Source organism: Melanostigma gelatinosum (genome assembly GCF_949748355.1).
Source record: "Melanostigma gelatinosum genome assembly, chromosome: 24".
NCBI classification, from domain to species: Eukaryota; Metazoa; Chordata; class Actinopteri; order Perciformes; family Zoarcidae; genus Melanostigma; species Melanostigma gelatinosum.
This window is the reverse complement of record NC_136657.1, coordinates 4,490,305-4,560,493: the sequence shown is the minus strand read 5'-3', so window position 1 is coordinate 4,560,493 and position 70,189 is coordinate 4,490,305. Positions and strand designations below refer to the sequence as shown.

Genomic DNA, 70,189 nt, shown 5'->3' with positions numbered 1-70,189 from the left:
AAAACGTGAACATGTTGTAATAAAAAAGACTTTGTTACGAAAGAATTGTGCCGCAGAGTGCTTCTTCTGGCGCCCTCACGCATTTATCCACGCGCATTCACAATCCTGGCACTTTTAGAAGTGCAGTTTTTACATTTCACACCAACTTCAGGTGCCAAACCATCCTTCAGCATTACTTAAGCTATGAGGCTGTGCACTATTAAAAGGCTTAAATGTCTCAAGCCCTGCAGGGATTTACCAGCACAGGAGATGAATTGTGTATCTGTGTATGTGTGTGTGTGTGGAGAGAGTCAGGGTGACGACAGACACTTGTTCGACCACCTGTCACGAAGGTCTTTTCTCACTGTCAGCACAAAGCTCACTTTAAAGCCAGAGAAAGAAGAGACTAAGAAACTAGTCGTGCAATCCAGGAAGTAAACTCTTCCTACCGAGGACCCTCTAATAGCAGTAAACACTGTTCCTGAGCCACACCTTCTTTGTTTTAAAGGGCTTGTACATTAGGAAAAGGGGGGACAAAAGTGAATCAATCATTGCTCATGCATCTATTACCTGGTGTGATGCGCTGGTGAGAAGAGAGGTGGCTTATGGGACAGCGTGCCTTGAAAGAAAGTGACGAAGGATTTGAGCAGATGGGGTGGAGTCACTGTCCACTGCCTGGTAACCCATGGCAACAGCTGCTGCTGAGTCACTTCCTTGATTTGGGCGGTCGGGTCATTAACGCTGGCCGGTTGGCGTGTGTGTCGGACACGCCGTCCATTATGAACGCAGCACATTCTGCTCTGTCGGCCTCCTGCAGCCTCTTGTCTTCGGCCTTATGACACTGCATCAGTTGCTCTGACCATCTAATAATGACGGAGAGGGGTTCACATTGGCACTGACTTTTCATCACGCTCAGTTAAATGTCTCAACAACTGTTGAAGGGGGTCACCATTCAGTTTGGTTCTGACATTCATGTCGCCCTCTCGGGTCAGAATTCAAATGTATCCACTTTGGTTTATGACTAAATACCGAATGCACCAATTAGACTCAGCTGTACTTTGTGTTTACTGCTGATTATCAAATGGACACGTGGCGAACAGAACAAACATACCTGAGTACATCGTCACAGTGCCACTAGAATGGCTGCAGACTCTCTAGCTCCATTGTTGGAGGGGAAATAAATTCAGTGAAGCTCATTCCCCACGCGTCCCTCTGTTGACTGCGCTATATATTATCTGCAGGTTGCTTCTCCGCAGAGCCGACCGAGTCAATTGCCTTTCTATCGCTCGCTGGCAGAGACAAACACTGGGTCTGCTCTCCATTTCTATGGCAACTACACCCAGGAGCTACACTCGGCATTGCTGTGGAGCAGGGATGTGCTGCACGTTAACGCCCGACCTTAATGCGCTCGGAGATATCCACCGTGCCGTGGGCTGCAGAGACACAAACAGACAGTGGGGACTAAACAGGAAAAACATGCCTAATTGTGTCATCATCATGGTTTCCTGTCCAAACCACCGCTCTGTAGATTGCCTTGTGTCATTGTGGAGCGCTGGCTATATCTCAGCTCTCAGCTGACGTTGATGAACACATATCAAGTTGGATGCAAGTATGCAGCATTTGTGCCACCGCTGCTGCTTTGTGTCGACACATGGCAATGACAAGCATGTGCGGTATGAGCGGCCATGTTTTAAGAGTTGAGGGCCATGTGTCAGCTTCGGGCTGTAATTTAACACAGCTGTGAAAGCACTCGGGTTACTCATCGCCATGTGGATAAAACTTAACAATAAGTACGTTATGTTTGTAAATCAGTGATGTTGATGGATAATTAGAAGTGCTGGATGAAATAAGTTGCTGTTGATCCTGGAGTTGCTCCCATACTGAGTACACACATTAGACAGTTTCGCCAGTCACGTCCTCTTTGCGCATTGTGTTTACAGATAAGTGCTGCTCTGCATCCGGAGGAAGCAGGAACTAACTTTTTACAACAAAGACACAGAGTGCTCTTGAAATAGAGGAGAGCAAAGTGCACACAGGAGCCCACCAGTAGCTGTGGACGAAAGAGCAGACATGCACCGGTGGCTCAGAAATGCAGCTGTAATGTCACGAGCTCGCTTTGTTGCATCAGTGACAATTACACCAGATCCTGTGGATCGGTACAAAATCCGTTGAACAGTTGTGTTACCGCTAATTGCAACATCAAACTGGTGCGTAAACGTACAGCGGGCTTGTTAGGAAACAGTGGGGCAGAGAGCGGGCGTGGTCCCACATTACAGCAGCAGACTGCCGGTCTATATGGGTTGATTATCCCAGATGTGCTCTATTCGCACGGCCCCAGATGGGCCCTGATCGATGCTGTCTAAATGGTGTTCCGGATTGCTTGTAAATGCATTAGTCGGAGCATTGCGCGGAATCAATGCGCAGGCGGAAGAGCAAAGGATGAGGCGGTCCAGCAAACATCCACTCTGATGTGACGGCCGAGCGAGCGTGGCGATCTGGTGCTTTCTATGTTGTAGTTTTATTTTTTCACGAACTGGAATCTATGGAAACTCTATGAGAAACATCTATGCACCCCATCCATTTCATGAACCTAAAACCATTATATGTGTATCTCCTCTCTCCTTCATCTCGTTATGCGGCTTAGGACGGACTAAAACTGTGAGTTGCTGGCTGAAAGAATGTTGATCATGAGTGTTAATTACCCTGGTAGTCCCAGTATAGAGCGGCTAACTTACCGCCCCCTTGCTAAGAGCAAAGGTCGGGATACGCAGAGCCAAGGACACATTCTAAGCCCAGTTATTGTCCCACAAAACTGTGATTATTGTCATATAATTATCGTTGCATTCATCTCTTTAACGTTGCACCTGGTGAAGTCGCACTTTAACCGTGCTGTCAGAGAAGCTGCCCGGCTGATGCCTCATGCTGCTGCTTACAAATGAAAGCATGGAATGAATGGCGTCTCTCAGTGGAGGTTTGGAGTTGTCCTCTCTGCCCTAAAGGAAGGGTTGTCATTAAAAGCACCAAGCATGGGCGCTCTCTCTGCCATCTATCAGCTCATTGTGTGTTGAGGGCCTTGGGGGGTTAATGGCATGGCTTCAATACAGCTTCCTCATGTTGCATCATATGTATGTGACATAGGACTCTCGGAGAGTTGCTCAAACGACGTTGCTCAACACCTTCGCTGTGTTCTGACACACGGGATGCAATCAGGCGTGAGTTACACATGCATGGCCTTAATTCAGTATTTGATATCGTTTGAACGGAGGGGTCTCGCAGACAGACTCACGCAGCTCCGTTGACCTCATGTCTCACGGTCGTTTGACGTGGAGTTTATTTTCTATTGCGCGTCGGTCGAGGCCGATCCAGTGGCGATAGCGCCTGCTGGCACGGCAGTGAGTTACAGTGCGTCAGGGTCAGCCCGAAGCTGTACCAACAACAGCGACGCGGCACACTGAGAGTGCACGGTAAGACAACAAGGAAGCTGCACTCCTTATTGCGTCTTTGCTGTCAACAATCCAGCTCAGTCAAGGACATTAACACAGACGTGCACAACCCAGAGCTTACATTTAGTCTCTCCAGGCATCCCAGGAATGTTTGGACCACGTGTTGTTTTGTCTAAAGGAAGAGAATACTCTCACTGAGCGTGTTATCGCAACGAGAAGGGGTTGTTGGACATAACCCGTTGTCGCCCTGGCTTTTTGAAGCATCAAAAGGTTTGCGTGCCTTGAGCCCTGCGTGAGGAAGCTGCAGGTTTTGATCAGTGTGGAAACAACAACGATAGTTTTGTGAAGACGTCGTGGGGCCGTAAGGAGATCGGGCCCCATGGACGTCTTTCGTTCGGAGCCCTGTTTTCCTTGAGGATCTCTTTAAATCTCCCGCATCACTGAGCCTGACCGTTGACCCCGCTGTGGTTCGCAGCGAGTGAATCCAATTTCCCGACTATGAGGTTTGTTATCATCGCAGCAGTTTGCATAATTGGTTTTGGGGTCCATATCTCATGTCTCAGCAACCAAAGCCGCACTTAATCTGGAGAGTGATTTGTGAGTTGAACCCAAACCCGCAACATTTTCAATATATTCTTCTTATCTTGTCTTAGTCCACTTCAGAATCCTCCGGGGTTTTTACCCCACGCGGAGGAATGAACCCCCGATCGCCGCCAAAATCTGCTCGGCTTCCTCGGCCTCCTGAATGTCCCAGCATGCCCTTGCAGCCCTGTTTTTTTTTATTTGAATGAATAAGCTCTTTTGTGTGCTCGCTCTGCCCCAAAAAAGGGAAGTCTGGCTGCACTCTACTTCCTCTCACACTGTATCAGTTATTACTGTGCTTGTTGCTTTTGGTAGCAAAGCGTCAGAAATAGTTTGTGTGATTACGGAGGAGTTCCTCCCGCATTTTAAATGTCACAGGATGTATAATCTTCAAGGAGAAGCGCTCAAGAATGATTTCTCAGAGCTGAAAAGCAGGAAGTTGCATGTGCCAAATATATCATATACTCGTTTGGTGCAACTCGTGCTGTCCGTTCATGCAATAACATGCTGAAAAATAATGTAAAATATGCAGAAAATCAACAACAAAACACATTTAGAAGATGCCATGTTCATGCGTTCTGACCAACGTTAAGTCGGAGTGGTCTATAAACTGTTTCCAAGGCAACAGACATGCATCCTCACCATGGATACTGAGAACGATGAATGCATCTCACGTCCCTTCCGGAAAAGATGCTGAGCATGCAGCCTGCACCGGCGTCTAAATTAGCACCATTGCACAAGAGATGGCTAACTGTTACCGGCAACAATCACGAATGATTGAAAGGAACACAAACTTCCCAGACTGTGACTCACTGATAGTGTGTCAGGTATTTAGGTCAGCACCCAATCAATAAAGGTAACAAGAGCTGATTAACAGCACCGCACAGTAATCTCAATGATAAAGGTAGTCAGAGACCATTATCACGGTTGTTAATCTGCGGAGATTAAAAGGTCTTTTGTGCGTATGTGAGCCAGCAGATTATTGCGGATATGCTTTAATATTTGCAACACTGGAATAAATCATAACAGCCTTCTTGGTTTTGTGTTAAGAAACCAGCTCTCAAGGCCTCAGCAGGTTCTGTCCTCCAAAATAAGACTCGCTGATGGACTCATTTTTCTGTTGCGGCTGCACGAGGGAGTCAAGGAGCTGATTGCGCTTCCTGTTTTTGGGTGCAAGTCTTTGGCTGCGCTCCATTCTGCCAAATTTCCTCCATCTGAGTATCAAAGGTCAAGCCGCGTTGTTCTGAGGTCTGGGATGATTGAATCATGGAGGTTTTTGCGGGGAGGCCGTTTGTTTATCGCGCGAGATAATTCCCATGGAAACAAGCCAAAGGGACAAAATGTGACGAGGTTACACGCGACTGAAGGAGCCAATGAGAGAGGAGTAATGAGAACACTGAGAACAACAGCACATGCTAATGCTGCTTGTACTGTAGATCAGCTAAACGGACTTCCAGCAAGCTGCTGTAATTCCCCCAAAATTTTAAAGATTTGAGCCGTTGCTGGGTGAATAGAATCCCAGATGCCTGAGTGCCTCTCCGTCTTTGTGTCTTTTTGTACGTTGAGGCCCCCTCCTGAAATAAAGGCTTTAGTCAGACGTGTGCCTACATTCCCTCGCCCCCCCCCCACCCACCACCTCCACCGTCCCAATCCAAGTCCAACTGGACTCCTGCCCAGATGAGCACCGACTCACCCTCTTTGTCTGCAGATCTGGCACATGACTCGCTCTGGCAACTGCGGCGCCTTGGGCCGAGTTCCAAAGACGCCACCCACGCCCCTATTGTTCCCCCGTGCCCCATTCTGGGCCCCTGAAAAACTACCAGAGCCCCAGCGTAGGCACGCCGCCAAGACGGGCACGTCAACAATAATGGCGTCAGTGCTCATGTGTTGATTTGAACAGTCACCATGTCTTTATTAGCTTTGATTTTTTTATGTCATATGTGCAAAGGCGTGTTTTTAAGAGGAGAGATCTACAATTATACATTATTTTATATTGTATTATATCTAACCAGGTGTGCAGGATTTTGAAATCTCGGTGAATGGTCTGAAATGGTGCAATGCCATCGTGACAGCAGCTTTTCTGAGAATGTACATGTTTAGATTGGCACGGGGAGAACTGAGGTTTCATCCCATCTGGTACACAATAGATTAGCATTCCCGTGTAGTTCTGACCTCGCTGGATAGGCGGGAATAACCGATGTGGGAGAGGAGGGAGTGTCAGCAGTGGTTGGATGATATTTCCCCCAAATGGCTGTTTAATACCTTCAAAAACAGTTTTAAAACCTTCCTTTAATAATGATTTTGCTCTCACAGAAGCAGCTGAATGAAGCCTGAAAAAGCTGTGAGCATGTGCAATACGAAACTCCTGCAGCCAAAATATTCAGCAGCGAGAGCCAACTGAGTGTGTCCCTCCTCAATCTGCCCCGTTGTTTTCATTTGATTAAAAGGGAGCATTTCTCCAGGCCGAGGCCCTCAGCTGTGCTGGGAAATTTGAGACGAAACAGCAGAGGATTAACAGGAGAAACAGAGAGGCAAAGGTCAGGAGGAGGCGCAGAGAGAAAAGGGCCGCCACAATCCCAAAGAATCCTCTCCTCCTCCTTCACCCCCCCCACCCCACCCCGCCCATCCCCCAGCTTCTCCTCCTCAGAAGGTCAGAGTGGGGTGACTTCCCAGAAACAGGCCCACCCTCGATCTCTCTCTTTCCATAACAAATCTTCCCAAACACAAGAGTAGCCTGAGGAGCAGGGGGGGGGGAACTCATGCAGCTCCAGTGTTTTGCCGCCGTATTTGCAGGCCGAACTGGTTCGTCGCTGCTTTAAGTCCTTCCAAGTTCAGGTCAAATGAAACCTGGAGTTTGCCCTCGATGACTCAGCTCTTCATTAACTGATATGGAAACGTTAAGCTCACGTTAGCGACCGGCAGCCTCTCACATTCCTGCCTCCGCCAGACAGATCGGCCCCGCGGACGACCTGAAGCCACTCAATTGGCACAGTGGCGAGAAGCGCGCCGCAAGACGGATCCCGTCTTTTGCACATCGATGTCATATCAGGGCTCGGCAGCGGGAGCGCCCGGTTGCCAGAGGGGCTGAAATGCTTCCGTCCGGATTGCAAGGCCGGGCTCGGTGCTGACAAATAGGACAAATGGGGCTTCTAGCCACAGAAAGGCCGCATGTCGGGACACTCGGCTTACTTTGGATGGATGTTGAAGAACTCACGGCAGACTGAGAGATAGACGGGCTTCAGGTACCTCGGGGCTACACAACGAAGCTGAGGTTGACATATTTGACCTACATTTGAAGCATTTGTCTGACATTGTCTCCCACTGAGATGTATGCTGACTCAGCAGGCAGGGGTCCATACAAGGACACACAAAATAAAAAAGTCCAACTCAGGAGGAGATACTGTGACTTTGCAGCAATTTCATGCAGCAAGTAGAAGTACAAACACCAGAGTATACCTCTCGAACCTAAGATAACTGTTTTACACCATTTAAAAGCCTGCCACGAAGCTCATTTTCCATCTGAACACGAAGTAAATGGCACAGTACGCACTGCATTGTGATGGGTATCCAACGCCTTCGAATACCTTCGCCGTGAGCCTTTTATAACATCTCATTGAGCAGGTTGCGGCCTCGTCCAGTTTGACTGGAAACAAAGCAGCTCTGCGCGAGTGGGAGTGGACGGGAGGGGCCGGAGGAATTGAAAACTCGTGGTTAAAAAGCGAGAATTAAAAAGGTCACAAGAAAGAGGATCTCCCTTCGCAGACAAAAGGCGAGCAACGTGTTCTCACGGCAACCGGAGCAGCTGTTTGCTGCAAAACCACTGTATGAACGTCTAAACAGAACCACAGTAAGTTGTTGTTTTAGAAATCATATTTTGGTGAGTTTCATGCCTCCTTTAAAACCCGAATAAAAAAAACCCAGCGAGGTCCCCTCTGTTATGAAAATGTTGATCCAGGATTACAGCTCATATCGTTTTAATAGACACACAAAAGGAGGCAGCGGAGAATTTACCTCACAACACGGAACAGATTGCAGACTTAAATAGAACTCTCCTCCATTTATCAACACTGCGTTCTCATGGAAACGCTGGCCGGGCCCAAAAGGGAGCAGATTGCTCGAGAAATCGATGGTGGCGACTCAAACTGTCGCCGATCCGCTGATTTTGCTTCGTATACCCAGAGGAGAGAGTGTTTGGACTCGCTCTCAGCTTGTGTGTGTTTGTAAGATGGGGGACAAACATGCACAGATCTGCCACGATCAGCGGTTTCAGGTGAAGGTCCTGTTATCCAGCAGCCTCATGCAATCGTGTGTAATCTGCTCTCAGCTCCATCACTCGCTCGTGTTTTCCCTGAAACTCTGCGGGATTTTGGATTTGAAATCTGCTGCACAAATAGAGATTAATCTCATTGTTTTTCTCTTTGTTCATTGTCTTAACATCAAAAGTGCTGACAGACAGACAGTCTGCCCTACCCGATTTTACCCATAATCCACCGGGATGCATCTGTGCAGACCAGTCCCGCTGTCATTCTTAGAAGCAGCCAATCAGACGCTGCTTATGTAATCCCTGCATCCATCCTGCTGCTCATTGAAGGCAGACAAATTGTGGAGGAATGGTTTGCATGCACAGACACACACAGTCCATGTAGACCGGCCACAATTGCCAACATTCCTCCTCCCCGGGCCAACGTGTTCTGTTGTGCATTCCTCAGACATTAGGCTGCAGCAGATGGGAATTACTGTACCCGCTTCTGTTCCAGTTATGTTATCAAATGAAGAGAGACGTCTGAATCTCTGGGTGTTTGGGATGCTGTGAATGACGATTGTGTTTTGTGGACCCTGTGTTCACGCAGATGCCCAAAATGTATAAATATGTGGAAAGTAACACCTTTGTCTATTATACAGCTGGGGCATTACGGCAGTAAATGTGGCTTATTTTCCAACCTTCGAATGCCATTTGCCGACAATAAAACACAGTTGTGTGCGTCTCCATTCGGCGTAACTCTTGGAAACGGTATTTTTCGGTTGGTCCTCGAGAGAAAGTTTCATCTAGTGGCAGCTGAATGGACTCACCCCTCCGAAACCCGCTGTTCTTTTTCCTCTCACTGTACGCTATTAACACACACCCGTGGCCAGGCCTGCCATTGTCTGATTACGGGGGCGCCTTTAGTTTGCGAACAACAGCCGACCAATAAGAGGGAGAGGGAAAATATGCGTGAAGGCATCTTTGTGACTTCATTTTACCTCATTTTCAGCTTCTTGCCAAGTGCCAGCATGCAACCATATTTGGAAAACGAATGAGTGCACGCTCCCATTTTCTGTGCAGGCATTTTCCCCAATCTGGCCCCTTATCTCTGCTAATCGAAGCTGTGCTCACAGTAACGGCGTCTTTCAGGGGACGAGAAAGAGGACGAAAGTGAGAAATGAACAGTTTCTTCTTCACTTGGCCCCCAGAAACTCCAAGCAATGTTAAATATGTGTTTATCTTCCTCCCAGTTTGCAGAACTTGCATTGAGTGGGTGAGGGAAAAAAAATAAGTGGAGCATTAATGAGAGAAAGTATGTGTTGCAACACATAACCCATCTGAGTCTCAGCGGGTTTTTGGATTCACAGCCCCTCTTTCTGTTTTTTGGGTGCAGGTATAATGGTTTCCAAGCATGAGGTCAGCTCTAAAGAATGTGGGCCGGCCCTTCCTCTGTTTCACTGAAACCAGCCACATATTGTCCCATTACACGGACACCATGTGACCGCATCAAGTGGGTTGGGGTCCCTGAGTGAGGAGCCACTGTTTCTGGTACAGAGAGCAGCCATTGTTTCAGGAATGTGGGAGGAATGGTGTGTTTATGAAGGCGACGACAGCAGTCAGCCAGCAGTATAACCTCTTTTCTCCATTTATATTTTATCAGCATTTAACTACTTTGTGTCTGTTTTATTGTTTTATTCTCTGGAGTTCAGTGCATCATGGGAGTTACATGTGTTGTAGTTGTTCCGCGCATGGAGTTTCTTCAACCTGGCTCGTCTTCTCTTCTCTTCTGTTGACTTCCTGTTTCACGGCACTTCGTTGCTCGGCAGTCGACAGCAGTCCTTGCATCTTATCGGCACTGCATTCTGAGTCATCGTACTGTTGCTCTGCAGATCTTTTTTATTCATGTTCTGAACATGTTTTTGTTGTGAAACATTGCAGCAGCATTGCAAAGGTCACAGTTCATGCTTTGACAACTCTGTGTGCGACGCACGTCACGAAATGTGTGTGTTTTTTTTTTTAACTCTTCACAAAAGAAGAACAAACTGGATTGTTTCATCTGAAGAGGTTCACGGTGTTTGTGAACACTGATAACAGGGACGAAGAGGACCACGCAGAGGTTCAGATGGAGAACTGAGAGCGACCTGCCTCTGACCCAAACCGTCTCCACTTCTGCATTTGCTCTCGCCAAGGAGGAAGTGGGAGCGCTGACTTCCTGCTGCCAGCAGAGGTGGGCGGAGAAAGCAGAGAGGGGGGGGGGGGGGTGAGGCCTCATGTACCTCCAGTCCTTTCCCAGAATCCCTTGCGCGAATTCGAGCACCAGAAAGACAGGAAGTGTGACCCAGGCTCGATAACGGCGGGGGCGACTAGTTCTGCAAACAGCGAGCGGAGAGCAGACAAGGAAGTGTCTGTTCTGTTTCCTGTTGGTTGTTTTGTCAGATGTCAGCGGCTGAATGTGTCTTCATGTGTCAAAAATGAACTGTTTGTGCTCTGAGGTCAGTGGCAGATAAAGAAACCTCGACTCGAGATCCAGGGAGACTTTGGACGTATGTTTTTTTTTGCTCCAAATCGTTCCTCGCATCAGAGGTTCAGCAGCATGTCTTTGTTAACCTAAAGTAGAGACTCCAGGCCTCAAAATGGCTGACCTGAGAGCCTCCAGATAGTGGCAGCTGACTCCACATCAGTCTTGCTTTGATAAAAACCTCATGTGGAATTTTGGCCCTCACCTCCTTCCTTCCTTTTTGTTCTTTCCTCGGATGCCAAATAAGGCCAGCCTGCTGAACATCTGCTGAAATTGAAGGCGTGCGCCGTTCATTGTTTCGGCATCTGACCGAAAAGAATGAGAGAAAGAGAAAAAGAAAAAGTGTGACGTAAGTGTGTTTTCGCTGCTGACTTGATCTATGAAATGCATGACATCATCTATGTCCCTCCTCCCCCCCCCCTCTCTCTCTCTCCTCTATCTTTCCCCTCTTTTTTTCTGCTTCCTGTTAAGTGTTCCAGCACATTGTCTGTGTGTGTTTTTCTTACTTTAAAGTTCCTCTTTTGGACTGAGACAACATGCTGGCTGAAAGCGAGGAAGTGAGATGCAGCGTTGGGGTTTCCCTCAGATCAAGCGAGTAACAAAGGACTGCAGTTCAAAGCCAAGGGGAATGAAAAGAGCATGACCCGAGTCTTCAGATGTGTTTCCTCATTCCAAACCTAATTGTGAGAGCAGCTTTCATCCTCTCAATGGAGTTCTCGCTGCAGAAAGGGATGAAGTCCAGCGACCACCACCCCCAACGTCTGTCACAGATTCCACACGTTGAGCAGTTCAGAGGTTAACTGCTTGCAGAAGCACCAGGAGCAGCAGCTCTCAGACAGCCTGTCATCACATGTGTGTGATGTCCAGTCGTGTGTGTGTGTTCATACCGAGCTGCAGCTTTTTCTCCTTTAATTAAAAGGAAGATGCACTTTTTCCGCTTCAGGGAGATTGAGTTATTTCTTCTCTCAACTCCGGGTCTCGCTTTAAACCCTGCTTTGCTTACATGTTGACGGAATTATTCAGTGTTTTTATTTTAGATCTACGAAGAGCTGTAGGTGGCATCGCACCTTTTTTTGACACCCAATCTGTTCGCAGCTTTCTCATCTGGTTGTGTTTGTGTGCAGCATCTCTATTGATTACTTTAGTGAAGAAGAGAGAGCGGGGGGGTGACTCCTGCTCTCAGTTGGCTGCTAACATCTCCGCCACATGACCAAGCAGGGAATCTGTGGGAGCGAGTGCACAAACACATGCATACAGTAAATGCGTGTGTGTGTGTGTGTGTGTGTGTGTGTGTGCATTTCCACTGCTCGGTGTCTGAAAACACACTTCATCCCACTCTCTTTCACACTATTCCGGTCCTCCGAAGGCATCCATCAGACGGCTGCAAAGCAGAGGACAGGCGCCCGAGAGGAGAAATGGAGGATGTCGGAGGAATGTAGATCAGCAGGGCGGTGAGAGGAGCAGAGGAGAGAGAGAGGAGAGAGGAGAGGAAAGTGAAGAGCAGGAAGGAGAGAGAGAAGATGATAGAAAAGAAAAAGGGTCGAAGAGAAGAATGAAAGGTGAGGTAAAGAAGTGTCCCGTCCACACACTGCAGGCCCATGCATCTTAACGGTGGGATATCTGGAATTCAGACTGAAATTACCAGAGAAGTGAGGGAGAGAAGAGATGCTCTTAATCCTTGTTCAGCAGCAACACAATCATCTCAGAGAAATGCAGACAACGATGTGATGTCTGTCTTCTGCTTCATATCTGAGAGAAGATATGAAGCAGTCGACAAAAGCCTTCTGTCGCAGTGGTCGTTCACACACAAGGCACCGCCCTGTGAGACAAAAGCACGCTGAGCTCCTATCTGTGAGGTACTTGAACACACCTGTTTGAGCTTTGTCATACGGATAGATATTTAATCTAGACATTTAGTGCATTATGGGTACCAATGCAGTGATTGGCCCGCAGCACCTGAAGGCCGGGTTCAGGCTTCAGGTGGCGGATTGTTCAGAGTGTTCAAATCAATACTCGTATTTTCTTTTCAGAATCCAGGTCACTGGAAAAACTGCTGAACTGCTTCCGGTGTCATGGGTTCACGGAGCTTGTTCGTTGAAAACAAAGAGTTGCGTCACGTCACAAGAAGCACGAAACGTTTGTGATTCTGCATTTGAGTCCGCTGCAGCGAAAACCACAAACACGCTGATATCACTTCCTTATTGTTTCTTGGCTTTGACAAGAGTTTCACCAGAGAAAAAGGACAATATTATGATGAGCTTCGAGCAGACGTGACAGTGTTTGCGGTTGCATGTTTGGGGAGTCTCATTTCCTGCCTGAGGCGGCGCGAGGCCGTTAATAAGCACAAGATAGAGACTGTGACACTTTGTCTGGTTTATAACCAGAACCACAACCTTGAATGAACTGTCTGTCTCTCTAGAATATGAATACACCAGCCGCCATAACGAGTTACCAAGTTGTGTTTGGTTGTCTTCACCTGTGTGAATACAATACAACATCATTTTATGAGTCAAACTCATTCCACTATTAATAACTTTAAAAAAAAACTTGAACTTGACTGTTTGTTCTGATGAAGTGAAAGAGGAAATGAAGACATAACGTTCAGTGTGATGGGAAAGTTTTCTTCTCTCCCAAAAAAGACTACCCTCCCCTCAGCAAAAGACACAACCCTCCCCCTTTTCTAACCTCCCCCCCCCCCCTCGATAGTCTGTGTCCAGCTCTTCTATATTAATATGAAATATTACACATGGGGGCAATCGTGATTTCACCATCTTTGTGACCATCTTTTCTTCTCCTGTTTTGCTTGCTGCGCACACACACATTCATGCAGCATGACACACACACACACACACACACACACACTTGTGCTGTATGATTGTGTGCGTTGGGGGAGGTTGTAGGGGGGGGGGGGGTCTTTCGGGGACTTAATATGTTGTCATGAATGTCTGCCCATGAAGAAACTGATCACTTTAACAAGAGAGGCCGCCCTCCTCCTCAGGGTTTCTCAAGGGGTAGTGTGTGTGTGTGTGTATGTGTGTGTGTGTGTGTGTGTGTGCGCTCATGCGAACACGCCATCAAGTGTGGCGTGGTCTGCACAAGAGGCGGAGACAACAAAAGCAGGATGTGATACAGCAGGACTCCACTTCCCCAGTGAAATCAGCACAGCGCAGAGAGCGCCACCCGTTGACGAATGGACGCCACAGCCGGGGCCTGCTGGTAAAATTCCACTCCCACAGACCAGGAAGGAGCGTGCAAAAGTACCCAACAAATGACTTGATAAGATCCGAGGAGCCTGGTGTGTGTCGGGTATTCCAGTCGTGTGTGCTTGGAGAAACAAAAGGCGAGGGGGCCTGCAGTGTGTCGACTGCCGAAAGAGGTTTCTGTTTTTGTCTCTTCACCGAAGGCCCAGCTGGACCCCACCCATCTCTACACACACACATATAGAAGCTACACACACTTTGAGCTCGGGGACCCCCTCAGTCCACCAAAAAAGACCACAACACAAACAAAAACTGTCACATCCAACGTTGCACATCACCGGATACACCGGCAGGAAACGCCTAAAGCCAGCACACTTGCATACGGAACCAAAGGTTAAACATTAATGCAGCTAAAAGCCTCGTGGACGCACTTCCCATTTGTTTGTTTTTTAAAAAGCTGCAGTTTGAAGACATGAGAGCCTGAAACTGTCATGGGGAGCGACACCGCATCAACCTTCCCTCAGGGGCCTCCACCGCTATTGGCCCCTGCTGCATCAATCCTGAGAGCACATTTTAAATATGAGATTAAGAGGGTGATGTCATACCTCAGGTTACATAATGGCACCCTGCTATTTATATGTCATGGAGCTATTTTTGTCTGAACAATAAAATATAACGTGACGGGGGTGAACTTTGATTCATGGCGCTGCTATTAAATGTGAATTAATGATATAAAAACGCAGATTCATGGACACAAAGGCAGCCAGTGGAGCCGTGCCATAGGGCTCCAGCTCTTCACTCTCCAGTGTGTGATGATATCAAACTGGCTCTGAGGACATTTTAACAGCTGCCCACTAACTAGTCGTGGTTTTGATTCCTTGCCTGAGCTCCACAACCATGAACTATCCGACACACTCATTCATCTTCTCCCTTCGTGACACATAATTGCGCAACAGCTGAGGAGGCTTGCCTCATCTCATCGTCCACTCTTCTTCAGAATTCTTGCCTGCTGACTGTTTGGCTGTCGGTATGTGAGGACTGCAGGTTTCTGCACGCAGCACAACATGCAATTCTGTAGCTCCTGCAAATCCTCTAACGGCATCACAACCATCCAGAAATAGTCACAATCATACAGATTAATACAGGAATACTTACCCTCGCTTCTCCCTATTGACACAGATGTTAATCCAGCTTTGTTGTTATTGTCAGCGTATTGAAAAGGGTTGTGAAAAGGCAATGACCTGAAAAGCCAAATGCACACAAATAAATCCTCACATCTGATCCTACGACACGTTTTAGACAAACCACAGCACAACTGATAGGCCCTGTTATTGTGACACAATAACAGATTTAACACACCGCAATGTACGACAAGGACGATTAGGATTCACTCCCTTCACTCAGGCTCACAATTGAAAAACTCTGCATCCTTTAGAAACAGGATGTCCCGGTCAAAATGATTTAAAGACAACAAAAATGTCATGAAAATAGGTGTCGTTTATTTTCTTCATGAGACACTTATGGCAAACTAGCCCAAACCCCTCATGAGCGTGTAACTCTGAGGTTACAGCACCATCTAGAGGTGAGTTCAGGCAACTTCCTGTTTTCGAGACAGATCCAACATGGCTGCTCCCTTGTAGAGACGTTTTCAGGCTTCCTGGTTGTGTGGAGTAGCTGCAAAGCTGGAGGGATTGCCGGTAAACAAACACAGAAAGCAATATTTCTCAATGTTGAATGGTGCAAACTCAGAGATCTTTATTGTCTAAATTAAAGTTTTACTGTTTGTGTCATGTCTCTCTTCTTGCAGCCACCATGGATGCAGAAGAAATAGCCCTCTGTGCTGTGCAGATAGAGAGATCCATCGCAGACAGAAGCTATGGGGACGTCTTGACCCTCCTCGGTGACCTCGACAAGTCTCACATCACGCCAGAGCAGCTAGAAGCGACAGCCGTCGTTCAACGTATCCACGGGCTCCTGAAAAGCTGCTCTGATGACAGCGTGAAGAGGACAGCCAACAGCTTGTTGTGCAAGTGGAAGAGACAGTACAACAAAGACGCCCGAGGTGCGAGAAGCACTGAGGATCCTGAGCTCTCTCCGAGGGTGTCTCTGCCAGACGAGGCCGAGGACGGAGGAGTCTCCGAGCAGGGGGACTCCCGCGCTGACTCAGCACAGACATGTGACAGCAAAGTGAAGTGTGCGCAACAAGAAGCGTCATCCCTCGTGGAACGAGATGGGCTTTCTTTCCCTGCAGAGAGCCCCTCTGCATCCTGTAGTTCATCATCTGTAAGATCCAAATGTGTTGAGCTCCTTCTTGCCGCCCTCTGCCCCGAACTTCCCGATGGGGACAAGGCCGCAGAGCTGGCCGCAGACATCGAGCGGCACGTCCACGAGCTCCACAAATCCCTGAAATACAAAGCCTGCGTGAGGAGCAAGGTGGCCAACCTGAGGAATCCCAAAAACCGGCATCTACGTCGGGGCCTCCTGAGCGGCTCACTGTCGCCCGAGGCCTTCGCCCGGATGTCCGCGGAGGAGATGGCCAGCGCGGAGCTCCGGCAGCTCAGGGAGGAGTACTCATCCCGGGGCGTGAGCGAGAGGCAGCTTCCTCAGGGGGCGGAAGGGACGCGGACGCAGAAGATCCGCTGCAAGAGATGCGGGGGGTCCGACTGTCGGGTGACGCAGGTGTCCAGGGGTGCCCTTTTCTTGCCCGCGTGGGTGAGGCAGAGCGGCCCTGACGAGGACGCTATGACCTTTGTGACCTGCAGCGGGTGTGGGCGGCAGTGGTACCACAGCGGCTGGGTCTGCCTCTAGATAGCATCAGATCATCATTCAGGGGAAACGGTCAGAGGAATGAGGTGGCGAAACTGTACAGCGAAGGCCCGGCGATGTGACGTCACGATGCCGTGTAAGCCAGTCATCGTGCCACGTCGACTGAGTGAAGGACCATGGGATATCCACCCCAGAGGCCGCTCAGGAGGGCCGATTACTGACTCACATGCCCACCGCATTCTCAGGTCACATGCTCTCCACATGAATGGGATATTGTCGGAAGCCGGGCGCATGTTTTCTTCTCCTCCTTTCAACAAGGAGTTTAAACACTCACAGCAATCGTGGCTCACAATCAGTGCAAAAAGAAAAAGTTTGGCCTGTCAAATCAGTGCTCTGTCGCCATTTGTATCTTCTCTCCCTCGCACAACAAGCACTCTGCAGACAGAGGTGCAACGTTTCGGGCTCCTTCACCAACATTAAGAGGCTTTACGCCTGCAGAAAGGCATATCTTTTGATCATCTTTGCTCATTTATGCAGTGCAATAACATTGGCAATACACAATTTCAGTCGGTTCATTTTCCTTTAGTTTTTAGGAACCACTTCTGAGGTTAAAATATGTTCCATGTATGAATTAATATGTTTCAGAAGTCTGCTCTCACTCATGTAACATGTAAGAACAGGCAAGGCCAATGAAGTGGATGTGATGACATCCAGCAGAGCGCATGATGGGGAGGAGGCGTGACACTCCCCGGGTCATGTGAGCCTCATCAGCGGCTCTAAGGCCAGAGAGCAGCGCCATGTCACCGGCTCACAGCAGCACGCTGCCGGGATGGGGGTGGAGGATTTAAACGCAGAACACACCGACAGGTACAGTTTCTGAAATTGGAAAAAAGAAAACTTCAATTCCAGTGGCTAGAATGGTCACTTTCTGATGCTTTAGTCGGTCAGTAAAGTCGCGCAGCGGTTAGCGCTTCCATTATCGGACAGCTAAGCTAACGGTAACAGTTTATGGTGGTGCCTCCATTATCGGACATTCCTTATTTTGCATCGCGCGTCTCTATCATTTTCTCGAAATATTGACGGTTCAACACTCAGCCATGTTAATACAAGTGTATGCTAGTTTCTGAGTGACAACCATCTCTTTTGTAAGTCAGTTTTATGCTCGCAAACTGCTGTTATAACAGCGGTTGTTCCCATGTTGTAAGTGTCGTAAATCTTGTTTATTGATGGTAGCAGTCTGCTGAGAGAAGCACATGACTGTGTGCGTGTGAGCCAGGTCATGTGACCGTGCACCGTCTTCATTCATGTAAACTCTGCAAAGAAGTCCTAACTTCTCCTAACTCTCTCCCTCTTTTTACAGATTCCTGACAAAATGACATGTGTGCTGATATAACAGTGAGTTACTCATTGTGCTTTATGTTGTTGATTCACTTGTGGACGGCTCACTGGTCATGTGATCAGTGTCCATGTGCTGTATCATTTCATCTACTGTGTAAGGGAATATGTGAGCAGTTAGTGGTACGAGTGTGTTATTAGGTGAGCACATTGTTCTTATCTCAAGCTCAACTTTATCTGTGTGGCCAAAGGTAGACATCAATCAAATCTTCCCTGAAGTTCTACCTACACACTGAATGTTTTGCCCTTTGCTTCCTGAGTGAAGAGGATGTTTCTGTGCCCCTCAGGTGGAACTACTTTCTCTATTTCTGGCGTCTATTGTCCTCCTGACCCGACCCACTGGCGCCATGACGTCAAAGTCCACCCTCCTGAAGGTGATCCTCCTCGGTGACGGCGGCGTCGGCAAATCCTCGCTCATGAACCGCTACGTCACCAACAAGTTCGACTCGCACCTCTTCCACACCATCGGCGTGGAGTTCCTCAACAAGGAGCTGGAGGTGGACGGCCACCACGTCACCCTGCAGATCTGGGACACGGCGGGCCAGGAGCGCTTCCGCAGCCTCCGCACGCCTTTCTACCGCGGCTCCGACTGCTGCCTGCTCACCTTCAGCGTGGACGACGGACAGAGCTTCAGCAACCTGTCCAACTGGAAGAAGGAGTTCACCTATTACGCCGACGTCAAGGACCCGGACAGCTTCCCCTTCGTGGTGCTGGGCAACAAACTGGATGTGCCGGAGCGCCAGGTGTCCGGGGAGGACGCTCGGCAGTGGTGCCGCGAGAACGGCGGCCACCCGTACTTTGAGACGAGCGCCAAGGATGCTACGAACGTGGCGTCGGCCTTCGAGGAGGCGGTGCGGCGCATTCTGGCGCTGGACGACAGAGCCGACCATCTCATTCACACCAACACAGTGGACCTGCAGAGGAAGAGTCACCCCGACTCCACCTGCTGCTGAGCGGAGAGCTCGGTGCGACGCTTCTGCAAATGTGGTCTCTGCAGAAAGTGGGGAAGATCAACGTGTGGACAGGATCGGAAGATCTTTTTTCAGACCAAAACGGACAATATTTTGTGCCAATGTTCATCATTTCCACGCAGAACTCTCCACCCATCATTTCCCAACTCTGATGGTCCTTTTTAGGAATATTTCTGTCACGGTTTTTAGATTTATTGTTGTGTCAGCAGTGGATGTAACCTGAGGGTTAAAGGCCTGTCTCCAAAAGGAGAAGTGAGAGGAGTATTTCTGCCTCTAGCAGCAGAAACAACCACGTTTACAGCTGAAACATTGTGATTTGGTGCTGATTGTAACCCTCAAAATGATTTTCAAGTCTTAAACAAACTCAGAAAACAACTTATCAACGCTTGAATTGCTGTTGAGGTTTTTTCCCCGCATCATCATGAAGGTACCTAAGATGTATGTGGTAAATCAATTGACAGATAAGAAAGTAGATTGAGATGAACTACTTTAGGTTTAGACAGATTAAACAGTCACATGATCGACTGGGTTTATAGTTTCTGAATCTTTTTATCTGTTTTGTTTTTTTACACTGGAAATTAAACGGCATCCAACAATGAAACTGGAGAAAAATCAGTCTTTTGTGTTATTCACTTCCTTTTTAAATTTATTTATTTTAAATGCAGTGCCCTCTTTGTCCACAAGGTGGCGCCCTCGTACCAGAAGTGTGGCTTCACAGTCCCATCGGTGAGCATCTCAAAGGTAAAAGACACAGTGGTACTGAACGCAAGTGACACACAGGTGTTTTCACTTATTGGTCAGCTTTTAATGAGACGTCAATCAAATGCAGCTGGTTTGCTCAAAGGCTTCTGAGCGAACCGCTAATCAGGCAACAAGTGAAGTCACCTGTGTGGGTCCACTGCGTTGACGCAGGAGGCAATTAAGTCAATCCGCTTCACCTTTTTGCACGAGTTGCTTCTTGATGACGTCACACAAACGTTGGATTTTTACTTTATTAAGTACAATTAATTTGTCAACTGCTTTATGTTGAAATAAAATGAGAAGAATAAACAAGTTATTTAATATTTATGAGAATTGATTGGTAGAGTATGTAAACGTCCCTCTTGCATGTAAATAATTCCTGCCCTTCCCTGTGTCCACTAAATATCTTTAGGTTTTTTTTGTACATTACAATTATCAGTAGTTCCAGCTCGACAGCAATGCCTTGAATATGTGTTTGTTACAATAAACATGAAGTCCAAAAAACTCAAATTAATTCCACTTCAGAGACCCAAACACAAGAACGAGACAGGAGACACCGGTGTCACGATAATAAAAAATATCGGTTTTACTAGAGAAGGTTACAAAAATCATCACTATATAGGAGTCATAGAACTATTTCCAACTTAAAAAATAAAACCATCATGAAACACCTACAGGGACTACAATGCCATCAAAGTACAATGAAGTTTTCTTTAGAAAACACCGCCTACCATAGTTGTCGGTACGATTGACTACACATCACCTGAAAAACTGCAGAGACACAGTCATGTCTCCTTCATGCAAATAACGAGGAAACAACAACACCCTGACACGCATCGTCTTATAGGAAATTGAAGTTTTGCCTTTACATCAACCTGGTGGCAAAGCACATATATTTATCAAACATAACACACATGGCAATATAGTCCTTTTTTATACAGAATAGACAGCTGCACACATGGACGGTACTGACATGCTTCATCTCATCAAAGTTCAAATATTTGTCTCCTTCAGTGTTTTAAAAAAAAAAATTTTATTGATTTATTTTTTTAGGGTAAACTAACCAGTGATGATCAATATAGAATATAGTTCATGATTATTAAACAATATCTGATTATAAAATCAATGTATGAAAATTCCTGACTTGTTTTATTCAGAGTGTAAACATCCAAAACAGTCTCTGTGGCTCATATGAGAGGCATGACGTCAAAGAAATAAAGAAAAAGAAAAGTGACTTTTTCTCTCAACTCACATGTTGATGAGTCAGTCATTTGGCCGGCCACCGAAAAAAAAGAATAAGCACAAACGAGTTCCATAAAATCATAATTACTGAATCACAAGAAGAACTCAGCTGCCTAAAACTGATAAAACATTGAAAAATCCATTTTTTTTAAATCACATTTTTAAATGTATACATCACAAGCACCTCAACCCATCGTATCATATAACTGCACTGTATCCCTCTCACGACATACCATTTAAGATGTTCCATTACAAATATTATACCAAATGCAGAACGAGTATTTGAGTGCTAAACACATATCTCAAAAGGGTACGTTTACACATATCTGTGGGAAAAAGAAAGAAAGAGAACAGAAGAGGACGTGTGAATCGAGATCTTTTCAGGGTGGTTCAGATATTTACAGGTGAACTTCATTCACAAAAGGAGAAAGTTTAGAAAACGATAGAACCGGCTTTTTAATGTATAATTCACGCGTGTTTAGACGGTTGAAGCTTTGGAAAAGAACACAACTGGCTAAAATCAGATTTGGTTTGCTACCTGAGGTGTGTGTTTAAAAGACCCGGAATAGATTTATCTTTGATTTTCTGCTGCCGCTGGTGACGAGTGTAGCAAAACCCATAAAGGTCTGAACACACTGAGTCACTTTCTTGCCAAGAGTTACATCACACTCTGTTCGCCTCCTCTGACCCTTGACGAGAAAGCAAAGAAGCATATTTCCCAAAAACATCCCTTTAATTAAAGTTTGCTCCGCCTCTGGTCTCAAATAAACGGTTGATAGCTTAGCAGGTGAATAAACTCGGATCATGTAAATGCACATAATCCTTGAGATACCACATGATGTGAGTCTTTCATATGTTTCTATGAGAGCGGGGCTTTGTGTGTTTGAGGGATTCTCCCTCATTCTTTTGTTTGGTAATAGTGCAATAACGTATCGAGTGTTTTACGATTAAAAAGTCCAAAATGGAGAAGAAGGAGGAAAAAAAACAACCAATGAGCGCCAAAACATAAAGATCGTAATAGTACCTGGTATACTTTTCAGAGAGTATTAAAAAAACAACAACATTCGTACACATTCGCACAATATATTCATATGTATATGCATATAAAACACCAACAAAAAAAACACCCGGAGGAAGGTGGTTGCTGCCTGGCTTCCTCTGTGGCTGAAGCAGACAGTGAACAATGTTTTTTTTTCTTCTTTTTCTTTAGGAGCTGTTGTGTTGAGAGGCCATCACAGCCGGGCCACGTTCACGAGCCGCCCGACCCCAAAATAAAGCACCGAACCGGTGCACCACGACCCGAGCTCTGCCGCATCTCCCGATCCTCTATTCTCCTCATGGAAGGGAAGAGGATGGAGGATCAGGAGGTTTGGGGGGGGGGGGGGGGGGCTATCAAACATGACCGAGGTGGTTTGTTTTTCAACGGAGGGAAGGGGGGAGGTGGGGCGCTGAAGTGGGAGGGTGGGGGGGTTGAGGCGTGGCGGCGGGAGAGGAGCGCTTGTCCTTATGAGTAGGAGGACGAGTTCTGGCCCTCCTTGGAGCGCGCCTCGGCCTCCAGATCCTGGTCGTCCTTGGTCTTGATGTCCTGGTACTCGTGCGTGGAGACGGCGCTCTTCAGGTAGGCCCAGTTGGCCCCCAAAATCATCAGGTAGTGGATCTGAAGAGAAACCGACATTTACGGGAAATAATGTGCAGAGGAGGACGGGTACCGTGACCCAACTCCATGAGGCAAAAAAACAGGATGGATACTGACTTTTTCTGTTTGTGCCATTAATGGAAACTGCTTGCCCACAATGCAATACTTCAGAAACAAAACTACATCGTCTTTTTGAAAATGTTTCAAAGCTCTTGCACCGCTATCCACAATTTATTTGAATGTTTTGCAGCTGCGAGCTCCAGTTCCTTTGTGCAATGCATTGTGGGACAATCGTGTATAAGAATCAAGAGGGTAAGTATCCCTGATTTAGTCCCTTTTTCCAGTGTGAACAGACTGAGGTGTTGAGAGCTAAAGAGTCTCACTGAGCGTTCAGGTGATTAATAATGTAATCATCTCAAACTAAATATTTAAAAACACATTTAAAGGTATTCTTTTAAAATACTATTCTGTATCTCCTCCCACCTCCTAGATAGGTTAGCTGGGAACCATCATAGTACAGCGAGGGCGTTCAGATCTTCCAACGCAACATCTGAATTATTGCTTCTTTTAGTATCTGGACATAAAACAGAGCAGACCGCCTCCACAGCGGAGTAAAACGCCGACCCCGTCTACTCAGCAGAGGCAGGCCGCAGGGTCGGATTCCAACCCGCAGGGCGGCACACCGGGCGAGCGTAGTGAGAGGCGGTGTTGCCACGGCAACGGAACAAGCGGCGCCATGGCAACGTGCATATTCTTTTCCGAGAGGGTGCCAGGTATCGGCGGGAGGCTTACCAGTGCGATGACGGTGGCGCCGGCGCCGGCGAACGCGACGATGTAGAGGTGGTAGGACAGGTAGAACTGTGGAGGCAAGGAGACAATCAGACAGGGAAGGGAAGGAGGGATAGAGTAGGAAACAGGAAAGGTCACGTCAGCGGCCTCTCACCTCGCTGGTGTTGCAGATGTCTCCCAGCGTGGCTCCACAAGCTTTTCCCGGAGTGGCGTTCCAGGGAATGATACCTGCAGGATCAGAGGGAGGAAGAGTCAGAGGAGTGCCGCGAGACAAAAAGGTCGTTTCCTCCCCCGAGACTGTGTGGTTGAAGGCATTGTGAATCCGCCTCGGATAAAGATGAAAGGAAACAGGGCTGCTGAGCCTCTCCTACAGGAAAAATATGGGTCATTATTTCCATTTTTCGTCTTCACTATCGGCTCGTTATAATCCTCCTTCCCCGTTTTCTTCTCTGCATTAATATTATCACTGTAAATAACATAAAACCAGGGAGTTATCAAGACCTTTCACTCCGATAACAATTTGACGAGTGCCAGTAATTGGGGTGAATATTTCATGCAGTGTGCTTCAGTCCGACTGCCAGTGAAGCATATGTGACCGTCGTCCTACTTTGTGAGCCAGCTTTCCTTCAAATGTGGGTCACATGCTGTACGTTAGGCCATCAAACTGATGTGCAATCACAGCAGAAACCCTGCAGGAAGGTGTGTTCTCATCAATCAGCCTCTCAACAATCACAGTGTCTTTGATGACCTCTTCCTGAACGGAAGAGTGTGAAGTCGTTTGCGTGAACGGGGGGGACGATTCAAATGGCACAATTTGAGAAGGGAAAATCACAGACATGTTCAATTAAACGAGTTAAAACTGTAATAATAAATCATTGTGCAGTGAGTTGAAATAGCAGCAGATGCACACATGACATTCTGCTTCTTATAATCAACACATTTTCCATAAACCTTGTTGCAGGCATGACGTTGGTATCTTGTAATTTACGAAGTTAAAGAAAGATAAGAACAAGTAGGATATCCAGCCTCTAAAAGTGATTTGTTTGTCTGTAAATCTGTGGTTCTATAAGCCCAGTTTTCAAGTTGACGAGTTCTGCACACACCTGATCCAATTCAGCTGCAGCGCAATGGTGTCGCCCTTAATGAGATCAGGTGTGCAGAATCAGAGCCGGAGCAGAAGGATAAAGGACAGGCTCGACTCAGGGACTCGAGGAAGAGCTGGAAACACGGCCAGTCTTCATAACTGTTGTCTGGTTATTTATTCGATTTGAATAATAATCATTTAAAGGGTACTGAGGGGAAGAAAATCCACCCTTTAATACGCCGTCATTGTTTCAGACACTCAATGGAAGGTGACAGCAGGAGACATTTATGCTTTTTAAATCAGAAACAACGACAACGCTTGTATTAGAAGCAGACAGATGAAATCACATCAGCCACAACTGATGTGTCAATGCTTCGTGTCATGTTTTTGTCAAAAGCTTCCCTCGGAAATCACTAACTGAGGGAGATGAGACAGGTTCAATATGGGAAAATTACAAAACTGACGAAATGGGAATTTCTATGATCGGGATTCGTTGTGATGCAATAAAAATATTTGCTTGTTAACAAGTGGGGCAGGAGAAAATGTTTGCGTTGTACGTCTCTGCAAAGGGACGGACACGTCGAATGTCAACGTTTCTGCATCAGATCAGAGCAGCTGAACGTTATCGAAACTTCCGCGGTATAATGACGAGTTTAACAAGCGGCAAAGTCCAGGAAAGGACGGGCGTGAGGGCTGGTGGACGGGTCAAACACACCTTTTACGCTGGTGACATCACGTTTCAGAGCCATTTTAAGACTTCTAAGTAGATAATATCGGGATAATATCGAGAATCCCGATTATTTCGCTCGGGACATGCTGAGTTAGCGGGAAACAACCCACCGTACTGCCTGACGTCCACACAGATGGAGTCCGGCGAGGTGATGTTGGCGTCAGGAGACTTCATGGCAGCGCAGGTATTCCACATGTTGAAGAAGAGGAAAACGGGTATCGCCGTGAAGCCGAAGATGGCGAGGAAGGAAAGAGCGAGGATGTAGGTCAGGAACATGAACTGAAGACGGGAGAAAGGGCAGATTGATATTGTGTCAGTGGAAAGGCCAACCTGGCTTGTACAGCATGAAGATTGACTGTTTTTTGTTCATTTTTTTCATACAAGAGCATGATAAAATGCACAGCAAAGTAATTCAATCTCATTTCGAGGGCTTTCATTCGGAGTGTATCTGGGTCAGTGGCTGTGGTGATCTGCCGCAGCAGCTGTTCGCGTGTGTGTGTGTGTGTGTGTGTGTTGACGTACGAAGGCGGTGATGCAGCGTCCACAGACGGTGGTCTTGAAGTCGCTCTGCAGCTCCTTCTTGATGGCGCTGGTGGTGTAAAAGCCCTCAGCCAGCAGGATGATGGCGTAGACGAAGAAGAAGGAGGCGATGCCGTAGATGATGTACTGACAGATCTGGATCCTGAGCCCACGCGGACAGAACAGAAAGCATCATGTGAAGAATCAATAACATAGAGCAAACTATTTTAAAACAATGTGTAGGGAGGGTGCTTTTATTCGACGTAGTGTGAAGCATGTTACAGCGACTTCAGTGCTTGATTTCAGCTGCCGCCAGCCAACTGAACCGCACTGAGGACTTACACCATGGCGAGGGTGGCGTGGTCCGCGGTGACCCTGGAGAAGTGGTTGTCCAGCATGGTCAGGGTGCCGGTCAGCGCCACGTGGCCGCAGCCGCAGAACAGAGCCACGCCTGAGAAGCAGAGGATGGTGGCCACCAGCGAGGCATAGGGCACCCCGCCCAGACACTTGATGCAGCACTCGAAGCATCCTACAGAGGGGGGGGGGGGGATATTGAATATGAATATTGCATGCACGCTGCGCTACATGCTCACATCACGCACTGCTCAGGAAACTGCAGACTCTCCCCTTTTGTCTTCAAAGAAACATCTCAAATGTTTTTCTTTTTCTGAGGCATGAATAAGTCATGACCTCAATGAATTATTTCAAAATAAAAGCCATTTCCCAGGGCATCTGAGGGGTGACATTAAAGTAGCACTTGTTTCTAGTCGTGACTCTGGAATACTGAAGATGTCTTTGCTGTTAGATGGTGTTACTCTTGCAGGTGAACGTGAGACTTTTGGTTTCAGTGCATTTAAAAAGGATGTGCAAACGGCAAAGAGGCTCAAATTGGCCCCGCACAGCAAAAATGATGACGCTGCGCAATCACACCTATGCGCTCGAGCTGTTTCGACAGAACAATGATGGTGAAGAATTAGTCAATTTGTTTTCCATTAACGGTGGCGGTGCGTGGAGCTCATGGCTCACTGGGGGGGGGGGGGGGAGGGGGGGGTTCAGGTACGAGAACAGCGGTTCTTTCTGCTCCCATCACAGAGAAGGATGAAGGAAAGATAACGAGCACAAGATCTTATCTAATACCCGTTAAAAATAGCTCCTCCAGCAAAGCAGGACGTTACTCTGGAGAAAAGAAAAAGACAAAATGAACTGTCTTGTGTGCGCCACTTTGCTGTTTCCCTGACAACCTCCAATTGGCAACTCTGAAGCATCATTCCTGTAACTCATGTTCAGAAATGTGTTGAATCTGAATATGTCTGTTTGCAAAGCCTAGAATTCACAATTGACCATGTTACATATCTGTCAGACCTCGTACTAAACCTGCTGTACTTCCTGCAGGCTACGTAGTGTGCCACGCTGGTGTCGATGAGTTTAAAGAGTGAATATTGATACGGACATTCATGGTCTCCAGGGGATGAATCCAACTGACTTTGGTGATCCCCTGACTTTTCATCTAACCATCATCAGGTCAAAATTTCACAAACCCCGCTGCAGTAAAATGAGAGGTTTTCTAAAAGGACGTCTTTTTAGAAAACCAGAATTCGCAAAGCTTATCGATGGTATCTTTTTATCAGTCATAAAACAAGCGAAGCCTCGTTGCATAATAGATCCAAATCCTATTAATGTTAATGAAGGAAGCGGTCTGATGGAGAGGTGGGGCAGATAAGGCTGGATGGCTCTGAAATCTGAGCCGAGAAACAGGCCTCGAGGGGGGGGGGGGGGGGGGTGCGATGGACTCACTGGTCGATACCCGATACCTTCAGGACCGGGAGGCTGTTTAAACGCCGCTCTGCACTGACACTCCATCCTGCTATAGAAGGTCAATCTCCAGGTGGTTTCGTATGTTAGTCTACCTGCCAGTGTGCAAAACAAAGAATTTCCATGTGATGTAATCTTGATATTCGTGGCCTCTGACGAAAGCTCCTTTCAAGGTGCTGAAAGGAGCCCATTTGCTCATTTTGTTTTTCAGAAAAAAAACTTTCGATATGATATTTTAACGCTCATATGCTGTAAACTCTCTCTTCTCCCCGGTCCCATGCAGCTTCATGGATGAATTCACAGGTTTCATTTGAACGCAGAGCGGGGCTCGTCATCCGGTCCGCCTGCGGCTATACGGCTGTTTGTCAGCCTCAGTTTTAAAGTGCTCTAATGGGGGACAACAGGCCGGAGTGGGCACCTCCAGCCGGCCCGAATGGAAATCAATGGACTATTCATTAGAGTAGAATTTAGGTGACACGCCGAGGCCGGCCCATCGCTCTGGTTTGATACCTCGCTGCATCTCGCTACCTCTCGTCTCTGCCTTTGCCCCGCGTGTCTTCTCTGCTCTCTCGGTGAAATATGGCCGCATGCCCGCGCTGTACCTACAGTGAAACCAGCTGGAGTGAATCGCTGAGACAATATGTTACGCTCCTGTTACGATGCTGTACCACACATCATCTCAACCGCCTCACACCGAGGACGATGCAGCGCTTCGTGGGAACACTTCACAGGACGAGCGAGAGAAATAATTTGACAGACAAGAGCTGGAATTTAGGGTTCACATGCCCTGCTGTTACAGCTCACGTTCTTCCACTGCTGTGGCCTGCAGGACAAAACACAGGGACAGTTGGGTAGATAGATGCTTGCTCTGTGATTGTATTTTACAAAGACAAAAGGGATGTGAGAAGGAGATGAAGAAGAAGTGAGAAGGAAGGAGAGGTGAATGGAGAGGAAGACTGAAGAGGAAGAGATCGATGGAGAGCGAGCAGAGCAACAAAGGGAAGAGGAAAACAGAGAGAAGGAGCTGAGGAAAGACGCAGAGCGAGCGAAGGAAGAACAGAGAAAAGAACGGAGAGAGAGCGAGAGAGAGGGAGAGAGCGAGAGAGAGAGGGAGAGAGCGAGAGAGTGTGAGAGAGAGGGAGAGAGGGAGAGAGGGAGAGAGCGAGAGAGAGAGGGAGAGAGGGAGAGAGGGAGAGAGCGAGAGAGAGAGGGAGAGAGGGAGAGAGCGAGAGAGAGAGGGAGAGAGCGAGAGAGAGAGGGAGAGAGGGAGAGAGGGAGAGAGCGAGAGAGAGGGAGAGAGCGAGAGAGAGAGGGAGAGTGTGAGAGAGCGAGAGAGTGTGAGAGAGAGGGAGAGAGGGAGAGAGCGAGAGAGAGGGAGAGAGCGAGAGAGAGAGGGAGAGTGTGAGAGAGCGAGAGAGTGTGAGAGAGAGGGAGAGAGGGAGAGAGCGAGAGAGAGAGGGAGAGAGGGAGAGAGGGAGAGAGGGAGAGAGTGAGAGAGAGAGAGGGAGAGAGGGAGAGAGAGGGAGAGAGAGGGAGAGAGAGGGAGAGAGGGAGAGAGAGGGAGCGAGGGAGAGAGCGAGAGAGAGAGAAAGTGTAACACGAAAAAGCAGCTCTTGGCCCCGGGGCCGGCAAATAGCAGTTGCCATAGCAACGTGTTACCCACGACCCAGTTCAGCGGTAGCGTCGTCCTTCACACACACACACACACACACACACATACCGACGCAGAGCGATGCAACCTCAATAAACAAGTGAAGATCGGTGCTAAGTGGTGACAACCGTGTGGAATTTGACACAAAAACAGGATGCGAAAGGTGATGACAAGAAAGAGGGAAAGTTATCCATGATCTCCTTTTCAGGTTTTAAGAAGTGGGTCAGACAGATATTATATGGTTTGAAATGAAAGAGAGATAGATGGAGGAGAGAAAAAGATGATTAGATCAGCTCCTCAGGGACTTAAAGGAATTCACATTACAATGCAGTGATTTGCTGTGGTCGACCACAGACGGTACATAAGAAGTGGGCGAATAGTCACTGGGAGCGATGGTTTGTGGTTTACCATTTTAAAGCCTCCAGTTCTGCATTTTGGCCGTCGCCATCTTGTTTTGTTGCAAACAAGAGGGTGGAGCTAAGTACAAACGGATGCTGAATGACACATTTTAGCGACCAAAATGTTTGATAAACTTCGATACAATCGGACTTATTTTTACAACCAGAGGACTCGCGGAGTTGGAGTTGTGTTTCTGTGCAACGGATGAACGTAAATCCAATATTCAGCTCTGTGTGTGCTCCTCGCCAGCCCCTGAGGGAAAGATCTGTCTCTTTAGCAGCTAAATGCAATTTCCTCACGGTGCATTATGGGTATATTCCCACAAGAGTTGAGGAGGACCTCAGAGAGAGAGAGAGAGAGAATGAAGGTGTGGGCAAGTAAAGCAGGAGGAGGATGGAAAGCTGCGTCTCCTCTGGTTGAGATGAAAAAGAAGTCCCATCTGTTTGATAGCAGCAGACTTCAGCTACAACACACACACACACACACACACACACACACACGCTCGTAACCTCATAACTTCAGTTTGGGAGATTTCCGTCTTTCCACTTGAGTTGAAGGATAAAATGTTTCTCTGAGCTTTTATGAAACACGAATAAAAACCACGAGAGAACATCACAACCGCATCGTCAAAACAAAGCTGTGTTTCAACTTGTCTTTTGTATATTTTGCCATTATTTCTATTAGTTATGTACGGTGGTCGACCCAAAAACAAACTGTACGTATTCTGTTTCACATTTGGCCGAAGTCTTTTACGATATTAAAAAGAGCTACAGGTTACATTGTAAAAGACAAAAGGCCAAATTTAAAAAAGAATAAGTCCATTTTTTCTGTTTATTGTTATTTATTATTTATTTATTCCGTTCCGTGTTCCGTATCTTTATATCTGAATACATTTTGTCAATTGTTTTGTCCATAAAATATCAGAAAAACATTGAACTTTGACAACAGCTTTGGTTGCGGGTATGTGCATGTGTAATGAAGCTTCCAGTTCAAAATAATACAAATTAAAAATGATGTACATACATCATACAGATGAGAACGTTGAACTTTTCTTAAAACTGAGAAGCTGAAACCATCATTTCAGACATTTTTACTTGGAAAAACCCGAAACTATTTATCTGTCAAAATAATCATAGATTCTTATTTTCCAATGAATGAATCAATGTTGCTTCCCTCTATTTCTCTCTTTCTGCGGCTTTCCAAGACACAGTGGATATGCACCACTGTGACCGTGAGATTTCTTTCTTCAGTGGATCAAACGTGTTTTTCTTTTGCTTGTTTTTGTACGGCAACATGACCAAGGCCAGAATCATGTGGTGACAGATGGGGAACAAACAACAAGCAGCAGAATGACCAAAACGAAAAAGTGAAAACCCTGCTCGGTTATATGACAAACCTTTTCCTCAAAAAGGACAAGAAAAACAAAAGACGATGAAAAACGCAGTCGTATTAAAACAAAAATCCTTTTTCCTTTGGACGACATGTCAGTTAAAAGTTTGAGACGATACCTAACCCTAACCCTAATACGGCAATATACTAAGTGTTTCTATTTATTTCTTTATTTTTCTTCGATTCTTTTTGTCTTCTTTCCGGTGCAAATTAGTGCCCAAGTCATATTTAAGGTTAAGGGATCCTTTGTTGTGAATATTCCTCATATATCAAGGAAACAAGAGACTCAAAGAGAGTTTGCAACTCAGCACTTACAGCAGGACGGAGGACCACGCAGCCTGAATGACCTATACGCATCATACAGGCCCAGCCACTCATTGATGTCAGCCTCGGCTAACAATGACGAGTGCTTAATCGCCATCGGCCGTGTAATGGGCTGTGGATGAGAGGAGCAGATTGGGCATCGGTGGGTGATGGAGGGAGGACAGAGGAGGTTGGCATCACTCAGGAACAAGGCGTGCTGCGCCAACCTGCCACTTGCTGCTATTCATATACCCGCTGCAGACTGTTGTTCACATGTAGATGCCGTGTTGGACGGCGGTGCACTGTGGGAGCTTGTGAGAGATAAAAAGTGGAGTGAGAGGTGGTTGTGTGTAACAAAGACAAGTAGGAGACGGATGCCAATCACGGCGAGCGTACGCATTAGAGTGTGTGTGGGTGTGTGTGGGAGAGAAGCAGCAGCACAAGGATGGTTTGTCCTCATATATCAGCTACTGTTACAGACAGCTTTCCCACTGGTGGTGAAATGGCGCTGGATTGACATTCAAATTGGCAAATAGTGACCATGGTATACAATGTGGTGTCTGATCCTTTGCTGAGATGACCATTTAAGTCGCCGAATATATGGGAAAACGTCACAAAAGAGCATCGATATGTCTACTTTCATTCCCTTTTGTGTGTGGGCCACAGTAACGCTGTTACACACCAGAGCTGAAGAATGAGTGACGCTCACTCTTTAAAAGGCTGCGGAGAAGAAGCTTCTTAGCATTTGTGTGTGTGGCAGCAGTAAAGTGGATTACGAGGCATAATAAAGCTGAACGCGGGCAACAGGTTCAGAGCAGAAGTCACCTTATCATCATGTTTACTGTACACTTTGTTAGAATATTGTATAAATACTTGTAGGCCATTTACAGCACGTCCTTTCAGTTCAACCAGGACTATTTATCACAACCGCAGCAACGATCCATGAAGGATTGAAGTGTCAACAGAAAACAAGTTGTGCTTGTAAGGTCAAGAAGGGGGGGGGACAGGGTTGCCTAGCAACTGGTCCCGATCATCTCATCTAATTCCTGGCAAGACAGCAAAAATGCGTATATTTCCCAAACTACTCCTTTAAACACTGCTCTCGTGGAAGACGTTCTGCATTACCTCTCTAGCACCGCATCTTAATATCCTCCTCTGCTCACGTCAAACATCACAGATTTTACCAGACGAAGACAAAACCTTGAAAGGCTGATGAAGAGGAACTGTCTTTGTGCTCTGCCCTTCCAACGGCAGGAGATTCAAGAAAAAACCTGCACCCCTCCAGACGATGATGTAACCTCTTACGCTTCTGATCTGAACATCATAAGCAAAGGCGGCGACGCGTTACGCAAGAGGACACACACACACACACACACAGGAAGGGAGCGAGGTGTGTGTGAACAGGCCTTTCATTTGCAACAAAGGGGAGGACGGCAGACGAAGAGGAACTTCAAATGCACTCAGAACCACTTTGAGAGCCAATTTAGGGGCCACATTAAAGTTAAGAATAAAAAGGTCACATGGGAGGTGCTTTCTCGAATCAAACAGTTGCATACTGATGAAATCAGATATAATCGTTTACCTCAGAGAGCTGATGTCTCGTTATCCGAGTCCTGAGCACAGTGTACCTCCACCACAGCGGATTATAAACCCTGCCCGAGTTCTGCGCTCACTTTCCAGTATACTCTCAGTTCCATATCACGATGAGACACACAGTGGTGCAATCAAGAACATATAGTCTGTTTAGCATAATTACAGCGAATCAACATGCTCTTTACAACTGTGAGCATCGTACCTGATGCTAATGCAAAATAAGTCGGATTAAAATCGCACTTGTGTTGCAAAAAGGGACTCCGTTTCTATTTCTTCATGATATTCAAAAGATCCTAGATGAAAGATTTTGTTCATAATTGTGGTTTCAACAAACGAGACATAACCTGAAAGCTTTTTATGCTAAGCTACGATAGCTGTCTCTTGGTTTTACCTTTTATAGAAAGCAAGATCATTTCACACAAAGCGTTTGTTTGTTACGGGGAGTTTTGTAAAGAAGTGAGGATTTATTCCCAAACGTCTGCCGTCCGAATCACAAACGTGATGAACCAAAGCAGAGGATGAACCGCTGGCGCTCATCAACTCAAGCTCGCCTTCTTGCCCCCACTGTAAGTCTTCAGCCTCTTAACGGATGCTGTAAGCTTATGGTGACATTCCAGATGTCAAAGGCACACACCAATGATTACACCGATAAATAGGCCATCCTCCAATCAAGTCTATTTTGGTTCCCTGGTGTGTGTGTGTGTGTGTGATTCGGTTCTGCACCGTATACGTCTGTGACCCAGCAATATTACCGTGGCGGGGCCAAGAGGTGCTGCAGGAACTACAAGTTAGGTTTCTTTAAGTTGGAAAAAAAATGGAACACTGAGCTAAAAATTTGAATATTTGCTCCCAAAATTGTAACTTTTTGTAAAGGTGGAGCTAAAAGTCTGAATATTTGCTGCAACAAATGGTAACATTTGGAATACTGGAGCTAAAAATGTGATTCTTTGTCCCCAAAACAGTAATATTTTTTTAATACTTGAGCCAATATATATTTGCCCCGATATAATATTCAAATGTCTTAGTTGCTTCCAAAATAGTAAAATATTGTATCCTAGTGCTAAAAATCTGAATATGTGTGCCCTTATGAACATTTATTTTATATTTGCTTCCAAAAAAAGATACATTTTGGAACGTTGAAGCTAAAAAGCTGAATGTTTTCTACCATTTTGTCAAGAAAATATGACTTTTCAAACACAAACCCTCACTTTTAACGAAACTGCCCACATGAAAGTGGAGAAAAACAAGAGGTGACTAAAGCAGGGGAACACTGGGGTTGCTGTGAGGTGGGTGCGTGTAAAGCCCCTCCAGCATGCGCTCTGATATAGACTACCCTGCTCTCTATCAGCCAACAGGGGGAAAAGGGGGGGGGGGGGGGGGGGATCGTGGAGCTGCCGTTGCTCCACACCTGACGGGATAACGACGCGGCCATGCACAGAGCGCAGCGCTCCACCGCCGCGTTATCAGCCGCTCATTAGGCGGACATATGCACATGATGGTGCAGCAATGTAAAAGCAAATTGGCTTTAACGTATGCACATGAAACCAGAGCGTATTAACCCGCCCACCCTGTTCTTCTCCCCACCAGCTTCCAAATCCCATTTGAGGGCGCCAAATAACACAGAAAACGTCAAATTGCGCTCGGGATTGTGGAATAATCTCGGGCATCCGCAGCAGAGAGACCGTTTAATGCTTTCCAAATCGCCTGGAATAGGTGAGAGGCCAGGGGGGGGGGTAGGTGGGGGGGTGGGGGTAGCATCGCTATTGTCTCGCGCACAACCGAGAAGCATTGCAAGTAGGTTAACCCGCTCAGGCTGGCGCAGACGCAAATGTCTCCAAAGAAAACACAGGAAAACGCGCAAATGTCAGCGGATGATTGAGCGTACCTTTGCTCTCTTGTCCCTCGTCCTGAGTCTCCTCCGCGTTGGACTCCATGGCCGGCTTTGTCCCATCCATTATTTTAGAGGAATATGGTCTCCTTCTGGCACTTGTACCTCACAGTCTGTGGATGCTGGAGCCTATCCTGGTGACTCTCTCTCTCTCTCTCTCTCTCTCTCTCTCTCTCTCTCTCTCTCTCTCCTCTCTCTCTCCTCTCTCACTCTCTCTCTCTCTCTCTCTCTCTCTCCGCGCCTCGTACACACCCTCCCTCTCTCTCCTCCTCCTCCCTGTTGAAGCTTAGCTCTGTCTCTATGTATATTAACAAACCAGTCTCATGATGCAAAGGCGCTGTCAGATTGGATTTATTTCGCACATGCGGATTAGCTGGCCCCAAATGATGCCAGATAGCGCGTGTTGGCCCCTAAACCCTCTCACTGTGGAGAAAATGACGCTCATTCACTTTATTCCTGTCATTTTGTGTCATCAACGGCTTCCTCCGTCTGCTGGTCTGCAGGTGAAAATGACTGATCTCGATTCATGTTATTTGCTTCGGTGAAGCAGAGGATATAAGGACAACATGTACAGGATATGTAAAACTGCAAACTCATGGGTAACCATGCATGCATGCATTAACACACAAACACACACATGCAACCACACACTCACCGCCCCCTCTCCATCTGGTGAGTTGAGAGAGTCAGGGAGGGAAGGGAAGGAGGCGAAGAGAGGGAAAGAAAAAGATGATCGAGTGTGCTTCAAGAGAAGATGAAGGGGGGGAGGAGTCATTGTTGTTTTTAGTTTTCTGTCTCACGTGGAAATGGCCTGTGCAGCAGATGCATTGTCTCAACATCCAAACAGCACAGAGGACAAATGCAGATGAGGTTGAACTCAAAACAAGCCAGTTGCAACACTCATTTCCGATGATGTCGAGATATTATTATCCCATTAGAATAAACACTCAGTGGAGGATGCTCTGTTTCCTGCTTCAGCATATGTTCCTGTTCATTGTTATTGCAGCCCTATTGCTACTTCAACCCACTTTCCTTGGTTTCCCCTTGAAGAAAAAACAGCTTCATTTAAATTGATTTGACTTTGATTGGCTCACCTTTGACCAATTGGAGCTTCTTATAAACAGCCATGTGTCTGGCTTTATTTGTGAGGGCAGCCTTTGTTTGCCCCCGGGGCTGCTGATTGGCTGAGTGCAAGATGCCACAATCCAATGAGAAATCAAGCAAGGTGAGTCCCCGGTTCAAAGTGGGTGGAGTGTGTTTATATAGAGAAGGGGGGGGGCTGTTTCCATCATTCACCCCATTTTCTAATAACATCCTGAAACAATGGGACGCCATCTGTCCTGAATCCTCTTAAAACAAGGTTTTAATTCAGGCCCACGTGGCCCTGTTTCAGACAAAGCTCAGCCCACACAACAGTCCAGGAAACCCCACCCTCACACACTGCAGACAAAGGTGACCCCACCGGCCCCCAATATTTTCATCCGAAGACACCAGAACAGTTTGCTGGACACATGTGATATGTAGTGGATCCATTTACCCCGAGGGCTGAAATAAGCACCCAGTCTGCACCATATGCTGGTCACCCAATCACGCTGACTTTCTGACCATTCTGACCATCTGACCATTTTTCTCCCAGAACCCCCATAATCCCTTGCTGGGTCACACAGATTCAATGAATATTTGCTTTGCCGAATGGCTTCAGAAGGAGCTCCTGTTCAGCTGCACCGACGTTCTTATCGGCCTCCACAACTCTTTCCATTAAAGGGAAAGCCGGGAGGGCCTGGCGAATGCCTGTCTTCCCTCATTACAGCGAGACAGAGAAGAGAGTCGTCCCTGAGTAATGAGGACATCGCAGCGAGGAGAAGAAGAAGAAGGAGAAAAGGAGGACACAGCAGTCTCTGGACACCTCTGTAAAGAGCGGCTTCAACTTGATTTCAAGCTTCAGTTTCAAAGGGTTCCACAACAAGCTCTCGTCACATCCTCAGCATCAGAGCGCTCTGATCTCAGAGTGATACCGGCTCTGCTGTTGCCAGGGAGACGTCTAACACCGCCGATAGGCTGCACTATAATTCAGATCTTTCAGCGATGCTATCAGTTCCCAGAAGAGCCTCTCGTGTGGCCTTCGTAACAGCTCGAACCCGCCAAGAGGCAGAAGCCAAGAAACATATTTCATGAGCTATAGCCACGAAGAGCGACTGACTGAAATACATATCTGTAGCATCAGTGAAATGATTCCTACGCCTACGACCGGCTCAGCTGAAGGCGAGAGTCCTTGACATGCAGCCAAAGTGTTTAAAGCTTCCTGCATTGCTGCATGAAAGCCTGAGCGGGAGGAACCATCTTGTGGGCAGATACAACGGGGCTGTAAATATGTAATTGACCTTTTAACCGTGTTCCTGACAACGGTATCGACGCCACTGTCGTCGGGGCGCTGACACTGTCAGGCTTTGAGCTCTGATCCCAGAGGGCTGACCTCGCCGTCACCTTATGTTTCTAGCCGTCTCGGTGTTGCTTCATCCGCCCCCCCCCATTGGTCAAACAGAAGTGTGTTGTCAGGAAAGCTGGAAACAGGGCATCACTTGGGCAAACGTAAACATACAATTCTCTGCCAGAGATAGTGTGTGTGTGTGTGTGTGTGTGTGTGTGTGTGTGTGTGTGTGTGTGTGTGTGTGTGTGTGTGTGTGTGTGTTCTTTGGTGAGTGTGTTCAGATCCGGGCCCCTTAATCTGTGGTGGTGACGATGACCCAGTTTCTCACCCACCCCTCCCACCCCATCAGCCGTCAGTCGCCAAGGAGACGCTTCCCTTTCATCCCTGAACAGAAGCGTCACATGCTGACAGAGGTTTGTCCATCTCGAACACTCGATCTAAATATATCAGCATGTATTGCATGTATATATTTCATACGCGGAGTTTCTTCCCCTCTTTCTATCTCTCATCAGTTGAAATCGAAAGCAGGCACACGCGCAACTTCAACGCAAATTCATGCAAACGCATCCCATCCTGCTCCGTCATCATCTGTGCTGCCTGAGACACCTGCGCCCCTGTGTGCGCTGAATTTGCATGCGATTGCAAAGTTTTGCTTTAATGTGAAACGTCATTAGCGAATCATGTGCAAACCCAACGCGCAGCTTTCGGCTGGAACCCACAGAAATAAATCCGGGGGCATCTCTGATATATCTGGCCCTATTTACAATGTGTGACTCCTGTCGGTACGGATGGATTAACCTACACTCACCTCTACACACACACACACACACACACACACACACACACACACACACACACACACACACACACACACGCGCCCATCCCCCCCATCGCCCCCTCGTCCAGCAATTTATTCGACGAGCCGCTAATCCCACTGGCCCAGATTTGGTCCACAGTCTGCTCCACATGATGTGTTGTCATCGTCATCCCAAATAACTGCACACACACACACACACACACACACACACACACACACACACACACACACACACACACACACACACACACACACACACACACACACACACACACACACCACCCTACTCCACGGCTGCCTGCCTGCATCATGTTAGAGTCATGTGACTCAGGAACTGTTGCACCTGTGACCTACTGTACTGAGGCGCAGTGCACGCCAGCGCCGATGTGGGTTAAGAACTGCGTGCGTGAGTCACTGTGTGGAGGGAAAGCAAAGCAGGGTGGGTTCATCATCATCACCATCACCATCATCTTCATCATCATCATCACTCCAGGGGTGGCAGAGCGGCAGAGGGAGGTGAGGGAGAATGTGTGTGTGTATATATATATTCATATTTTTGTGCGCGTGTGGGCTCGTGTGATGAGATGTATGACTGTTCGAGTCGAGATGACGGCTGCCTCGGAGCCTTGTGCGTCGCCGCGTCGCCATGGCAACAGGTCCTCTCGACGACCGACCGACTCTGACACGTCGGGGTCGGCCGTCGGGGACGAAGAAGACTGAGGACGAGGAAGACTAGCAGACTAAATATGAAAGCAAACATTGGGGTTATATGACAGGGAGGCATGTTGGGTTGAAAAAGAAGTCTCTTCTGCAGCCTCTTGTCAGCCCGAATCAACGGCACGACACAAACATGTGGTACTAAAACTAAAAAAGAGCTTTCAAAATGAAATAAAAAAGAGCAAAGGACATAAAATCAACAGTGAAATCAATAAGATGTATAGAAGACAGGCACAAAAGACAAAAACAAATCATTTTGCAGACAGAATCACCAAATCAATTCTGAGACAGGAACAGGAAGGAAAACACAACAATTAGACTTTGTATTCATCCATCCCAAGGCTGTTATTGTGACACCATTGCTGCAGTTTAAGTGTTGGCATGCTCTTATCCTAATCAGGTCAGTGAATCGTTCCACTTTCTCCTTTTCTTTTCCAGCTGACTGATCATTTATTCCTTCAGAATGAAACAATCCTCTAATACCTGCAGCCTTTTGAAGTCCACCTGTTTGACGGCTGTTTCGTTCAGCATCCGTCCAGCGCACAGCGATGCAAGAGGATGCAAGGCGACGCCAGTTTTCACACATACCCACCGAGACGAAACTGCAGCGAGCACAAAGAGCGAATTCACCGAGGAGGACGCACTGGAGGGGGAGGAGAGGAAGGGAAGCAGCGGAGGGAGGGAGGGGAAATGGAAAGAAGAGTGATGAAGACAATGAGAGGAGCAGATGCAGATGAAAGATGGGATGATGATGCTGACGATGATGAGACTAAAGTAGCAGTTTGGGGGGGGAGAAGAGGAGAAGTTTACGACGGCTTCCCGCGGAAAGACTAAAGTAAATCATGTCACTTGACTACATCCTGTCTGTCCTCAACTTCTCACTGGCCTGAAGGCGATAAACAGCCCTGCTGCCTTATTGGAAACAGATGTTGTGAATGAGAGAGAGAGAGAAGTGCTTGGAAAAGTTGCTTGTTGGCTCAGAGGCCGAATGACTGCTACTGGTTTCGGCGCTGAACGTCTGCCAGTACATTGCGGTCTGATCGCCCCTTCCACAGCAAATTGGAAACCAGTGGAGATCACGTCTATACCGTCTGCCTTCCAATGATCTCAACCGAAAGTTACCTTCTCGGCTTGTTCTGCTTTTCACGCACGAGGAACTGATGTGTTCGATGTCAACAACTGTCTGTTTTTAATCCTGACATGTACGTTTGTACATGTCAGAGTGTGACCTTTGGTTTTTATGTGCTTTGCTGCTCTGGTTTGATCTTATACACTCTGTATGTTTTTGGAGGAGAACTTTTCCAGATGTTAATCCTGTACTAAAAGCTGAGCTGAAGCTAAAAAAACCACATCAGACTGAACCTATGAGGAAACACAACTCAGCAATTCATGTAATAAACACACTAAATCAAGAGGCAACAGTGTGGGTACTTTGCTTCTAAAATATGCACATGCAGGGAATTTAGTCATCTGTGTGTTTAAACGCAGTTTCAGCTGCAAACTATGAAAATCTGATCCCAGAGGACAAAGTCGAAGTTCTTAATTTGGGTACTTTGTGTTCAGAGATGTCTAAATGTTCCCGATGTGTGCTTGTTCCTCCTGCTGTACTCTCGTGTAGCTCTTGCAAAAGAGACACGATGCTGATGACATCACCTGATTGAACGAAGCTGATATCAAAATAAAGGTATGTGCAACTTCCTGCAGCACGCGTCCACATCTACTGGACTGTACGGACGTTGTCTTCCATGTTTCAACCTTGTCCAGCCTGTTTAATAATCCACAGTGACGGAGCCGATCACTCGGTACTTCCATCTTCAAGTAGATTTTGAATCGAGGATTTTGACAGTTGTTTCATTGGCACTTTTACTGAAGTAAAATATCTGAGTAATCCTTCCTCTACCTATACAAATTTGAATAACAACACAATACTTTGGATGTCGAAATGCACAGCCGAAAAAGCTGAAATCACCACCGACAAAGCAGGTTTAATCCAAACACAAAACACTTTATTACAAACAGAATTTATCTTAAAATATGCATCATTCAGTCTAAAAAAAAGGGGGGGCCGGGTGGTGAAGAGCAAGATAAAAGAGAATAGTCAATGTCTCCCCTGGGAAAAACGGCTTTGAAGCCAAAGAAATGTCAGAATCAGAGAGGCACAGTTCAGAAGCAACAACAAATCCCTCTTCGTGTTTGTTGAAAAGTGGAATATCGGACGCAGCCATGCAGAGGAAAGGGGGCTGAACATGTTCTTGTGGTTAAACTAAGTGGCAACTTTATTTGTGCTACAAAGAACTTGTAACCCTCAGCTAACCCACGCCGTTAGTTCCACATCCACGACAGCCACAGTCCACTACACGGCAAAGCCGCCGTCACACCGAGAGATCGGAGAAGGGATCTCCTCCAAATCAAACCGTTTACAGCCGTCACAGTTTCAGTGGGATGACAGGCCAGTACTTGGGCTGTTTGAGGTCGCAGTTTCTGTCGAAATTGAGCTGCATCGCTGCCTCCATGGCCAGCATCTTGGCGGCGTCCTTGCCGTACAGCTTCTTCATCTCCGCCCCGCGTCTCTCGCCGGGTCGGTCCGAGGGAGGAGCCGCGCTGCTTCGCCGGGAGACGCCGCGGAGGTCCTGGTCGGCCGGCACGTAGCTGTCGTGCTGCTCGGCCTCCATCTGCTGCTGCTTCTCTGCAAGGACAAGAAAACTGATTCTTTTCAGCCACAAAGCATGTCAGCATCCCAAAGCAGAGCTCATTTCCTGATACAATGATGGAGACGGAGGACATTTGGAGACTCCAGTCCTCAAAAGAATTGCCAGTAATGTCACAATCTTGAACTATTCCTCAACCCCTTGTTCTCTTACTCAGCTCCTCTTTGTGTTTCTCTGTCTGGGCGAAGTACTGCCGAAGCTCCTCGCTGATCTCCATGTTGCTGATGTCACACTCGATCTCACTGTCCGAGCTGCCCTCCTCGTCCCCGTCCTCGTCCTCCCCTGCGTTCCAGTCCGCGTAGCGCTGCCGCTGGCTGCCGGGACTCCGCCCCTGGCTGTACGTGGGGCCGTAGGCAGCCTCCAAGGCCTTCCGGTAGGCTCGCCTGTGTCTCTGGTGCCAGGCCATGGCCTGCTGGTAGTGCTGCCAGTAGCGGCTGTACATGGGGCTGGCGAACCAGGACATCACGGTGCTTATGTCCTCCTGCAGAAGATCAGTACAGTTTTTAGGCTTCATTTCATATTATTCACAGTGGTTTCATCAGCAATCTGCCGGTTAATTAAAAAAGGTAAACTGGGCCCTTTTGCACGCTGAATTTGTAGTTAAAAAAGACCAAAAACATGTAACGTGCTCTCACTTAACTGCACAGACAAGAGGGGAAATGTGTCACCTCCTGTGGACATAACACCTGCGTTTCCTGTGGGAATACAACTCCTTCACGTTGCCGAACACCTTTAATGGGCGAAAATCGGTAAGATTGTACCTTCTCGGCTGCCTTACCATGATCGAAGATGTCTTGCGGTTGTGGGAATCTTCCGGTTAACGTTGCTAACGTTATTCCACCCGCAAACCTGCCACTCCTGAAAGATAAAGAATAACTATTAGTGATGTTACGAGATGTGCCGACGCTTCGAAGCGTGTGTCGAGTAATGGAGGGGGCGTTTCCTTGAAGCGCGTATCGAGGCGTGCTTCATGTAGGGGAGGAGCCAAAAATGATGACGTCCGAAGCCTCGCTGCCCGGCGGTACCACGTGACTGCTTCGGGAAGTGGTTCAGAGTTTGCCGGGAGGTTCGACAGCTATATAAACCACTCAGGCTCCATTCAAAATGTGGGTTGTTCGTGGAGAGTTGCGGTCAGTTGAGAGTTTGGATAGTTTGGAGAGAGAGAGATAGTTTGGATAGCGTTTATATAGTTTGGAGAGTTTAGAGAGAGATAGTTTGGAGAGTTAGGAGAGTGAGGAGAGAAGGATAGGTGATGGAGCCAGCTAGGAAGAGGAGGGTTTCCCCTGTGTGGGAACACTTAGTAACATGATCTGTGGTTTCCTCTTAGGTAGCAAACTGTGGCATCGTTTAGACACCAGCGTCATGGAGGCACGGAAGACTCACAATGTAACAGCAGATACCACTGTGGAGGTCCAGCGCTACCTTTCCGAGCCAAATATAAGCAGGCTGGAAAAGCCTCTGGAGTACTGGGAGAGGCAAAAATTCCTATATGCAAATTTATATAGCCTTGCTCTTGCGTTTTTGTGCACGCCAGCATCTTCTGTACCCTGTGAAAGGGTGTTTTCAAAGGCCGGAGAGGTCGTGTCAAAAAAAGGAATCGTTTAAAACCAAACACTGTTGAGAAACTGTTATTTCTGAATAAAAATGAATAAAATGTCCCGTGTCCTGTACATCACTGTCCAAGTTCCACAAGCATATTCAGTCCCCTCTTCCTAGTTCCACAAGCACTTTCACTGTCCTCTGCCTGCTTAAGCCCATGCCATTTTCCTAAAGTGGCATAATAACATTATTACACAACCTGCCATAACATGATACTACCATTTTGGGAAAATGTACACACACAGAACACATTAAAAAAATATTTTATTATGCACATATGTCATAATTTATGTACAGAAATGATTTGGTCATACATTTTTGTAATTCAGTCATTCCCAACAGCCATAACAGACACAACAATTCAATGCATCACATTATGTGGTTCAGATACAGCTGCCTGTGATTATACACTTGGCCAGTAGGTGGTATCGTGTGCACATGAAGCATCGAGTAATGAACCCTTTCTCGAACCAATTGGCTAAAGTGTTACGAGGCCTCATGAGGCTTCATCTCGCCATCACTAATAACTATTAACAACACACAGCTAACGAACAGTCAACTGTAACAATATCTTCTATTTACAGGCTGGACGCCTCTATTTAGCGAACATTTACCTGCTAGATGTCGACTTGTTTATCGGCTCACGTTGCTTCCTGTTTCATAAATTTCCCAGCAGCCTTTGAGCCACAGCAAAATAAAGAATCCGGCTACGTGGCGCCGCCTAGTGGACACTCTGTGCACATGCAGGATATTCACAATACTGGACTGGAATAAACAGGAGATGCAGTTCCTTGTCTTTCAGTTATTGTCCTTTTTTTCATGTAAATTTATTTTAATTGAGAAGTTTTAGTTTGCAATCTCTTCATCCCAATCTCTAAATGTGTCTCAATTGTGTTCCTTTTTTTAGCTTCACTTATTTAAGAGTAAATTTGAGATTTAAAAAGGCTTTTTTCATTTTCTATTTTTTGCACCTTGTCTGAAATTCCAGTGTAGGCCAGACATCTCGGTTCTGTAGCTAAACATTTGCAGAAGCACCAGATATATTTATATGGTTTTATCTTTTGAGTTAAATACAACATTATGTGAGCAAGGACATTGTGATATTTGAGGAAGAGGGGGGGGGGGGGGGGGTAAGACAGAGTGTTTGAGTGCTGTGAGACATGTTTGACTGTATATGTAGGTCATGCTTCGGCTCGAGGCTTCAAAGCTTTCAGAGGAAATGCAAAAAGACAGATGTGGCTTTTAAAAACACATTTCCTCCTATGATGTTTGAATGGATGAGTTCCCACACCAGAATAAGTATTTTCTCTTTTCCAGATCATGGATTATCTGAAGTATATCATGTATTACTTCCTTGAACACCACCTTTGATTGTAAGTAGTTCAGTGCTTTGTGGTGAATGCATGCTGTATTTATCAATGCATTTCATTATTGTCAAGGTAAACTATGACCTTATTATATGAAGATGGTTCTACTTTCTTCTTTAATTTACAGCTAAACTAAAGATACATAAAATACTTTGGATCATGAAAGATCAAAGACTTTTCATTCAGGAGCTGCAGCTCAAAGTACTTTACAATTACAAACGCAAACCCATTAAAACAGGGGCAAAGGCACAGATAACACTTCTTGGAAGAAACAATAAAGTTGCACGTCCTCAAACAAGTTCTTCAGAGACACGAAACAAATGCTCATGGCCGGAATCGAACCCTGTATTTATAGCTTATGGTGCTGTGTGTGTCTTAACCGCGAGGCCACCAGAGTATCGACTTTGCAACAGTAGAAGAAGCCTTTTATAAATTCCAGATCATTTACAGCAGTCCTGTGACCATCTGTTGAAAGAACAGATAAACAGTATTCAGATCTTGTACTTCAGGAAAAGTACTAAAACCACAAAGTAAAAATGTGGTCCTACGTTTAAAAGTGTGACTGTTATGTTATTATATATTCTATCATTTGATTATTATTTCTAACGCTTTCATTTAAAAACAGGAATCTGCTTTATTATGTGTCGGATTGCAACTCAGGTTATTTTCTCTCCATTAATCAATTAACTGGTTGGTTTGCAAAATAATTATAAAATTGTGACACTTTCACAATTATCTCAGCATAATTTAAAACAATGGGGAAAAAAACAATCATTGAAATATTTGCTAAAACCTTTTATGAATCAAAATTAGGATTAAGATTATAATAATTAATACACAATAAGTTTCAGGATTCAACCTTCTTCAGTCTGAATTTGGATGATCAGGAAACAGACGGTGGAGAAAATAATAAAATATGAAAACATTTGAACCGTGACGATATTATCCCACAATAAAATGCCTTATTTTATGAATGTAGACGTGAAGAAAACAACAATAATACTTGAAGCGTGTTGATGAGGAGAACTATAGTTTGTTTGATGGATTCTGGGTAAAGACACAGAGGAATGATGAGATAACTGAAATGTAAACGCATCATATCGTGTCTTACTTCTCTTGTCGACTCAATTAAAATCATTGTTGGGAATTTTGACTTGTTGGAATTTCAGAAGTAAAGATTATTCTGTAAAATGCACACAAGCTAGATTTGTGCTTGTGTACAATTCCTTTATTCAGGGAAATAAGATCTTTAAAATCGTTGAAGCTCTGCTCAGATCTGAATTCTGTGGAAATCATGAGCATGAGAAATCATGAGCTAAGTGTTATGAGACGTTTTAACTGGTAATTAGACAAATATATTTGGTAAGATCTGACATTTTTGCCTCGGTATTTCCATGTAATAATAACATTTAGCCTTTTAAGTACTTTGTTCATAAATGCTCTGTATCAGTCAAATGAAATAAAGTGTGGAACATATCATTTCTCTTGTCAGAGCACTTCAATTATTTTTGAACACACACACAATATGTCAAGATAATGTCCTTAAAATGATACAAAGAGAAGAATTTGGGGTCTTTTGGCCATGATTAGTATTGCTGTTGTTGTCATTGTTATTAATAATGTCAATTGCAACTGCATAATGCTAATTGAGGAGTGAGCGTGTCATACTTACCGTCACATGAACTCGTTCTGTATGAAGACGACACACTGGTTTCTCTGTGAAACAGGCCAGAGACTTAAATACCACGAGCTTTAAGAGACCCTATTCACAGCCCGAGCTCAGGTTTCTAAAACTGTTCTGACCACAATGACGCGCGCAATACTTCATTCTGATTGGGTCCGGCTCTGCACACCTGATGCTTTATGGTTAGACATCTCATCGCAGGCACGTTGGAGGCAGACATGAGCAGTTTTTGCAGGTACCAGTATGTCAGGATGGAAACTGTGCCTTGTTCTGCTTCTGCCGCTAACACTGTGTTGTGACCGCGAAGGTAATCACACATTCTACATTCTACCTGTTTTTCTCTATGTTTTTCTAATATTCACAAAATGCGAAAGGTATTGCAATCCCTAACTGACTATTGTTTGCAGTGACTGAAAGGAAAACCAGTGGGAGAGAAGCAGACATCACTCCAATATGCACCAATGCAGCAGAGCACATCATCACTCTCATAGTGTGTGAGATCAGAACAGAGCGGAGAGGAGAAGCGTGTCGTCTGCTGTATCGATACGGAGAAGACTTTCTGCACCAATGTGACTCCAGGTTCACACTTGTGATGGAGAATCAGACTGTGTTTCTCCACCTGACCAGTTTAACACCAGTGGACAGTGGGAGCTACACCTGTGAGTGCTCACACAATGGTGGGGTAGATGCTCTCTGTCTGAATATCACTGTGGAAGGTAAATGTTTCATTCATTTTCCTGCTTTTGTGCTTCAAACGTTAGGCATTTCTCAAGTTTAAGATGGTAATTTTCCACTGCATTGTCAACATTATCGAGAAATATCTTACGATAAAATGATGCATGCACTGATATCTGAAATTAGACCAATTTATAGGCTCTGTTTAAAGAACAACACGTTGTTTTCTGGGTATAGCGTGATGTCTCTGGAAGTGAAATGCAGATGCCACAGTGTAGTGCAGATATAAAATATGTGATTATAGAAATTTGGTTTTGAATAAATTGTCATGTATTCGATTTTGCAGAGGATATAAGTTCCAAAATATTAGAATCATAATGTTTCTTTACAAGCTGAGTAAACACCAGCGCCATTTATCTGATTTCTGTCTTTACAATTTTTTAGAGGAAGCCGCCAGCAGCTTTACTCCCACTCTAATTCAATGTGCTTTGATTGGAGGAACTACGTTAGTCATCACTATAACTGGACTTATCTTCGGGTTGATCTGCAAAAGAAAACGGTGAGAGACTAATATAAATGTGTGTGTGTGTGTGTGTGTGTTCGGTGATGCACTAACTGATAACTCTTCTAATTTAAAGCGACCCGTCACTGTCAGCCACATCTGGATTATCTGTATGTGAAACTCCCAACTCTTTTGTAAGTAATGTAGCCTATATGTACCTTTAAGCTCTCACATATAACCTTAAACCACTGATTGAAAAGCTGTAGTTCTGTAAATGTAGTAACTCAGGTCAGAATATCTTGCCTTATAGGATGACGATGACCCAGACGACCCGTATACAAGCCTCCAGCAACCAGCCAGCGATGTCTACCAAACTATCTCAAGAAGTAACATCGAAAGTATATGCTTTAACAACCGGCAAATAGACGGAAGAGAGTCTGATCAAAGTTCCGAGGACCTTTATGAAAATGTTTAAACGAAAGAGTCAAGATTACACGATTCGGACTGTGACTTGTGTTTGCACTTGTGTACTGATTTCTTCAAATAAAATGTGATGTCAAAAATAAAAAATAAAGATGATCTGGGAAAACTCTTTTTGAGCTTCATGTTTCACTCGTATTAGGAAGTGCAAAAAAGTTTTCACGACATAAAATATTCAAGATGCATTGACTGAAAACAAGTTTCTATATCTCACTGAAATGTTACTGGTAACTGTGTCCAATATTAAGTGTTATGAGACGTTTTAACTGGTAATTAGACAAATATATTTGGTAAGATCTGACATTTTTGCCTCTGTATTTCCATGTAATAATAACATTTAGCCTTTGTTCATAAATGCTCTGTATCAGTCAAATGAAATAAAGTGTGGAACATATCATTTCTCTTGTCAGAGCACTTCAATTCTTTTTGAACACACACACAATATGTCAAGATAATGTCCTTAAAATGATACAAAGAGAAGAATTTGGGGTCTTTTGGCCATGATTAGTATTACTATTGTTGTCATTGTTATGAATAATGTCAATTGCAACTGCATAATGCTAATTGAGGAGTGAGCGTGTCATACTTACCGTCACATGAACTCGTTCTGTATGAAGACGACACACTGGTTTCTCTGTGAAACAGGCCAGAGACTTAAATACCACGAGCTTTAAGAGACCCTATTCACAGCCCGAGCTCAGGTTTCTAAAACTGTTCTGACCACAATGACGCGCGCAATACTTCATTCTGATTGGGTCCGGCTCTGCACACCTGATGCTTTATGGTTAGACATCTCATCGCAGGCACGTTGGAGGCAGACATGAGCAGTTTTTGGTGATGAGCGTCTCAGAGTGTGTCGGTGTGAAAGTAGAAGCTCCTGTAGCAGCATTTCTTTTTTCGTACCTCTGTGAGAGTTTGAGGTCAGGATGTCGACCTCCCTGCAGTACAAGACAACGTTCACTTGCAACTTTAGCTGCTGCTTTACCAGTATGTCAGGATGGAAACTGTGCCTTGTTCTGCTTCTGCCGCTAACACTGTGTTGTGACCGCGAAGGTAATCACACATTCTACTTGTTTTTCTCTATGTTTTTCTAATATTCACAAAATGCGAAAGGTATTGCAGTCCCTAACTGACTATTGTTTGCAGTGAGTGAAAGGAAAACCAGTGGGAGAGAAGCAGACGTCACTCCAATATGCATCAATGCAACAGAGCACATCATCACTCTCATAGTGTGTGAGATCAGAACAGAGCGGAGCGGAGAAGCGTGTCGTCTGCTGTATCGATACGGAGAAGACTTTCTGCACCAATGTGACTCCAGGTTCACACTTGTGATGGAGAATCAGACTGTGTTTCTCCACCTGACCAGTTTAACACCAGTGGACAGTGGGAGCTACACCTGTCAGTGTTCACACAATGCTGGGACAGATGTTCTCTGTCTGAATATCACTGTGGAAGGTAAACACATTTTATGCATTTTGCTTTCAGGTTTCCTTAAACGGAGCGAATACCTGTCGTGTTTCTGACAAAGACGTTTCTCTTTCCACTGTTTCAGAGCCGGAAGTCACCAGCATGACATCACACGGGCTTATTCTGTTGATCGGTGCACCGATAGCCATCACAATAACTGCAGTCATATGGTTGATCTGCAGAGGAATACGTCATAGGTGAGAGTAACACTGTAATATTCAATCACAACTGTTGTTGGGAATAACTTAACAGCATTGGATGTCTATAACAGCATAAATATCCATCGTGGTGAAAGAATATTCGTTGATATGCCATTTGTTAAGTTAAAGTATATGTTTGAAATCTCATAAATATGCAGATCTTGACTGTTATCTTCTGAAGTGAAGGAAGACACTGCCTTCCATTTGTTTCTCTAAGAACAGAGTGAATTAACATTAAGATTGTTACTAAAGCGTTGTTGTCTGACCCAGCAGAAGGCAACCAGAACCACTGAGCAGTCTTCCAAACACGGTACTGTATTGACATGAATGTGGTTCATCCGGCTTTAGTGATTTGACTGACGTGTCTTTCTGCAGGAGCCAGAAGACATCGAGCCGTACAGCACCTACACGCAGAGAGAGAGCGGCCTTTATTCAACTGTCAGCCCACATAGCTGTACCAACAGTAACCACCCACACACGTCCACCACAGAGGACACACAGCCAGAGACGCTTCCGGAGAGCTCCGTCTCTGTTCGCCTCTATTCCAAGTGAAACGAGACCCGTTGTCCACGAGATGGCGTTCTTTAACTCTGTGACCTCTGTGCCCTGTATGTAAGTTGACTGTAATATTCAAGAAACAACAAGCAATCTAGAAAATAAACAGTTAAAACGTAGTTGTTGGTCCCGTCTCTGAATCGAAATGTCTACATTTGTACACACCAATGAAAGGAAAACACATTTCTCTTCTAAATTAGAGGAGATTGTGTGCAATGAATGAGCTAGAATGTTCTTTCACCCGCTCTTGTTGTTGTTGTTCTCTCAGGTGCTTCCCTGCCAGCATTCCTCTTTGTTTACAGAGGAAGTACGACTGAGTCACAAGCGTTTGGTTTGAGTTCGAGACACGCTGCAACAGATTTTATCGCGAAGGATCGAGAGAATGGATTTCTTTCGAACCATTGAGGGAGATTTGAGGGAAATGAGTCAGCTGTCCTGATTTAAACAGCAAATTCAGCATCTGCCTTTTTCAACGACAGTCAATCAAGAATTTTATACTTTATATTTCTATTGTAGCCTCCTGCATTTCAGACAAGATGAGGGTGATTGTTTGGTTTGGTGCTTCTTGGGTTGCCGGCGAGTTGAACTACAAAACAAAACCAAGAACACTGAAGTTATCTTGATATCTTAATATCTTAATATAGATCATGGGGCTTTAAATTGACACATGCTGTTGATTGGTAAACCGCCGGCTGCTTATTATGCTTCCGCGTGGCATCATGGTTTAATATTACAGGTGTCAGCACAGCTGTCTGGTAGCGCAGGTACTTTCCAGGTGTAATTCATCGTTTGGAATAGATTGTTTTGAATTTCCAAAAAAACAATCGGCTGCGAGGACTGAGGGCTGCATCCCTGTTACACAATGTAGTCCATCTGTTACACACCTTCACACAAAATGTGCAATCAAACCTGCAACGTTGCCACTTTGCAGTTGTCTAATCTTAATGGCGCCCCTTAAGGTTTTATAGCATTAATAAATGTTGAACAGTGAAAATGAAAATGGTTGATGATTGAGGAGGGAGCATCGAACATCATTTATCTCCAGGCTGTGGTTGACATGCAACTCTTACACAGAGCTGTTAGGTTCTTTCCAACAGGGATTTAAAAAGCCTTAAGAGGAATTATATACTTCCCCTTAGCGCTGTCTTGTGAACAAGATGACACAAGAGAATTAATCATGAGATATTGCACAAGAAACCTGCATAAGGACGTGCGTCAACATCCTGGGTGCACCCTCTTCCTTTATGTTGCGCTTTGCTTTGGGGAGACGTGTCCTGCTTTTATAACTAGAAATATACAATCCAGGGGTGTAGCAACAATGCACATTCTTTTTCTCTTGGTGTCGCCATGATGACGCATCCTCAGAACATTCGAGTTGAGTGTTTCCTGTCTGGTAGTCATCCCACACCAAAATACAATGAGAGCATGACGGGCCACGTCAATACGTGACTGGGATATTCATTTGTAGTGTTATTTTCTCTGTTTCATAAATGTGTTTCTTTGTTACACAGTCCTGCCCCCTCGTCGAGGTGGACTTTTTCAAATGAGTTCAAGTTTGCTGGAGCGACAAATGTCAAGCATTGGTGTTGGTCGTCACATACAGTTATGGGAATTTGATCGTGATCACGTACTCTGCAGGGAAATGGTGTTAAACCCCGACACACGAGCCCACTAGGGACTTCTGCTTCTGCTCTGGGATTTTTTTATGACCACTACAGTAAGTATATTTACCATTTACTGGACTTCACTGTAATATTCAGCAGAGTGAGTTTCAAATGAAACACTCATTTAATGCGACGTCACCCTTTACTTACACTGTTATCTCGCGTCGTCTAATTGATTTCTTCAATCAAATATGGCATGAATATCCATAAGGTTATGTTTTACCTTGACAGCAGCTTCAGGAATGCAGTCCGTTTTCAGATCATGTTCAAACACAGCCTCTTATGATGAGACTTTTCTCTGTTGGAGATTTGCTTTGAAGCATTCATTCATTCTTCAGTGTCAGGTCAGTATGAGAGAAATCCCCCCCCCCCCCCCATCCTGTTTTTTTTTTCAGTTTCACTCTGAACCCTTTAAAGGCAGCACAGAGGCTGAACTGAAACAGATCCGTGTCTGCAGTCGAAGAAGATGTTGTTGATCCTGATACTTACTGCTTTACTGTTTAAAGGTAAGAGACACTGAAAAGAAAGGGTGAGCCCTTCTATATTCTCTGTAGTACTGTTTTTTATATTCAAGAATACAATCCAGCTTTTACTGTATGTACATGTATATGTTTTAGTTGTCATCAAAGTTTCTTTAATACTGACCAGCAAAATAAATGGATTTCTTCTTTTCGAGTCTGCATTTACTGACACCCAGCTGTTATTATTATCAGCCTCCAGGTCGCAGATCACTGGTTATGGAAATAAAACAGCTGACTATGGCGGGGACGCGCACTATTCATGCTCAGTAGCCGACGCCACAGGTGAGAATGTTCTTCTTCTTGCCAGTGAAAACGTAACTGAAAGTATGTGAGTACAATCAAGAAATTTTACTTTAAGTGTTACAATAAAAGCATTGGTTGAGGTGGAACTCATTTTTTAACAATATTGTACAGGACTGCAGCTCATTCAATTTTAATAATTAAAATAATTGTCGTTAAAAGCAGCAAATCCTCTCATTTGAGAATCTGGAACCATGAAATGTTCTTGCATTTCTACAAAAAATTCAAATACACTATATTTAGGAGCTCTTCATGTGTTTTGCATGAAAAAAATAATCATTTGTAAAGCTTATTGAAACAAATTGTGAAATAAAAAGTGTTTTTATCAGCCCCTTGTGGCCGAACTGGGTATTACAACAAGCACAAAAGCGTAAACGTTGTAATTGGAGGATTGCCATTCCCAACAGGTGTGCTCCAGGTCACATGGCAGAAGCTTTTCAATGAAGAGGTCATTGAGAATTTGGCAACCTACAGCAAGCGCTTTGGACAGCAAGTAAATGATCCTCACAGGGGGAAAGTGATCTTCACGGAGGCGTCTCTCAGCTCGACATCCATCACTCTGAGGAACGTAACATGGGGGGACGAAAGCTGTTATATTTGTTCTTTCAACGTGTACCCTGACGGGTCCAAACGAAAGCAGACCTGCCTCACCGTGCAAGGTAACATTGTAGCAAATTCACATGTGAATTCTGAAGGAAAATGTGTTGAAATTATCGTCTTATTCTGGGAATACACGAGAATAAAGAAAGGAAGAAAGATTAGAATTATACCAGCGTTGTGTTTGCTGGTTGAAGCTGGAAATTAAGACTTTTTCTGATAGTTCTGTTCATTTTGTAACTTTGTATATGGCCTGCTTTGTGTCAGAATGGCTTCAGCCCTCATAATGACAAATTCTAATTCTCTATTCTGTATGGAGTCTGTCTGAAATAAAGTCTATCTGTCTATGAAGGGATATCCAAGGTGAGAACGGAAGTGCAACCTCCTCACAGTGCTCGTGAGGACGAGGACGTGGAGGTTGTGTTCAGCTGCTCTGCTACAGGTAAACCAGCTCCGACCATTCACTGGGACTTCTCGCCGGATGCCACCAGCTCAGACCAACCGCTGACCTCGACGGAAACAAACGCTGACCACACATTTACCAGCAGCAGGAACGTCACCCTGCAAGTACCCGCGGGGTGGACGGGCCACGTGGACTGTCTGCTGAACAGGGGAGCGGCGGGACAAAGGCGCCAGAGGATTCCTTTTTCTTTACCTGCCAGGAAGAAGGAAGAGGAGGGTATGTCAATCATTTTGCATAGACTAGGATGCTCTTTTATCCCCATCAGTCTCATTCCCATCTCCTCATACAGCGGTTTCGTATGACATCCAATGGTAAATGACTCATCATCTTTCACCTGAAGGAGGCTTTGTGCGTCGTCGCCGATGGCAACGCGTCGGTATTTGACGCCCTGGGAATGACAATGGGCTGGCTCTTTGGAAACCTATCGAGGGAACTCCCATTGTCAAGCTTGTTCTAGTGTACTGGAAGATCATGTGCTAAATATTCTGAATAACTCGAAGGGATGTCATTTGATTTTGGTGTGCCACTAATTCTACCCATGAGTCATTGTCTGACACTGTTAAGAGGAACTCTTTGTTATGAGAGGCCTGCTTTGTGTCCCAGTACTCAAAGTTCCTGACTTGAGGAAGTCATGGAGTTGCAGTAAATGACCTGAGCATGACTAAGAGCAAACAGTAAACAGAGTCAGCTGAGCTGTAATCGTTTCAGTTTCACTTCTGCTTAGCTTTCATGATCGAGACAAACCAGCCACAGTAGAGTGAGCGAGACTTCAGCTCTCTGGAGGAGGTCATGTGACAGATCTGGGAAGTTCATACTCGTCATCTAAAACTAATAACCTTCCTCTTCTAGGGAAATGTCATTTACCTTTTCCCCATGCTGACTATAGCCCTGTGTTTGTCTCCAGGGAGAGGACTGTCTTCGGTCGGGATTGCACTTGTAATCACTGCAACTGCTGTGTTGCTCATTTCATTGATCCTTGTTGCTGCTGCAACGGCACGAGCAAGGTGAGATATTTGACAACGACATTTGGGATTGTACATGTAGTATAATTCTCCTTATAATGAACTTTCTTTCTTTTTTCTTCCTGGCAGGTTAAAGGGTACCAGAAGAAATGAAAATATCTGATGAGCCTTTCAGTCGAGCAATAAAAATAAAAATCTGCATTTTATTGCATCTAAACTGTAGGCGGAACGGTGAGTTAAGCTATCTTAGATCTATTTTCCGCCGGTAGTTTTTAGATCTACCTTGTCTTTTTCATTTAAATGCTCAGCACTTTAATTATTTATGGAGCTATACAAGCAAAGCACTTGCTCAGTCTTTGCAGAAAGCAACGGTTTAGTATTAGAACAGAGCGACTCTGAGGTAAAGTGAGCAGAAAGAGCAAAATTATCTTATTTAAATCCAGCTATATGTAGCCTGATTATTCATGATATAGTACATAATATATATAATATATAAAGAATTGTGTTGCACTTTAATGTTTGATGTTCGTGTACAAATGTTATTTATTGCTCAACTGACAAATGACATATACTGTATTTAAGTATTGTTTTGACTCATCACTGTCAACATGTTCAAGGAGTTTGAAAAGATCTTATGTTTTAATAATTTTTTCTCTGGCACATTGCATATGAATATGTATTTTTGTTTGGTGAGTAAAGCATTTATGTTTTATTGTTTAAAGTGATTTCACTTGTTTTCACTACATGTTTTCTGTTGCGCTGGATTATATATATATAAGGCATATATGTATTATGCAAATAAGCAGCAGAACAACCGAGTCAGACCAGACTCGTTGTCATTCATTCTATTCATATATATGACAGCGAGGGGTTGTTTCTTAATGATCTGGTAATAAACATCGTGGGACACAACCGCAGTTGAAAAACCAAGATGCCCGACTTCCCACCAAAGCACGTGTGAAAACATGCAAATGCTCTTATCTTCCTCATCACTGCACCAACCCGTCACAAAGGACCTTAGAAGGAATGGAGAAATCACACAATAGAGCCACAAACCCTTCAGTTTTAATTCTATAATAATGGCTTTATTTATTTTTGAAGAATTAGTTAATGATTATATTAATACAGCACAAATTGCTGTGCCAGAGGAAGTCAACACAGGATACTCACCAGTGTTATGTATTGCTCAATGCACATCCACCCTGACATATTAAATGTATGGTTTCAATTCTGGTGAAGCTGGTAGTTTTTCATCCAGGTGCTAATTAATCCCTGTCAAACACTGGAAGTGAATGAAATGTAAACTCTTTTAAAGTGTGTGTGTGTCCCTTTAAGGATATAAATCATGAGTCACAGGGACAAAGTTCACAAACTAGTTTCCTGCCTACCTGGGCAACAGGTACACTTTCACTATTTCTGGCGGTAGATTCAAATCATTATGCAGCCACGATGTCCCGCCGTGCAGTCCTACATCTCCTGTGTGCGTTGGGAGTCTTTCACAAAGGTGAGGAAGAGATGATACACATGTTTCCCGACCTTTAGATCGAAATATGTGATTTAAAGCACAGCTGTGTGACTCTCGTATGCTTGTTGTATAAAGTTACGTTTTTGGAGCTAAATATGATTGCATCGATTACCTCATATTCGATATCACATTTTGCAAATAAACGTCTTTTATTCATCAAACTCCGTCAGACCTGGAGTTGCAGTATCTTTGCTCATTACATCCACAATGAGAGCTGTTATATCCTGCTGATCGTTTTCTTTTCTCCAGAACGGGTCAGCAGTAATATTAATGCTGTTATATATATTTATATATATATATATATATATATATATATATATATATATATATATATATATATATATATATATTTTATACATATATATATATATATATATATATATATATTATACACACATATATATATATAATATATATATATATATATATATTATATATATATATATATAATATATATATATAATATATATATATATATATATATTATATATATATATATATATAATATATGTGTGTGATAGGTCGATGGGTCATTCCTAGCATTTGGTGCCATTTGAGTCCCCACTACATAATACGGTATATTTTGTGTAAAGATGGCCTTATAATTCTTTCTAAAAGCTTGTCTTGCATGGCTAACCCCCCTTTACCATAAAACTAAATTATATGTATGCAGGAATAATTTAATTGGAAATAATTACTCCAATTTTAGCACAAGTAGGCTCAACTGCCATGTCCCCAATCATGTTTGGTCAAATTAAGATACAGATATAAGTAATATAAATCAAACAAATTCCAAATTTTCCCTCGTTGTTGTATAGCTATATTTATAATATTCCTCACCAAATGTTTTTTGTTATTCATGCGCTTTTAATGCTTAAATCTGTAAGATATGTTTCGTCCCTGAGTTGACTGTCCCCCCTGTTACTGTGATGCAAATCTCCCTGCACACGCCCCCTGACGTTTCCTCAAGTCATGTGACTAAGGAAGTAGCATACACTTTTTGGGGGGAAATAATCTACAAGTAGCAGAGTAAGTATCACTCTTTAATCAACCTTTTTAATCAATGTGTTAGAATGCTTGAATGATGTCGTAACTCACAACATGTCCACCCTGTTACGCTTATTCATAGTGGAAACCAATCATTTTTGGTCATTTTGAAAATAAGATGTACAAGCCCTCTTTCAGATGAAATATAAAAACCATGGAAAATTTAAAACATTTTGATGGAAGTAAACCTGGCTGAAATGGCCCCGAACAGTAGGAATGACCCAGATGTGGATTCATCATGCACATGTGTTTCCTGCAGGTCAAACCGCTCTGATCGGATCCCAGCGCACCGTGTTGGCGGCTTTAGGAGACAACGCCTTCTTGACCTGTCAGCTGATGCGGTCTAAAGATGTCGTGCAGGTCACGTGGCAGAAGATCTCACCTGAGGGGAAGACGGATCTCGCTACCGACAACAAACACTTTGGTCAGAAAGTGAACACCAAGTATCAAGGAAGAGTGGAGTTTAAAGCTGCGGGACTGCAGAACAGCTCCATCGTGATCAGGAACGTGACAGACCAAGATCAAGGATGCTATCGCTGTTTGTTTAACACCTACCCTGACGGTGCCCTCACTGCGACAACATGCCTCCAGCTCTATGGTGAGAACCTTGCTGACACTTCCACAATCCTCTGTCTACTCTGTAACATTACCACCAACAGCATTTCAACATCTTTTCTTTGCAGAGCTGCACGAAGCCTTTCTACATGTCAGAGAATCAAACTCTGCCGAAGAGGTACTCGTGTCCTGCTCGGCCACAGGTCGACCTGCTCCCACCGTCACGCTGACTGTCCCCCACTGCAACTCCACCAGCATCGCCAACGCCAACGGCACAGTCACCGTCACCACGACAGCTGTGCTGTCTCGTCTCAGTGACAACAGGCCGCGGGTTGGATGTGCAGTGCGAGTGCTCTCCGGTCCTCAGATAGAGGTGTATGCCGTGATTCCTGAGGTCATACAGGCGTCTGCTGATGGTGAGAAACACTTCTAAAGACACTGATTCATAGATTGATGAATACTTTCTGAGCTCAAGTCTTTTGTTTTTACTTCCCAGGTTTTGATGTGGGATCTGATAATGATTTCAGTAAGTCAACCTTTATGTGGTCTCACGTCCGTATCACCATTTGATCTGTAGTTGCTTTATGAATGTTGAGTCTTTTTAATTTCCCTCTTTTCCCACAGATATATGTTTGATCATTGGGTTGGTCTTCGGAGGAGTCTGTGTTTGTGCTGCTGCTGCTGCTGCTGCTGTCATCATCCTTTATAAACGGAAACACCAGAACAGGTAACTTTTAACTCGTCACCTTTCTTGTATGAATACCAGTGTCTCACAGTTCATATGGTCATGACTCATCCAAATCTTTTCAGACAAAATCCACAAGTGAATGCTTGTTCAACACTGGCTTTTCTTGACTCCGTCAGTGTGTCACAAAGGGACAACGAGAAGAACAAGAAAGACTCTCATGAGTGAGTCAATTCATTCATTTTTCACTCATACCTATATTTCATTTTGTCTTTTGTAAAAACAATTCAGTCCACTTTGTCTAATTTGGGGCTTTACTCTTCTAACAACATGCTAACTTGCTAATCAGACTGATGTTCATCCACATCACTGCTGTTCTGAATGATTTCTGACGAACTGTTTTTATCTGAAGGCCAATGACACCTTTAATGAAGAACGGGAACGAACCGCGGCAACGTTCTACTGGAAAGAATAAAAAAAGCGACTGCCCAGAACGGTCTGCGCGAACAAATAACTTGATTTCTGTTCCAAAGTTTAACCTACAAGACTGAAGTCCCGAAACGAAACCTGCTGGAAAGTCCTGAAATCATGCTTCATTTTTTTTGGGACAACATAGAGCAGGGGTTCTTAACCTTTTTGACCTCGGGGCCCAACTTTTCAAGTACAAAGTGTCCCGGGGCCCACTCTGACTATATGCATCAAAAGTGTCAGACAACCTGTAGGTCATACAGAAACAGAGCAGTGGGCCTTTGGAGTCAGTAAAAATTTAAGATTTTTGTCTGCATAAAATAAAAAAGTATCTTTCAGTATAAATAACTGCCGGTGGCTGTATCTGTACAGGTAAAGGACAGTATAGGGCTGTAATTACACTATCAGTGAACAACTGCCTCAAATTTGAAGAAGATTGGACAAAGTATGACCATTCTACAGAGTTTCTTCATGAAGAGACCAGGCGGAGCTCTAAAAGGATATTTGGAGACCCAAATGGACACATGGTAACCACATGATTGTCTGACACACTAAAGGTGTTTCTCCCTTTATATTTTGATATTATATTATTTTCCTTTTATTATTAGCCTTTGCAAATTGCAAAAACTATGTATATATGGTCGAACACGTGGTGTGTGAGTAGCGGACTTGCTGTGCTTAATGGCTGCGACCGAGCGCACGAACGAGAATGAGAATAGCTCAGTTACGCAAACGTTGGTTGACGGCTTATGGAAGAGGAGGATAAGGTTTGTACTATAAGTACTAGCGGTTTCTGAAGGCAGTAGCTCCATGGTAACATCCGCTAGCACGTTGTCGGGTCTGTAATGTGTCTTCTTCCGTCGAAATGCTGCAAGATACGACTTGCAACGGTTATGGCGACTATGGAAAGTGTGTGTGTGGGCTAATTTTGTGGAGAAACCATAAGAAATGAAAGAAAATCGATGATTTCTTTGCAAAGATGAGGATTTTGGGCATGCTGGGATACCAAACACGGACATGTTTTGTGACGTATTTGCGCAAACAAGCCGTAGGAACGGAAGGGGAGGGGATCGAGGATGCCGGTGTTGAACAGGCAAAACCCTTGTTAAATAAATGAGTTGATACAATTTGATGATCACAAAGACATTTATTATCATGTGTATGTAAACCTGCATACACAGCAAGAAGCCCAACAGGCTTTCCCACGAGCGTTGGATGTTTCGTCGCTTGGTGTCGCTTTATTTTTGAAGGCTCCAGTGCTTCGTTTGATAGCATTAGCTCACATTCCACACACTGAGCACTCGGCTCTGCCTCGTTGCCTCCGTTCACAAAGCCGTACTTAAGAAAGTCAGGGTTGTACTTGCGCACACATTTAGACTTTTGGTGGGTATGGCACCACTGTCGTCTTCATTTTTTCTTTTGAATAACTTATCCATAACTTTCGCTACAGGCTAGCGGCTAGCTGAGTGTCTTCTTCTGCTTATTGCAGCTTGTTAAACAACTGACTGACGCATTACCGCCACCAGGTGGTGGGAAGCTGTATTGTAACTGAGCGTCTCATGGATAACAGTAATATCTCTGGTGTCTTCAATTGATAACCTAAGCGGTCCCGCGGCCCACAGGTGCAAAACTGAAAGTTTTTCGCGGCCCTCTAGGTGGCGCTCGCGGTCCAATCATGGGCCGCGGCCCTATGGTTAAGAATCACTGACATAGAGAACTTATCAGTTCATGGATAATAATTCCAGCAGATCAAAAATATTCATGTTCACAATAGTTTTGATTTTTGAAATATCTGTACTTCAGGTGATAGTGTTCGAACAATACTCTGCTCATTTGTATCCTTTGTTTGTACGTCTTTTTATTTGTTTTTACTTTTGTACCTGTTCTTTTTGTATTTAAAAAAATAAATAAACTGAATTTTGAAACTAGGCCTTTTTACTGGATTTAAACATTGAATGTGTGTGATTCTTGTGTTAAAGGGACATTCAACAAAATAAGAAATGTGTCAGCAGAACAAAATGTCATTGAACAATCAAAATGATGGCTTAAGCATGCAATTGTGGGCTTTGAATGCAAACCATGTTTATCAACACTGTCTTCAAGGAACATTGAACAAAATAAGGGTTTTGTGCAAAAGAAAGTCTCTTAAAATCTGGTATTTTACAAGGACTTAACAGAACATACTGCAGTTCAAACACCAGCAGAGAAAGAAAGCCAAGATGAAATGTACCGAACAGAATGTAAATTGCATTTTTGCATGAGAAGTCTGCTGCAGGCAGGTTTTAAGCAGCAGATGCACAACATGGCCACAGGAGGTCCTGCGCTCCTCAGATGTACTGCGGAAGAGTTGATGGCGTTTGAGAAATCAGGGAGTAAAATGCGGCGGCAGGAAACTCGACGCAGTTCGGTGGTAGTTTCGTCTCTGCAGCATGGATTCTCCTGCTCCAGTCTCGCGCTACCTGTAGCTCAGACAGCACCGGGAGCTCACTTTGCCTTTCACCTGTCAGCGGGTAAGTTCCGTCTTTTATTGTGAAAGATTCTTTATTTGCGGCAATATTGATCCGGAGTTTAAATGTAAGAAGTTGTTTCTTTCTTCATCCATGAATCTCAACACACCTTAATTAGTTTGTCGAGCTTGTCTTATGGTGACACTTTTCAGGACCTGACTATGAAGATATGGATATATTTAAACTTCTTTTAGAGTTGTCATTTTTCCCCATATAATGAAAATATTTTACTTGTGCCACCCTTTTTTATAAACATTTCTATTTTGGGTTAAATTGTCATAAAACCTGGCAAGAGACATAATGTACATCCTCAAAAGTGGCTTGATTATGTGAAATAATGATATTCTGCTCAAGAAATCTCACATAACATCTGTCCTCCGGTGACTTTCACCGACCACCTGGAGATGAGTTGCAGTGAGACATCAGTGGCGTTTTTTTGTAGTGGAAGCGTGATTTAACTGTTGCCCAACAGGAGCGTGCTGCAAGCTTGAAGCCAGATGGTTGGCACTGCAAAATGAGAACATGACGCCCATGAAGCTCTGAGGTCTGGACCTGGTCTGTCTTGTGGTTTTTAGGTGGTTTGGTTGAGATCTGATCAAAGGCCAGTTGATCCCTGCTGTTTACACCTTTGCAGGATATAGAGAAGTGATCTCAGAGTCGAATTATGAGATTCATTTTATTGTCTTCTACACACAATGTGATGTTTAAAGCCAAACAGCAGCTGGGCTCGGCTGGTGCCTGCAACCCACCCACCCACACACGGCCACCATCATTTCTTTGAGGTTGGATTTTCAGGTATTGATCTTGAAATCTCGCAGTCGCCGCTGTCTAGACATCAAAGTGGGGCAGCTTGCTTTGCTGCCGGATGATTGTGGGTTAACCGGACAGGGTGTGTGCATGCTGTGGATCGTCATGTAAAACCTCCAGGTGATGTTTCATGAGTCAGCAGCTGTTGTTGTTGATGCTGACACATTTGTATTTTCATGGCAACCGATGTCTCAAAGCTGCAAAAAGGTTCATTCCCTTCCAGGGAGTGTAACCCGTGATGATGCTGAGAGGATGCTGTCATTGCTAATGTCATCCTCTGGCTTCACCTTTCCCATTACAGCAGACTGTAAGATGCAGCTACGACTGTGCTGACCAGCAGCAGCTCAAACAAGTCACGACACTGGACAGCTGACCGGGGGTACGTCTGCATCACATCCTCATGCATTCACACTTGTGTCATTGCTTGATGTTTTACTTTGCGTCTCGCCACGAGTTAGTTAGTTGGTCGTGGTTTGGGCTGTTTCCAGCGCTCTGACCGTGTTCGTGTTTGCAGCTGCGGCCTGGAAGTGATTGTGGCTCAGCGTGTGAGTTGGTAACCCAGCCTCAGTGTGCGATGTGTGGACCTGCCTTGTCCCTGTGTCTGCTGCTCTGGATGGTGGGAATGGGAGTTCCCGGGACGCAAGGTACGTTCGGCATCCGTTTGGTGCTTTTTTGGTTTTGGTGAGCGAGAAAGATCTGACTCGAGTGAGTTCAGTTTCCTTGGTACCGAGTTCTCTTGGCAGTGATGGCAACTATAACAAAGTACATTTACTTCAGTTCTTACTTATTGCTTTCATTTTCTGCTCCTTTATACTTCTACGGCACTACATTGTAGAAAGTACTTTGTGTAAAGTGAAGGACTTTAAATTGTGCTGGAGTTTTCATTACATTGTTGTGTTGATACTTAAGTCAATGCTCTCAGTACCTCTCTCGCCACTGTATTACATGAACTTTAAATGTCACATGGTCTCTGAACTCAGGTCGGGTCACGGCTCCTGCCAGTCTGAGGGCAGAGATAGGTCAGTCCCTGCTGCTCGGCTGCAACGTCAGCACGGAAACGGGCGAAACCGTCGGGCAAGTGCGCTGGCTCAACATGCACAACACGGTCCTGCTGGCGTACCAGCCAAAGGTGCCGGTGCTCGTCAGCCACCAGGAAGCCGACGTGCAGCTCACCGCCTCCCACAGCGACGGCAGCTACATCACCATCAAGAGGGTGCGGCCTGATGACGAGGGCTGCTACCGATGCATCTTTGATGTTTACCCCAGTGGCCCGCTGGAAGGCACCACGTGCATCAGCATCGCTGGTCAGAGTTCAAATCTCATCTAAAGTTTACGTCCAGAGATTCCAGTTGTGTCAAGAATCTACTGGCCAAACAACTTCATCAGAGTTGGCTCCTCCCGTCTGTTATCTTGAAGAACAAGTTATCTTCAATACACATCTTTTCATGCCGCAGCTCACACTCAACATCTGAAACTTGTTAGGGTCACAGAGGGTGTTTGTTTTTCTCACTAGACCCCTTATGAGACAGGAAGTAGTAGGCTTGGGTTTGAACTAGCGGACCAGCAGGCAGGAGAGCCCACCCACCCAGCTAGCCTTGGCACTTCCTGTTGTTGCTAAAAAAACACATTTTTAATGAAGCCAGACTCCTCCTGTTGCACACAAGCAGAAGTCCTGTAAAGTTTTTCTTGTGCAATTTGAGGCCAGCAGAAATCCACACCCAGTCATCTTCATTTTCCTGATATTAAGATTAATAACAGGAGCATTCTCTTTGTCCCAGGCAAAGTGCGCCTGGAGGGCAACAAGACGGCCGTGAGCGGGAAGCCGGCCACCCTCTCCTGCTGGTACGACCTCCCCGAGAGGGTGCAGCAGGTGCTGTGGAGGAAGACGGCCGAGCAGGGAGACACCATCGCCGTGGCCTCCTTCACCAAGCGCGGCCACCAGAAGACCGAGGAGCAGTACAGGGGCCGGGTTAGCTTGAGCCGGACCCTGGGCGACACCCAACTGACCATCCGGGCGGTCAAGACGGAGGACGAGGCGTGCTACACCTGCGAGTTCCACACATACCCAGACGGCACCAGAAGAGACACCGCCTGCCTGTCTGTTTACGGTGAGCACCTGAACTGTCTTCAACACTGTATGCAAGGTCGGTGTTTGGGTCTAAAACGCACATTACCACGGCTTTCCAGTTTGCTCTCTTTGCGAAAAGATGCATTGTTTTTATTACTAGTTTGCAATGACTGTCTCTACTGTAGCTTGGCCTTCATATAAATACGCACAAGTCAACAAAAGGCAAAAAGTGCTTTAACCACAAAGATACTTCTCACCACTTGCTGACCTGAATCTTCAGTTTTATACAGCTGCAGTATGAAAACCCCATACAGCTGTTTCTGTGATCTACAGACTGATTTTTTAAATACTTTCCCACTGCTTTCATGTTATTTCATCACAGACTGTCCATTAAGCCGAGACAAATTGTCCAATCATGTCTTATCTGAGACATTTTTTGGATTTCCACATACAGTTGTTGCAGAAGACTTGCTGCTGAAGGTCTAATCTGAAAAAACAAGAGTAAAAAAAGCCACAAAACAACAAGAATGACGACACAATGCAGTGCATATTCACTGAAAGGATTATGGGAACAACAGCTAATCTTTCCTCTCAATCCAATTGTGCAGGAAAATGCAGGGACACACCGAGCCGCCAGCCCTCCCATGATGCTTTGCCTCCATCTCCCATCGATGAAAACAGTCTTTTCTGTCCTGAATAACAATGAATGCTGCTGCAGACTCCGTGTCGTGCATTTGTATTGCTGCGTGAATCAAAGTGCGACAGCACAGACGTGAAATTTCTCACATGAGAAACCACTATTGCTGAGCTCTTGCAGTGTGTGTGTGTGCAGAATGCAACACATTTACAGGTAAATAGTTGTTTCCTATAAAGGTAACTGTGTTCACACGTCTTGTGCAGGAGCAGACAGGCCGACGAACAGGAAGCAGAATTAAACCACACGTCACATATGTAAACACAAAAGGCTGGAAGTTGTTTTACAGCAAATAATACACATTTTGCAATCACGATTCATCCTCTGGGGACCATGATGAGCCGTACGAAGTCACATTGAAATCCATCAGAAAGATGGTGAGATAGAAAAAAATAGAAATAAGTCTCCATCTTTAATATTTACTGAGGAATTCATTGTCCAATTAAACGCCTGTTTCTGCACGGCAAACCTCATGAGGCTTTCATGCTGATAATCTTGCAGGGAGAGTTGCGTTGCCTGGACATTTCCCACGCTGTGATTTTGAAACTAGTCCAAGGTTGCTAATGAACATTCCACATTTCAGTATGACTCACATTTAAAGCACATGTTCGGTGCACTCGGAAAGGGGAAAAAACCTTCTTGTTGTTGTAGTTCAGCTCATCACACCATCAACTCCCACTCTGAATCCAGGAAATGGCACCTTTCACTTCCCCCCCCCCCATCCTGTTTTTTCTTTCAGTTTCACTCTGAACCCTTTAAAGGCAGCACAGAGGCTGAACTGAAACAGATCCGTGTCTGCAGTAGAAGAAGATGTTGTTGATCCTGATACTTACTGCTTTACTGTTTAAAGGTAAGAGACACTGAAAAGAAAGGGTGAGCCCTTCTATATTCTCTGTAGTACTGTTTTTTATATTCAAGAATACAATCCAGCTTTTACTGTATGTACATGTGTATGTTTCAGTTATCATCAAAGTTTCTTTAATACTGACCAGCAAAATAAATGGATTTCTTCTTTTCGAGTCTGCATTTACTGACACCCAGCTGTTATTATTATCAGCCTCCAGGTCGCAGATCACTGGTTATGGAAATAAAACAGCTGACTATGGCGGGGACGCGCACTATTCATGCTCAGTAGCCGACGCCACAGGTGAGAATGTTCTTCTTCTTGCCAGTGAAAACGTAACTGAAAGTATGTGAGTACAATCAAGAAATTTTACTTTAAGTGTTACAATAAAAGCATTGGTTGAGGTGGAACTCATTTTTTTAACAATATTGTACAGGACTGCAGCTCATTCAATTTTAATAATTAAAATAATTGTAGTTAAAAGCAGCAAATCCTCTCATTTGAGAATCTGGAACCATGAAATGTTCTTGCATTTCTACAAAAAAATTCAAATACACTATATTTAGAAGCTCTTCATGTGTTTTGCATGAAAAAAAGAATCATTTGTAAAGCTTATTGAAACAAATTGTGAAATAAAAAGTGTTTTTATCAGCCCCTTGTGGCCGAACTGGGTATTACAACAAGCACAAAAGCGTAAATGTTGTAATTGGAGGATTGCCATTCCCAACAGGTGTGCTCCAGGTCACATGGCAGAAGCTTTTCAATGAAGAGGTCATTGAGAATTTGGCAACCTACAGCAAGCGGTTTGGACAGCAAGTAAATGATCCTCACAGGGGGAAAGTGATCTTCACGGAGGCGTCTCTCAGCTCGACATCCATCACTCTGAGGAACGTAACATGGGGGGACGAAAGCTGTTATATTTGTTCTTTCAACGTGTACCCTAATGGGTCCAAACGAAAGCAGACCTGCCTCACCGTGCAAGGTAACATTGTAGCAAATTCACATGTGAATTCTGAAGGAAAATGTGTTGGAATTATAGTCTTATTCTGGGAATACACGAGAATAAAGAAAGGAAGAAAGATTAGAATTATACCAGCGTTGTTTTTGCTGGTTGAAGCTGGAAATTAAGACTTTTTCTGATAGTTCTGTTCATTTTGTAACTTTGTATATGGCCTGCTTTGTGTCACAATGGCTTCAGCCCTCATAATGACAAATTCTAATTCTCTATTCTGTATGGAGTCTGTCTGAAATAAAGTCTATCTGTCTATGAAGGGATATCCGAGGTGAGAACGGAAGTGCAACCTCCTCACAGTGATCGTGAGGACGAGGACGTGGAGGTTGTGTTCAGCTGCTCTGCTACAGGTAAACCAGCTCCGACCATTCACTGGGACTTCTCGCCGGATGCCACCAGCTCAGACCAACCGCTGACCTCGACGGAAACAAACGCTGACCACACATTTACCAGCAGCAGGAACGTCACCCTGCAAGTACCCGCGGGGTCGACGGGCCACGTGGACTGTCTGCTGAACAGGGGAGCGGCGGGACAAAGGAGCCAGAGGATTCCTTTTTCTTTACCTGCCAGGAAGAAGGAAGAGGAGGGTATGTCAATCATTTTGCATAGACTAGGATGCTCTTTTATCCCCATCAGTCTCATTCCCATCTCGTGGTGAAACGTTTCCTCATACAGCGGTTTCGTATGACATCCAATGGTAAATGACTCATCATCTTTCACCTGAAGGAGGCTTTGTGCGTCGTCGCCGATGGCAACGCGTCGGTATTTGACGCCCTGGGAATGACAATGGGCTGGCTCTTTGGAAACCTATCGAGGGAACTCCCATTGTCAAGCTTGTTCAAGTGTACTGGAAGATCATGTGCTAAATATTCTGAATAACTCGAAGGGATGTCATTTGATTTTGGGGTGCCACTAATTCTACCCATGAGTCATTGTCTGACACTGTTAAGAGGATCTCTTTATTATGAGAGGCCTGCTTTGTGTGCCAGTACTCAAAGTTCCTGACTTGAGGAAGTCATGGAGTTGCAGTAAATGACCTGAGCATGACTAAGAGCAAACGGTAAACAGAGTCAGCTGAGCTGTAATCGTTTCAGTTTCACTTCTGCTTAGCTTTCATGATCGAGACAAACCAGCCACAGTAGAGTGAGCGAGACTTCAGCTCTCTGGAGGAGGTCATGTGACAGATCTGGGAAGTTCATACTCGTCATCTAAAACTAATAACCTTCCACTTCTAGGGAAATGTCATTGACCTTTTCCCCATGCTGACTATAGCCCTGTGTTTGTCTCCAGGGAGAGGACTGTCTTCGGTAGGGATTGCACTTGTAATCACTGCAACTGCTGTGTTGCTCATTTCATTGATCCTTGTTGCTGCTGCAACGGCACGAGCAAGGTGAGATATTTGACAGCGACATTTGGGATTGTACATGTAGTATAATTCTCCTTATAATGAACTTTCTTTCTTTTTTCTTCCTGGCAGGTTAAAGGGTACCAGAAGAAATGAAAATATCTGATGAGCCTTTCAGTCGAGCAATAAAAATAAAAATCTGCATTTTATTGCATCTAAACTGTAGGCGGAACGGTGAGTTAAGCTATTGTCAAGAAGAGTTGACCTCTCAGAGCTGCCTCGGTAACATGTCGACACATTCAAGGGAGAAGAAGTCAGGCTGTGAGCACAAAGCATATATTCAAAGTTGAAGTGTAATCAAACAGATAAAATGTATGAATAGAATAACGAAATGTTTTAATAAATTGTGTAACAAATGTTTAACTGCATAGAAGTGATTTAAACAAATGTAATGAATGATTCTGTGTAACTGTCTGTGAGACTGGAGCTGAGATAGAAATGTATTAGTCAGAATGACATTGCTGTAATCAAGACCAGATGTTGGGTGTAGTCGGGAGAAGAATCTAGAAACTGATGAAATAAATGAGTCATACAGGCAATGTTCGGCTTAACGCCCTTTCCAGAGGGAGGGGGGATGAGTCATGGACCAAACAGGTGGGGGCTGATCACAGCCCATATGAGGAATATAAGGAGACGCTTGCGGACAGCAAGCTGGGATTTCATCGCGGATGCCGTCCAAGTGCATCGGAGGAAGATACTGACGCCTGCAACTGATGTATTGAGGGCTTCGTCTCTGTTCACGGAAAAGAGACCTCTGTTCGTGGACATTGAGATTAAAAGACGAAGTTTCTGCCTCTCCCCACTGCTCGACTTTTAACATCTGGACAACGGAGAAGCCGCAGCAGCCTAGAAAGACTTTGTACTGAGTTTTGAGGACTGTTGAACGGGCTTCGCTGCAAGAGCAGGAGGACCGAGGGTCCGGCCGGACCTTCGCTCCTAACAACTCCAAAAGAACCTTTTCATCGCACCATTGAACATCCAGCTCCAACCGAGCCGTCTCGGCGACTAAAACTAATGAGTATAATCGAAGAAGAAAATTAAATTGACTAATCATGTGTAGTGACATTTTATGTGAGCTGTAGCTGTAATCCTTGCAAAACTAACTAAATATAACCTGCAATAAATATCTAATCTGCATTTAAAGTGAAATTCTCAAGTGCATTCATTTGCTGAAGTAGTAAAGAGTTCCTCGTGACAGTAAAAAGTTAAAGCTATTGTATGTCTAACAACTGAGTTCTGAAAGGTTATCCTAGTGACAGAATCCACTCAACAACCCCTTACGGTTTTAGCAAGAATTAATCCTAGCCGTTAAAACCTAACCTGGCATTTACCAAGAGCACGGATCCATAAGAGGGAAGCTGCCATAACCGACGCGACTGGTGGGAGCGCCCGGGGCCAGGACTGGTCTCTCGGCCGAGTGCGCTCTGACCGGAGGAAGCAGGGTAGACGTCGGGAGTAACGGCAGTTAGCGGAGCCAGGCGAGTTCCCTCGCCAGAACACCAGCTCGAGAATATTTTAATAGAGAGCTGAGTCAGTAATTAGCCCCGTATCGGGCCAGAAGTACCCAGGATCTAACACGTGGCGCCCATAACGTGGGGCTCGACGGAAAAGGAGTACGTTGAGTCTAAAAGAAGAACCCCGGCAGCCGAGAGAGGCTGTCGTTCGTGTACGAAAAGACCTGAGGTGAGGCGTTGGGGTAGAAAGCAAAGCTGCCCAAGCCTCGAAGAGTCAGATTGCGAAGACATCCACGAATCGAAGCTGTGTGTGGTATTTACAGGCCAACACAGGAGAATCCGCAGGCGACGGGGAGCATCGACCAGACTCGCCCGACCTGTAGAGGGACCAGAGCCTGATCCCATCCCTTCCTCAACGCGCGACGAGAGGCTTTGGGAGGAAGGCGACTCGAGACAACAAAGACAAAGACAAAGTCCAAGATGGAAACACCGCCCGGCGGACCCGATGGCGACGAAGGCAGCCTGCAGACGACGACGAC

The 70,189-nt window shown here is 45.1% G+C and overlaps 8 protein-coding genes and 1 long non-coding RNA gene across 11 annotated transcripts; 7 read left to right on the top strand and 2 right to left on the bottom strand.

Annotated features, from left to right (window-relative positions):
- Positions 1–15,777: 15,777 nt before the first annotated feature.
- Positions 15,778–17,012, top strand: tceanc (transcription elongation factor A N-terminal and central domain containing; the record flags this gene model as incomplete). Its single annotated transcript, XM_079296831.1, has 1 exon — positions 15,778–17,012. The coding sequence occupies one exon, from the start codon at positions 15,778–15,780 to the stop codon at positions 16,771–16,773; it is 996 nt and encodes a 331-aa protein (XP_079152957.1). The 3' UTR covers positions 16,774–17,012.
- Positions 17,013–17,473: 461 nt separating this feature from the next.
- Positions 17,474–19,692, top strand: LOC306797354 (ras-related protein Rab-9A-like). Its single transcript, XM_079296684.1, has 3 exons — positions 17,474–17,598; positions 18,092–18,126; positions 18,414–19,692. The coding sequence occupies exons 2-3, from the start codon at positions 18,109–18,111 to the stop codon at positions 19,077–19,079; spliced, it is 684 nt and encodes a 227-aa protein (XP_079152810.1). The 5' UTR covers positions 17,474–17,598; positions 18,092–18,108; the 3' UTR covers positions 19,080–19,692.
- A 2,892-nt stretch (positions 19,693–22,584) lies between these two features.
- On the bottom strand, positions 22,585–34,995 carry LOC306797171 (neuronal membrane glycoprotein M6-b-like; the record flags this gene model as incomplete). Its single annotated transcript, XM_079296384.1, has 7 exons — positions 34,871–34,995; positions 26,181–26,367; positions 25,842–26,001; positions 25,430–25,598; positions 23,660–23,733; positions 23,509–23,574; positions 22,585–22,737 (listed from the first exon to the last, which is right to left on the bottom strand). Exons 1-7 carry the CDS (start codon positions 34,938–34,940, stop codon positions 22,585–22,587), a joined length of 879 nt encoding a protein of 292 aa, XP_079152510.1. The 5' UTR covers positions 34,941–34,995.
- A 5,830-nt stretch (positions 34,996–40,825) lies between these two features.
- gemin8 (gem (nuclear organelle) associated protein 8) lies at positions 40,826–43,806 on the bottom strand. Of its 3 annotated transcripts, none has more exons than XM_079296317.1 (4): positions 43,751–43,806; positions 42,322–42,401; positions 41,697–42,024; positions 40,826–41,521 (listed from the first exon to the last, which is right to left on the bottom strand). In XM_079296317.1, exons 2-4 carry the CDS (start codon positions 42,322–42,324, stop codon positions 41,262–41,264), a joined length of 591 nt encoding a protein of 196 aa, XP_079152443.1. In that variant the 5' UTR covers positions 42,325–42,401; positions 43,751–43,806; the 3' UTR covers positions 40,826–41,261. The 3 variants fall into 3 exon arrangements, with proteins under 3 accessions (XP_079152443.1, XP_079152441.1, XP_079152442.1); XM_079296315.1 differs by having other exon boundaries at positions 43,757–43,793; XM_079296316.1 differs by lacking the exon at positions 43,751–43,806 and adding an exon at positions 43,676–43,700 and having other exon boundaries at positions 42,322–42,425.
- A 6,285-nt stretch (positions 43,807–50,091) lies between these two features.
- LOC306797464 (OX-2 membrane glycoprotein-like) lies at positions 50,092–54,713 on the top strand (the record flags this gene model as incomplete). The annotated part of the gene is made up of 5 exons (XM_079296830.1): positions 50,092–50,125; positions 52,450–52,539; positions 52,965–53,216; positions 53,507–53,833; positions 54,709–54,713. The coding sequence occupies 5 exons, from the start codon at positions 50,092–50,094 to the stop codon at positions 54,711–54,713; spliced, it is 708 nt and encodes a 235-aa protein (XP_079152956.1).
- Positions 54,714–56,028: 1,315 nt separating this feature from the next.
- LOC306797100 (uncharacterized protein) lies at positions 56,029–60,404 on the top strand (the record flags this gene model as incomplete). Its single annotated transcript, XM_079296283.1, has 7 exons — positions 56,029–56,083; positions 57,411–57,749; positions 57,835–58,122; positions 58,203–58,232; positions 58,331–58,433; positions 58,517–58,615; positions 58,804–60,404. 7 exons carry the CDS (start codon positions 56,029–56,031, stop codon positions 58,940–58,942), a joined length of 1,053 nt encoding a protein of 350 aa, XP_079152409.1. The 3' UTR covers positions 58,943–60,404.
- Positions 60,405–61,272: 868 nt separating this feature from the next.
- On the top strand, positions 61,273–63,193 carry LOC306797376. The gene is made up of 4 exons (XR_013773122.1): positions 61,273–61,369; positions 62,475–62,552; positions 62,688–62,817; positions 63,154–63,193. It is a non-coding gene; the product is annotated as an uncharacterized lncRNA (long non-coding RNA).
- A 54-nt stretch (positions 63,194–63,247) lies between these two features.
- Positions 63,248–65,176, top strand: LOC306797463 (nectin-3-like; the record flags this gene model as incomplete). The annotated part of the gene is made up of 3 exons (XM_079296829.1): positions 63,248–63,477; positions 63,952–64,281; positions 65,142–65,176. Exons 1-3 carry the CDS (start codon positions 63,267–63,269, stop codon positions 65,174–65,176), a joined length of 576 nt encoding a protein of 191 aa, XP_079152955.1. The 5' UTR covers positions 63,248–63,266.
- Positions 65,177–65,694: 518 nt separating this feature from the next.
- LOC306797073 (OX-2 membrane glycoprotein-like) lies at positions 65,695–68,284 on the top strand. Its single transcript, XM_079296255.1, has 5 exons — positions 65,695–65,785; positions 65,993–66,082; positions 66,510–66,761; positions 67,052–67,378; positions 68,269–68,284. Exons 1-5 carry the CDS (start codon positions 65,746–65,748, stop codon positions 68,271–68,273), a joined length of 714 nt encoding a protein of 237 aa, XP_079152381.1. The 5' UTR covers positions 65,695–65,745; the 3' UTR covers positions 68,274–68,284.
- Positions 68,285–70,189: the final 1,905 nt, after the last annotated feature.

Coding starts and splice junctions, on each gene's coding strand:
- LOC306797073 (XM_079296255.1), top strand. CDS start 65,746: ATGTTGTTGATCCTGATACTTACTGCTTTACTGTTTAAAG. Junction 65,786..65,992: donor TACTGCTTTACTGTTTAAAG/GTAAGAGACACT, acceptor TATTATTATCAG/CCTCCAGGTCGCAGATCACT. Junction 66,762..67,051: donor GACCTGCCTCACCGTGCAAG/GTAACATTGTAG, acceptor CTGTCTATGAAG/GGATATCCGAGGTGAGAACG.
- gemin8 (XM_079296317.1), bottom strand. Junction 41,522..41,696: donor GAAACACAAAGAGGAGCTGA/GTAAGAGAACAA, acceptor TTGTCCTTGCAG/AGAAGCAGCAGCAGATGGAG.